Source organism: Diceros bicornis, chromosome 18 (assembly GCF_020826845.1).
Source record: "Diceros bicornis minor isolate mBicDic1 chromosome 18, mDicBic1.mat.cur, whole genome shotgun sequence".
NCBI lineage: Eukaryota > Metazoa > Chordata > Mammalia > Perissodactyla > Rhinocerotidae > Diceros > Diceros bicornis.
Window position 1 is genome coordinate 59,378,381 of NC_080757.1, and position 69,717 is coordinate 59,448,097.

General features: G+C 54.1%; 2 protein-coding genes across 2 annotated transcripts; one reads left to right on the forward strand and one right to left on the reverse strand.

Moving 5' to 3' along the window:
• Window positions 1–30,069: 30,069 nt before the first annotated feature.
• Window positions 30,070–36,906, forward strand: CBX2 (chromobox 2). The gene is made up of 5 exons (XM_058561797.1): window positions 30,070–30,180; window positions 30,257–30,300; window positions 31,326–31,391; window positions 33,770–33,875; window positions 35,299–36,906. The coding sequence occupies exons 1-5, from the start codon at window positions 30,109–30,111 to the stop codon at window positions 36,607–36,609; spliced, it is 1,599 nt and encodes a 532-aa protein (XP_058417780.1). The 5' UTR covers window positions 30,070–30,108; the 3' UTR covers window positions 36,610–36,906.
• Window positions 36,907–44,744: 7,838 nt separating this feature from the next.
• Window positions 44,745–48,182, reverse strand: CBX8 (chromobox 8). Its single transcript, XM_058561800.1, has 5 exons — window positions 48,072–48,182; window positions 47,644–47,687; window positions 47,395–47,460; window positions 47,201–47,267; window positions 44,745–46,779 (listed from the first exon to the last, which is right to left on the reverse strand). The coding sequence occupies exons 1-5, from the start codon at window positions 48,138–48,140 to the stop codon at window positions 45,880–45,882; spliced, it is 1,146 nt and encodes a 381-aa protein (XP_058417783.1). The 5' UTR covers window positions 48,141–48,182; the 3' UTR covers window positions 44,745–45,879.
• Between the last annotated feature and the right edge of the window lie 21,535 nt (window positions 48,183–69,717).

The following is a 69,717-nucleotide window of genomic DNA, read 5'->3' on the forward strand; positions in this document are numbered from 1 at the left end:
AGGTTGGGAACCGCGGCGCGGCGGAGGGACCTGGGCAGCTCACACACCCTGAGTGCGGAGAAGGCGAGCCGCTAAGGCCCGCGATCCTTTCCTTCCGGAGGAAAACCTAATCTGGACAATTTTTTTGTTTTGTTTTTGGTGATAAATCACTGTGGCTTTTGGCTTAAATCTCCGAAGAAGTTCAAAAAGTGGAGTGACATCACTCTAACAAAACTATCCCATTACGATGTATGAATTTATATAAGTTTTCTCATGTCTTCACCAATAAAAACGAGAGACAGATGGAACTGATTCTGAACCGCGTCTCAAATAGTAAGTGCTATCCGTCCGATGACACACGAACCGGTTGAAACCGCACAGCCCCAGCCGTCTCATTAAGAAATGCAGTCCAACAAAAATTAACTTTCTTATATATGTAGTAAATACATACCACAATTTTAATATATTTATGTTGGTTTGAGAAATTAATTGCATTACTCACTCAATCCAGAGTGATTTGTTTTAATTCTGAGAGCCTTAGAGTCACAGGAAAGAAAACATTTTAAATTTAAATTATGTACATGTTCTTGTGGCGGAAACCTGCGCTTGGTGATCAGTGGATTACTTTCAAATGTGGAAGTATTTTCATTAAAATAAAATTCAGTGGCAGAAGTAAAACACGACCCCTAGGTGGGGAGAAAAGAACCAGAAGGATCCACCCCTGTCTTTGGTGTTGTGGGAGGCCACACTGCTGCATTGTTTACACGTTGTTAGATATTCTTAAAAGAAGTGCCCAAGGAAAACTGAGGCAGATGCATTCAGAAAAAGAAAGTTTTCTTGCAAAGCGGGCAGAGGAGGCAGACTTCAGAAGGACCAGCTCACCAAGTACAAAAAACAATCAAGCATTTAAAGGGCAGAAAATCACAAAAGAAGCCAGGTCAGCACATTGGCATCCTGTCCCAGGTGGGCCAGCAGCCAGCCCCCTTCTCCCGGGATTATGCTAACCCCTAAAGGCCCGGGCACCTGAGGGAAAAGCAAAGGTCTGGGCTAGAAGTCCTGTGGTTGTTGAATAGAGTCAAGGTTCACAGGAAATAGGCAGGCTTTCATCATTTGGGGACTCTGTAATTTTGGTTTCTCTGGGGGTGCAGAGTGGTTTGCTGGCTTGGTTTGTTTTTGACTGAGAAATGTGACTTGCTCGATGACATCGGAAGCAGGACAAAATGTCAGGGTTTGCTTCTGCAGAGGGAGGAACCGTTTTATTTTTTAAATGTCGGATTTTACAGTACACTGGATATCACATGCTTTGCAACCTTGTAAACTTGATGAAAAATGGTAGCTATCAACCTAAAAAGGTGCCAAAAGGGCATGACTTTTCCAAATTCTTTAGAGGCTGTGTGGACAAAGCGGCTTGAACCTAGCGCAACTCCCTTTGGGACAGATGAGGAAACTGAGGCTTAAAGGGGGTGCAACTTGTCCACTGTTACACAGGGGGTTGGTTACAAGCGAGGGTGGCCGGCCGTTCAAATGACCAACGAGCACAGGGCAAGGTGCCCAACGTCATTAGTCATCAAGGAAACACAAATCCAAACCACAGTGATAAACTAAATCCTATCCTCTTCAGCCCACAGGATGACTACAATACAAAAAAAAGACAACGACAAGTGTGGGTGAGGATGTGGACAAGTTGGAACCCTCGTACATTGCTGGTGGGACTGTCAAATGGTGCAGCTGCTGTGGGAAACAGTGTGGTGGTTCCTCAGTAGGTTAAACATAGAATTACCATATGGTCCAGCAAGTCCAGTCCTGGGTACACACCCAAAAGACCTGAAAACAGGTGTTCAAACAAAAGCTTGTACACAAATGTTCACAGCAGCACTACACACAATCACCAAAAGGTGGAAACAGCCCAGATGTCCATCGACAGAAGAGTGGATAAATGAAGTGTGATGTTCCCATGCAAGGGAATATTACTCAGCCGGAAAAAGGAACAGAGCCCTGATGCGTGCTACACCATGGATGGACCTCGAAAACATGTTCAGTGAAAGAAGCCAGACACACAGGCCGCGTATGTATGATTCCGTTTACATGAAATGTGTGGAACAGGCAAATTCAGGGAGACAGAAAGCGGTTAATGGTTGCCAGGGGCTGAGAGGAGGGGTGGGGTGGTGGGCTGACTGCTTAGAAAATGTTCTGGAACTGGATAGCAGTGACAGTTGCACAACATTGTGAATGTACCAAATGCCACTGAATTATACACTTAAAATGGTTAAAATGGTGAGTTTTATGTTATGTGTATTTTAGTACAATTCAAAAAAAACATTTTCTGGGCCTCCCCCCCCCACCCCCACCCCCCCACACACAAAACCAGTGAGGCTGCGTAGTGGCCGTGTTTCAGGCCGTGAAGTCTCAAGAGCAGGACCCGGGCTTCCCACAAAGCCGTCCTGGTCCTCTGGTTAGCTGATAAATGCTGCTGATGGGGCCCAAGGGGTGGGCTGGATGAGGGGAGCCAGGAGCAGCAGCTTGGGCGTGTCCCCACTCTGAGGAGGTCCCCTCTCCTGCCAGCTCCTGGCTGCAGCTCTGATTCCTCCAGGAGAGGAGCTCAGGGGAGGCGGACAAGGACACTCCACAGAGCACCAGGAAATTTCTCCTCTCTGGGCCCCAGCTGCAGGGTGTCAGCCAAACCCCAGGGAATTGACTCCTGGCGGCTCGACACGTGGAAAGTGACACTTTTCCATCTTCAGATGCAAGGGATCATCAGACTGCTTTTGTTTTTATAAACAGAGCACACCTTAACAGACACCTCCCACCCTGTTAATAAAATATGCAGATTGAATGTGTTCCCCATCTGGAATTAATTAGGGAAGTGGTTCTTTTAACTCATTCTGGAGAACAAACACTAGGAAGGACCAGCCTTTCTGAACAAACCATAACGCAGACAAAACTCCTCAGTCCAATGTCTTGCATGAAAACTTCAGCTAAATGAACAGGTTAGAGGCATCGCTGCATAATTTATAAACGTTTGGCCCTGGCAACGGGAAGGACCACGTGTCTGTCCAGACTGGTCGTTCCTCCCATGCTGCGTACCCCCTTCAGGGGCATCAGCCCTGAAAAAGCTCTGACTCGAGGTTTTCTTTGGTCATTTGGTTCTTAATATGGCTACTCTTAAGACTTTATGAAAGAATTAATGTTTTCCGTTTATGTCATTTTCAAAAGAGGTTTGTTCTCATATGAAACATGAGTAAAGTCAACTCTGCAAAGAAATTCAAGTGACAGGTCAGCAAGCGAACGGAAGGATGTTCATTCTTTCTATAGAAGTACAGTTCCAACAACAAACAGATGCTGTTTGGACTTAGTGGGTTTTTGTTTGTTTGTTTGTTTTTTGTGAGGGAGATCAGTCCTGAGCTAACATCCATGCCAATCTTCCTCTTTTTGCTGAGGAAGACCGGCCCTGAGCTAACATCTATTGCCAATCCTCCTCCTTTTTTTCCCCAAAGCCCCAGTAGATAGTTGTATGTCATAGTTGCACATCCTTCTAGTTGCTGTATGTGGGACGCCGCCTCAGCATTGCTGGAGAAGGGGTGCGTCGGTGCGCGCCCAGATCCGAACCCGGGCCGCCAGTGGCAGAGCGTGAGCACTTAACCACTAAGCCGCGGGGCCGGCCCCTGGACTTAATTGTTTTTCAAGATAATATGCAAGGCTAGAGTCCCGCCGCCACTCACCCTCCTGGGAAATATTAGTCATCAGCGCCCACGTTTACTCTTTCTTTTGGCTGCGTCCCACGTCCAGGTTTGCTGTTGATTAGATACGAGACCCTGGGCAAATCACTACCCCCTCTCTGTGTGCAGTTCCCTCTTTGTGTGCGTAGGGGCTCACTGTAGTCTTTGCACTTCAGGGGCTGCCAGCTCCTCTGCTGTTACACAGACCGAGCAGGGCCTTGCTGTCCCGAGCTTCAGACCACAAAGGCCGCGTGAAGCCAAAAGCGTTCCATATTTTGTGTCGATTGTATCTTGAGGTTACAGGTCCACGCTTCCCTCTCATCCACAGATAATCCGGTTACCTGCTGTGTTGGTTTCCTGTGTCTGTGTAAGAAAGTACCGCAAACTGGGGAGCTTAAAACAACCCATATTTGTTCTTTCGAAGTTCTGGCGGCCAGAAGTCTGAAATCCAGGCGTGGGCACGGCTGCGCTCCCTCCAAAGGCTCTAGGGGAGAGTCCTCCCTTGCCTCTTCCAGCTTCGGGGGGCTGCCGGTGTTTCTGGGCTGGTGGCTGCTCACTCCAGTCTCTGCCTCCGTCCTCACACGGCCTTCTCTTCCATCTGTGTCTCTCCTCTCCGTCTCTGAGAAGGATTTTGTAAAGTTGAATTTAGGGCCCACTCGGTTAATCCAGGATGACCTCATCTCCAGATCCTTAATTATATCTGCAAACACCCTTTTTCCATAACACGTCACATTCAGAGGTACCAAGGGTTAGGACTTGAGCTGTCTTTTGGGGGCCACCGTGAGCCCACTGCACCTGCTTACTTTATACATCTAACGACCCTGCAATGGGGCCCTTGGACAGTATTATCTAGACGACTAGCTGACCCACTAATAGGGGCCGAGCTACACCTGGAACTCCTAAAACCCCAGTCAGACGTCAACTGAAATGCCCAGTAGGAAACGGAAATGGGTGAAGGGCTGGTTTTCTTCATAACACAGGAAACAAATTCTCGGGGCTCTTTGCCCACAGACCTGCCCTGCTTGCGTGTTCAATATGCAGGATTCTTCCTGTCCCCCCCAAACACGGAGACCTTTCCACCTGTTTTTCATTTTCCATTTTTGATAGAGATGCAGGTCATGGAAGTATTTTGCTTTTTTGTTAACTGGACTATAAGAAAAACAACAGCATAAGCACAGTAAGAAAGGGCCGTCAGCCTCTGGTCTCAGTGTCCGCATGACGCCGTCCCAGGACGAGGAGCAGCTCCCATCTGCTCTGCCGGTCGCTGCCGCACAGGACAGCAGCCCAGTGTGGCCAGACTGCCCTATTTTTCACAAGAAGCTGGACACTGTATACTCTTGGGGGGTGAACTCGCCCCATTATTAAATGTTGATGACTAATTTGTTATATTTTAAAACCCTGCTTGATGTTTGTACGCAATGTTCCCAGCAGCACTCTTCCCTCGAGCGGAGGGGCGGGAGCGCCCCAAGTGACCGCCGACAGATGCCGGATAAACAGCCGGGTCTGTCCACACACTGGAGTATCAGTCAGCCATGAAAAGGAAGGAAATCCTGACACATGCCACAACATGGACGAACCTTGAGGACATTATACAAAGTGAAATTAGCCAGTCTCAAAAGGACAAATACTTTAGGATTCCACTTATATGAGATACCCAGAGGAGTCAAATTCACAGAGACAGAAACTAGAATGGAGGTTGCCAGGAGCTGGGGGTGGGGTGGGGTGGGGAACTGTTTATTGAGTACAGTTTCAGTTTGGGAAGAAGTAGGGAGTTCTGGAGATGCATGGTGGTGATGGTTGCACAACAATGTGAATGTACTTAATGCCACTGAACTGTACACCTAAAAATGGTTAAGATGGTAAATTTCATGTTCTGTGTATTTTACCATAATTTAAGTTAAAAAGAGAAAACAAACCCAACATGGGCTCTCCCTAGGCCACACCTCACTTCTGGGCTCCAAATTAAGCCCACAGCTGCCAGTTTGGGGGTTGAACAAAGTCCCTTGAGGGCAGGGACCCCATCTTGTTCTCTGGTGTCCCTCGGACCTGTCTCCTAGTAGGTGCTCAGGACTTGTGGTTTAACAACTGGCACTTGATGTTTTGGTTTTTCAATGTGGCATCTATAATGTACACGTGATACAAAGGAATTGTGTACACAGAGAATTGTGTGAGCCTGTTCACACACCTGCATTGTACACACACCCACGTGAGTGCACACACGCATGAAGTGGGCTGTAAGGAGATGTGTCCAGGGTACCTAACGGCACCCACTTAGCTATGCTAAGAAGCCCAGACATTCAGGTTGCAGCCTGTGGTGATCTCGACATTGAAATATTTCCCTCAGATTATGTAAAAACATTTCATTTCGAAGTGGAATGAGAAAGAGGATGTTGAGGGATACACGAAGCCAAGGAATTAATTGGAAGGATGTGGAAAAGCAACCCAGTCATCCCCAAGTGGCTGTGGGGGAAGGCTTCAGCATTTTCACATTTAAATTGCAAAGCCACCTGGAGGCAGATGGGGAAGCCTCGCTGTGCAGGAAAAAGAACAGGCAAAATGCCCAGTCAGTACATTTTTTTAACGATCTTCAGCCTGAAACACAAGGTGCTTAAAAAGTCTGCAACTCACCCCCAAGACCTGGCCAGCCCAGCCCAGAACAGTGACATCCAAGACCAGGAGAAGGGAAATGAAGGTTGTTCCCCCATTGTCACCCGGGATTCCACCTGCCCGCCCCTTTCTCTTCAGTTCTGGAAGGCCCCAACATTGTCACCAGACAAACGCACCTTGGGGTCAACAAACATGGACAGGAAACGGCAAACATGTCAACAAATGTGCACTGCCCTAAAACTGGGTCTTCACATCTATCACGAATCCTCCCCGTCCCCACCCGTTGCTCCCACCTTCAAAATCCAGACAGAACCTCGTTGTCAGCCTTCATCAACTGTTTACTAAGAAGCTCCATGGCGGTGCACTGTCTTCTAGACAGAATCCCTACCCCCACTGGCTCCGTCCTCCTGCCCTCAGCCTGCAGAAACACGTACAAACTCTGACAGCTCCTCCATTCCGCCTCTACTCTGCATTAATGTGTTCACTTAACTTCCAGGGACATTTCATCGAGGAGGCAGAGAGATTTCAACTTATACCGACTCAGCTCACCACTGACTGCATGCAGCTTTTGGTTAGGAAAGATTCTGAGGCCCAGTCTAGGGAAAGTATGCTAGGGTAAGTTGAAGTCAGCCTTGGAAACAAGATGGAGAAGTGATGGTGCCTTCCAGTCCTGGGTTTATTTTATTCCAAAATAAATTTAACGTCTAGATAAAAAAATACATGGATAAAGAGAAGGGACTAGTGGTTGCCAGAGGGCAAGGGGGTGGGGAGATGGACAAAGGGGGTGAGGGTGCACATATGTATGGTGACAGATAAAAATTGGACTATTGGTGCTGGGCACGATGCAGTCTACACAGAAACTAATAACGATGATGTATACTTGGAATTATACAATGTCGTGAACTATTATGACCTCAATAAAATAATTGAAAATAAATAAATAAAATAAACTTAACTTCTAATTAAACTTCTAATTTTGTTATTGCCTGATGGAGGTACATAAGCAAATGAACAGCACGGATGGACAGTTGAATTTCAAAACAAACATCAGTACAACCACATGTATTTTGCTGTACGTATAATATTAATTATATCCCCTCCATGCCTTTCAAAGACAACATCCTATTTTCTTAACATACAAAAAGTGCTTACAAATATCATAGAAAAAGGTGAATGACCTAATAGAAATGGGTAAAGCATTTGAATAGAATATTCAGACAATTCTCAGAAAAGAAGTGTACCATACCAATAGCCAATGAATTCAAGAGAACAAGTTCAGCCTCACTCATAGTTAAGCAATACAAGTCAGAGTGAGGTGCCCTTGTTCTTCGAGGGCATCTGTCGTAAAGTTGAATAAAAGCCACTGTTGGCAAGACTGGGAAAATCAGGCATCTCGCCTAATGTTGGTGGGCGTGGGCATTGGTAAAAGTTTCTGGAAGAGAAATTAGGCTTCACCTATCCTCTGACCCACGAATTTCACATCTAGAAAGTTGCCTTCTTGTTATTCTTCCATGAATTCACAGAGATACTTTATATGAGAGAGTTTACAGCAGCACTATATGTAAAGTCTAATACTTGAAAACTACCCAAATTCCATCAACAAAACAATGAGTAAATTTGTGGTGTAGACATTCGGTGGATTACTACGCAGCAATAAAAAGTGGATTATCTGAACCTCACAGACTAATGCTGAGTGAAATAAGCCACAGAAAAACAGAGATACTGTATGATTCTATTTATGTGAAGTTCTAAAAAAGGCAAACTAATCTATGGTATTAGAGGTCAGAATAGAGGTGACTCTTGAGGGACTTGAGGGAGCCTTCTCCATGGTATCCTTTATCTTTGTCTGAGTGGTAATTACAGAGACATATACATATGTGAAAATATACTGAGTTATTTTCTTAAGAGCTGTACTCTTTATTATATGTAAATTATATCTCAATTTTACAAGCTATTTTTACTGTGAGCATATGTCACTAACATATATATATATATACACAGAAAACATAATATATAAAAAATATTTAAAAAGACAAGCTATAAATATATTTTTGACCATGAGCATATATTACTTTAATATATATACATGGAAAACACAATATGTAAGGAAAATACAAGACCAGCCTCTGGAAAGAGTAAACCCCCACCCCCGGCGCGCAGACTGGTGCCCTCCCTTGGGCAGGGCCCCAGGAGGAATCCACACCCTCCGCAGCCGGCAGCTCCTCGGTCTTGCCTCCCCTTCCTGGCACTTGGCCACCAGCTTCAGGGCAAGAGACTTTTCTAAATCCTTGCATTTGAGAAATGGTGAGATCAAACGGAATCCTCGCTTGTGTTTCTAGAGGCCTCGTCCAGGGGCAGGCCTCAGCTCGGGTGTAACTACATCTCCAGCCGCACAGCTCTGCTGCCAAAGACTGAGGGAGAGGGCTCTGGGGGCTCCTGGGTGGCATCCAGCACGTCGGAGGAGGTTTCCTGCGACGGACTACAGTGGGAAGGGTAGGAGAGCTCAGGATGAAGCCAGGCCAGGCCCCAGCTGTGTCAAGACAGGAATGATTTTTCCGGCTGTTGACTTTACAGCTGCAAACTCACTCCCCAAGGGGTCGAAGAGAAGGGGGTGCCCACAGCTGTGCTCCAGGGCGAATGCCGCAGCCCCCCGGGCACGTGGATGAATAACCAGAAAAGCGGGGTCTGGGTGGCGGTGGGCGGTTGTGGAGTGCTTCCTTTCTCCCAGGCTGCCTCGCTGGTTAGATAATCAGCGGGTCCGCTGGTTTGATCCAGGAGGAAGTGAGGAAGCAGAAGGGAAAGGAAACAAGCAGAAATTCTCCATGAGGCAGCTCCGCTCTCTTCCCAGGACGGGCTCCGGGCTCCTGCTGCCATCCAGATGTTGGCTGTTTCTTTTCTAAGTGAAACTACCAGTGTCTCCTGGCTTGGGAACAAGCTCCAGGAAGGTGAGGACCGCTTGGCACTTTGTCATCCTGCTGCATCTTCCAGCTGACAGCCAGATCATCTCCATAACCCTTTGAGGGCCAGGCTGGGAGCATCTCCACTTCTTGACAGAGGGGAAGCTGAGATGTGGTGGACTTGCACACCCCCGAAGACACACAGCACTGCTGAGAAGGCCAAGGGCACCCCCTGCCCGTGCCTACTCCCTGATGCCCATGGCCAGCCTAGACAGAGGCCTCAAATGCTACACAAAGCTGGACACCAGACGGACAGACAGAAGGGGCAACAGTGATGCAGAAAAATTACCCCTCATGACCCATGAAAAACTTAAAATGCTGTCTGAGCCAGAGCTATCTCATGGGTTTTGACTAGAGTTTACAAAGTATGGTAGAGATTTTGCCAGGTTGAACCATCATCCCATTTGCTCAGGATTCTCCTGGTTTTAGCACTGAAAGTCCCTCATACTGGGTGTATTAGTTTCCTAGGGCCACCATAACAGATTACCACAATCTAGATGGCTTAAAACAACAGAAATTTATTGTTCTGAAGGCCAGAAGTCTGAAATCAACATGTCGCAGGTTGGTTTTTTTCTCGAGACTCTTCCAGCTTCTGGGTTCACCAGCGATCCTCGGCTTATAGACACATCACTCCAATCTCTGTGTCCACCACCAAATGGCTTCTCCTGGGTCTGTGTCTCAAATCTCCCTCTCCTTTCTCATATATGGACACCTATCATTGGATTTAGGGTGGGCCTAAATCCAGGGTGATCCCACCTCGAGATCCTTAACTTGATCACGTCTGCAAAGACTCTTTTTCCAAATAAGATCACATTCACAGGGATTAGGACTTGGACATATGGGGGACACAAGTCAACCCACTACACTGGAGACTCCTCAGTCCCAGAGAAAGCAGGACGGTGGCCACCTATCCCCCTCCTGCCACCTCTCCTATCATGCTTCCCAGTGTGCCCAGCCAGAGCAGACCTTGCCCAGGAGGCAGAGAAGGTGGGAGAGGCCCTAACCCCACCCCGTGCTCACTGCAGGGAGTGGACACCTTGCCACTCTCACTGGGCAAGGCCCGTGCGGCCAGTTCCTGGGCAGAAATCCCCCCAACTCTGGGGGTGGAGAGAGAGAAGAAAGCCCATTTACCTGCCTGCCAGCATTTGGTAGCCCCCCTTGTTGGGGTGAAAGACCCGTATCTCCCCTATCTGTGGCCTCTCTCCTAGCTCTGTTCTGCTCTCTGACGTTCATTTTACTATACAGACGGTCCCCGACTTGTGATGGTTCAACTTACGATATTTTCCACTTACAATGGGTTTATTGGAACGTAACCGCATCACAAGTCAAGGAAGATCTGTAATCTACTCTTTCACCTTCAACTTGACGAGTTATTTTGGAGCGGGCATCTGATAACGTAATAATGACGTTTGATGCTGCTGAGGGCCGACGCTATGCCAGGCACTTGCTCTCTCAATCCTGACGTCACCCCAGCCAGCATCTACTGCTCAAATCCCTCCCGGGTGTGCCGGGCTCTGGAGGCCCAGGCCTCATCCCAACCTCCAAGCAAGCGCTAGCTCATTTCCTGCAAGCGATTTGCACTCTCGCCTCAATGGCCAAGCCCTGCCAGCCATCGTGGTGGTACAGACTTTGTGTAAAAGTTCAGAGGGCGCCCAGTGGAGAACCTAGTCCTGGGCAGGCTTTCATGAAACAAGAGTCCCTGAACATCGTGAATCAATCACCGGTGTTATGGACTGAATGTTTGCATCCCCCAAATTCATATGTTGGAATCTTAACCACCAGTGTGATGGTACTGGGAGGGCCTTTGGGAGATGATTAGGTCACGAGGGTGGAGGCCCCATGAGTGAGATTAGTGCCCTTATACAAGAGACTCCAGAGAGCTCTCTCACCCTCTTCCTACCATGTGAGGACACAGCAAGAAGCCGGCAGATGGCAATCCAGAAGAGGGCCCTCACCAGAAGCTTGGCACCGTGATCTTGGACTCTAGCCTCCAGAGCTGTGAGAAATGAATGTCTGTGCTTTATAAGCCACTGGTCTATGGTGTTCTGTTATAGCAGCCTGAGCTAAGACAGCCAACAATGTGAATGCTTCTCCCAGCTGCCTCGTTGACCCAGGCCTCCCTTCTCCACCTCCCGTGGCCTGTAAGACAGAAACAGGCAGTCTGGTCAGCATCACACGGCTCCCAAAGAGGCTGAATCAAGAGCCCACCAAGGAGGAGGAGCCCAGACCCACAGTTGCTGGGCACCCAGAGTCTGGAGACAGCACCAGAGCAAAGAGCATCCCATCCTCCATGGGGCTGTCCAGCCAGAGGGCTGGGCAGGCCCCTAAATCCAGAAAGATGAACAGGAGTTGGAAAGAGAGAAAGCAGGTGCGTGCAGGAGCCCCTGAGGGGAAACCTGAGCAGGGTCACCTGACTTCCACACTTTTCAAGAGATGACAAAAATTTGAACTTTAGAAATATCCCACTTTTTAAACTTCAGCCCCAATTAAAAGGAGCATGTGTACATTAGAGAAATGCAAATCAAAACCACAATGAGATACCACTGCACATCCACTAGGATGGCTAGAATCAAAAAAAAAAAAAAAAAAAAGGAAAACAGCAAGCGTTGCCAAGGATGTGGACAAATCGGAAGCCCGTGCACTGCTGGTAGGGATGTAAATTGGGGCAGCCGCTGTGGAAAACAGTTTGGGAGTTCCTCAAAAGGTACACATAGAATTCCACGAGATCCAGAGATTCCACTCCTGGGTATATACCCAAGAAAGTGGAAAATAGGTGCTCAAACAAAAACTTGTACACAAATGCTCATAACAGCATTATTCATAATAGCAAAAAAGAGGAAACGACCCAAACGTCCATCAATGGATGACGGGGAAACAAAATGTGGTGCATCCATGCAATGGAATACAATTCAGCCATAAACAGGAGTGACTGCTTACACACGCCACAACATGGACATTGAAAACATGATGCTCAGTGAAAGAAGCCGGGCACAAAAGGCCACATATGTATGATTCCATTTATAGGAAATGTCCAGAAGAGGCAAATCCATAGGGACAGAAAGTAGATTAGTGGTTTCCAGGGGCTCGGGAGAGGGGGAAATGGGCACAGGGTTTCTTTCTGGGGTGGTGGAAATGATTGCAATGATGGTTGCACACTTTTATGAATATACTAAAACCCACTGAAGTGTACACTTTAAAATGGTAAATTTTATACATGTTTTTTTAAAGTGTGCAAGCAAAACAAAGGCTATCTATGGGCCCGGATCCCACTGAGAGCAGCAGTGTTCAGCCTCCACCCTAAGCATGACCCCGACCCCAGCTCTCGGTCTCATTGCTGACTGGATTCATTTGTTCTTCCCACTGAAAGACAGAAATGTGAGGTAGAATTCTCTGATAAATACTGAGCTGCTGGTGGTGGGCAGTGGCCAACCTTTTTGGAAAGCAGAGTAGCACTCGATACCAAGAACAACAGAAATTATTATACCTTTTGACCCAGAAACATACCAGAAGGACATAATACAAAACAAAAAATGAGTTTTATATACAAAGATGTCCATCACAACATTATTTATACAAAGTTAAAATAACTGGAAATAATCTAAACAGCCAACAACACGGAGGAGTTAAATAAATCACAGTATGTCTGCAGGGAGGACTCTGGCCTCCATCACCTACACTGTGTCATGCGGACAGAATAACGGCCCCAAAGACGTCCACTTCTTAATCACCAGATCCTGTGAGTATGTTATCTTAGATAGCAAAAGAGATTTTGCAGATGTGATGAAGTCAAAGACCTTGTGACAGTAGATGATCCTGGATTATTTGGGTGGTCCCGGTGTAATCACAGGGGTCCTTAGACGTGAAAGAGGAAGTGGGGAGTGTCAGAGTCAGAGAAGGAGATGTGAGGAGGAAAGCAGAGGTCAGAGAGAAGGCGACAGAAGATGCTGCACTGCTGGCCTTGAAGATGCAGGAAGGGGTCACAAGCCAAGGAACGTGGCCCATCTGAAACTGAAAAAGACAAGGAAACAGACTCTCCCCCAGAGCCTCCAGAAGGAACCAGCCCTGCCGACACCTCTATTTGGGCCCAGTGAGACCCATTTCAGACATCTGACCTCTAAAGCTATAAGATAATACATTTGTCTTGTTTTAAGCCGTTAAATTTGTGGTAATTTGTTACAGCAGCAACAGGAAACTAATACAGCAAGTTATTTAATCTAAGACTTAGTTTCTAAAGTGGGAATAATAATTTTACCTGCTTCCTGGACCAGTGTAAGGCAAGGATTATACTAGGTCATCTTTGTAAAGTGTCATCCCAGTCCCTGGCATATACATACTCAATAATGACAATTCTCCATGACAACTGTACAATCATGAAAAGTTATGTTTATGAAGAATTTTGTCTTTATGGAGAAATGCTCATGATGTAACATTAAGTGAAGAAAGAATAAAGATTATATCCGTATATCATCTATGCAAAAAGCAAGGACGAAAAAATTATATAAGCATATTAATATTGCTTTTTTTCTGGGTGATCTTTATTGTATCTAAGTTTTCATATATTTTCTACGGAATATGTTTTACTTTTATAATTAGGAAAAATGTGTTTGTTTTTCAAATGGGGCCCCCTGGAGACCCCCTCCTTTCCGGGTCTCTGCCGATGGCCATGGCTGCCTGCACATGGCTGACCCCAAGGCAGCCTTTGTCTGTTCAGTTAGCTCTGCCCAAGACCCCTTCTCCGCATGTCCCCCATCCTCTCCAGCTGGCAGGCCCTGGGGATCTGAATCGGGCCTCCTCGGCCCCCAGGCACCCTGCTGTTGGCATTCCACCTTTGCCAGCCAGGCAGGGGCTGTCCGTGCTCTGGGCCATCCCGCCAGAGCCCAGGGCAGGAACTGCAGGCGTCTCATCGCTCAACGGAGCCCAGCTCCCCAGAGGGACAGCGCCAGGGGATCCCCTTTGCTGGACAAACCCATCCCTACTCCATTACCTCCCAGAAGGCCAGGCCGGCTCACATTCACAGTCAGTTAGGAACATCAGCAACCAGCCCTCCTGAATCCTCGAAGCCACCCAAAGAGGTCGCACAATTAGCGTGCGGTGCCCACTTGGCAGATGGGGAACCTGAGGCTCCAAGTACTGAGAGAAGTTCCCTAAAGGCACACACCGGGACTCAAATCCACCTCAACCCCTGCCAAAACCCGACCTCGACCTCCAGGACATACAGTCTGCTCCCCTGGACCAGCGCTCTGCAGGCCAGTCAGTTTCCATCTATGTCCCTCTCCCAGCTCCACTCGCATGGCCACGGCATCGGGCCTAGGCCCTGCCAGGTGACCCCGGGTGTTCTGTTCTCTGCCACCACAGACAAAAGCTGGGTCTTCGCTCTGGAGCTCTGAAAGGCCAGGTCAGATCTGTCCTCTCTAAGCCCCTCCCCACCCGCTGGGTTTTGTGGTAGATGGTGGCCTGACTGGTGAGCTCCTGGCCTCTGCCTTGAGATCACCTCTGTTTCCTCTGCCCTCTCCCGCTTCCCAAAGCCGATGCCTCCATCCCAGGCCATGCTCGTGCCAGGCCGCGAGGTTCTGTGAGGCACATGAGGGCCTCTGTCCCCAGCCTTCCCACTCCATCGGTCTCCTGTCCATCATCCCCTGGGGGGACGGCCATGCCTCAGCCTCAGGCTCTGCATTCTCAACCAGTGTGCCTTTTAACTTGTTGTTTTAAAGAAAATTAATCCAGACTTAATGCATGCTCCTAAGTGAAGGAAGCCATACACAAAAGCCCATATATCGTATAACTCCATTTATATGAAACGTTCAAAATAGGTAATTCTACAAAAAGCAGATTAGTGATTGCCAGGGGCTGAGGAAAGAGAGACGGGGGTGTACAAGGTCTCCCTTTGGGGTGATAGGAATGTTCTGGAACTAGATGCTGGTGATGGTTGTATATTGTGAATGTAATTAATGCCACTGAGATATACACTTCAAAATGCTTAAAATGGTGAACGTTATGTGTATTTTACCACAATAACGAAAATAGTGTGTACTGTACGTAAACATTTCAAAAATATAAAATGTGAAAGGAAATAAGATCCCACCCCCACCAGCTCCACCTCCATGCTCACTCCCTTCTGGACACTTTTCTGGCCTGAAGAGCAGACACAGAGGTACACATGATTGTCAGGATGGGTCTGGCACCTTAAACTCAATCCCCGTCCCAGGCAGTCTTCCCAGTTCCCACGTACAGACGCTGGGACGGCATACACGACACGTTCCCTCACGTGGGTTATCATAATCTCTTCCACCACCCGCCACCCATGGGCATCACGGTTGTTTCCCAGTTTCCACCAGCCCTGCTGCAATAAATCTTTCTGGAGGGTGCATTCCTAGAAATGGAAATACCGGATTAAAGGGCGGTTTACATTTCGACAGACACAGACACCTTGTCGTCTAAGAGGCCTGCACCTGTTGATGCTCCAACCCACACCTCGGAAGCGGGCTTGTACCCCTACGTCCTCACCACTACTAGCCTTCAAATCCTTCTGTATGGCTGAAAAGCGCATTGACATTTTAATTTACATTTATTAGATTATTACTGGGCTGGGGTCATCTTTTCATGTTTTTATTTACCATCTGAAATTTTTGTTCTGCAAATTGCCTTTTTATGTCTACTTGCCCATTTTTCTCTTGGGCTCTCTTCTTTTTATTTCTATAAAGAGTAAAGTACTATGGGTATTAACCTCCTGTCTGTTTATATACGTTACATGTACATTTTTCTCACTGTCTTTTCATTGTGAAAAATACCAAACATACAGTAAAGTTGAAGGAAGAGTGCCATGGACACCTGGGTGCCCTCCACCGAATTCTCAGCATTTTGTCACATTTGCTTTATCAGTTTGTTTTTGCTGATTCATTGAAAAGAAGTTGTAGGTAGGATGACACTTTGCCGCTAAATACTTCAGTATACATCCCCTGAGAACCAGGACAGTCTCCCACCTAACCACCAAACCATTATCATACCCGAGAAAGTGACAAATAATTCTCAGATCTCATCTAATATCTAATCAAGATGCAAATTTCCTCAGCTGTCCCTAAAATTTCTCTTTGTCAAACCAAGCCCCAACCAAGCTTCAGCACTGCATTTGCTTTTCAATGCATTTTTATAGTTATTCATCTTTTTTATCCTAATGACATTGCCCCTTCAACGAGACCGAGTTAGGGGGCTTTTGGAGTGTCCCAAATTCCGGGTTTGTCCGATTGTTGCCTCGTGGGGTCATTTAACCTGTTCCAAGGTCACCTGTCTTTCCTATAAGTGAGAATGGTGATCCAGAGGCTCGATTAGATTCAGATTAAATCTTTTTGGCAAGAATACATCCTAAGTGTGTCATTTATCTTTTCGTTTGTTCTTGCTGGGTTTTTTGTGTATAGAATTTTAAATCTGTCAAGTTTTTTCTTTAATGGAAATGGATTTTTATTATGCTTAGAAAAGACTTTCCAGGGGTAAACAAATTTATCTTTCCTATATTTTCTTCTGTGATAACGTTTTTTCAATTTAACCTTTTATCCTTCTATTTTTTTAAATTTTTGTCGATGTAAAGTGTACAACTTTATTATTTTTTTCCTAAAGGATAACCAATTAGTCTGGCACCTTTTAAGGCCTCACCCATCCGTCTGCACTGATGCCACTGTCATCACGATCAGAGGCTCGAAGCCCTCCATATGAGTTTCCTGTGCCAGCGTAACAGAGCATGACAAACGGGGTGGCTTAAAACGACGGAAATTTACTCTGTCATGGTTCTAGACGCCAGATGTCTGAAATCAAGGTGTCAGCAGGGCCATGCTCCCTCTGAAGGCTCTAGGGGAGCCTCCCTCTCCTGCCTCTCCCAGCTTCTGGGGGCACCAGCCTCTCCCAGTGTTGACATCTTGCATAATTACAGTACAATATCACAACCAGGAAATTGCCGTTGCTACAACCACAAAGCTTATTCAAATTGCTCTAGTTTTACTAATTTTCAGCTTTTAGGGGTAGAGTTTATGTACAATAAAATATGTTTTTAGTGCAGTGGAGTTGATTCTGACTCCTAGTGCCCCTGCGCACAGCAGAGCGGAACCCTGCTCGGTTTTTTTGCGCCATCCTCTCTCCTTCCGACGCTGTATCAGACAGTGCTCTGCTGCCAGTCATAGGGTTTTCATGGCCAATTTTTTTGGAAGTGGGTGGCCAGGTCTTTCTTCTTAGTCTGTCTTAGCCTGGAAGACTCTGCTGAAACGTGTCCACCACGGGTGACCTGCTGGTATTTGAAATCCCGGTGGCAGAGTTTTCAGCATCCCAGCAACACGCAGCCGCCACAGGATGACAACCGACAGACGAGTGGTGTGGTTCCCTGACCAGGACGAACCCGGCCGCAGTGGTGAGAATGTCGAATCTTAACCACTAGACCATGAGGGTTGGGTATACAATAAAATATACCCATTTTAAATGGTTAGTTCTATCAGTTTTGGTAAATGTATACAGTCGTGCAAGCATCACCATAATTAAGCTTTAGAAGACAGAAGGTGATGGAGGAAAAGACCAGAGTGGAGTGTCCCCAGGCTTTTTACAAATACCTTTTATATTTTTTCATTATGTGAGCAATACACATTCATTGAGCAGACATAATTTTTAAAAATCTGCAAAAACTAGAAAATATATATTTTCAGACTTTTGTATTTCCAGACGTAGGTACAAACATGGAATCCTTTTGTGCATATAGTTTTATAATCTGCTTTTTTCAAAACTTAACATACCTGACTTCTCATGACAATAAAAAAATTCTACAATATTTTTTATGGCCATAAGGCATTCTGGTGTATGGTTATCCCGTGAGAGGCAAAGGAAACCCCTAGGATGGCGAAGGAGTATCTAGGTCTACGCCCCCAGGCCAGGTGGGGGTATCCTGCCAAAAAGTCCCCACGCACCCTTCTGCAGTCACTCCTCACCCCATCTCTGGCTCAAGCAACCACCGATCTGCTCCCTGTGTGGATTCTTTTCTGGAATTTCCTAGGAATGGAAGCATACAGTATGTGGTCCTTTATGTCTGGCTTCTTTCACTAAGCATAATACTTTGAGAGATACCCACGTCATTGCTTTCGTCCGTGACCCCTTCCTTTTTGTTGCCAGGCGGTAATCCTACATGGCTGCACCAAAACTCATTTGTCCCTTGACCAGCTGGTGGACATTGGGTTGCTTCCCCTTTTGGGGTATTACGAATGAAGCTGCTGTGAGCATTCATGTACGAGATTTGTGTGGACATGTGTTTTCAATTCTCTTAGATATATACCTGGGAGGATTCCTGGGTCATATGGTAAATGTATATTTAGCTCTTAAGAAACTGCAAAACTGACTCCCAAAGCAGCCGAACCATTTCGCATTCTCACCGGCAGTGTATGCAGGGTCCGCCTTCCCCACATCCTCATCAGCACTTGGTATAGCCAGTTTTCTAAACTGTATCTACCCGCACAGATGTGTGGTTTTAATCTGCATCTCCCTAATGAGCAATGATGGTGAGATCTTTTGAGGTGCATGTTGGACATTCTTATGTCTGCTTTTTTGATGTGTCTCTTTAGATTCTTCCTCCACACTCCTTTATTTTTATTGGTCTCCTGTTTTATTATATCGTGATCAGAGAACGGGGCCTGTATGGTTTCCACTTTTGGAATGTGATCTTCTCTGTGGGCAGAAACATCAAGTTTTACAAATGTTTGATGGGAAGTTGAAATGAAAATATGGTCTCAGGTTGACAGAGGGAGCACAATCTCAACTCAGACTGCCTTGAGCCGCCCAGGGGATGTCCCAACTAGGGAGGCCCCCAGCAGGTCCTAATACTCTGGGTTTCTCTCTATTTTTCTCTATTTCTTGCTCTCCTTCTACTTACCCTGTTTCTCTCCGTGTGCTGGGCTCAGTGTCTCTTATAACAGAGGCACTTATTCTGGGGCAGGGGGCATGACGCACATCCCTCCAATTTAGTGACCTCAGAGGAAGCACGTCTCCCCTGCAGGGTTCAGGCAAACGCCCAGGGGAGGAGTGCAAATGCCCCAGCTTGAGTCATGGCCGTCCTCAGGCCAGGAGCTGCAAAAGCTCCAGGACCGATGCCCACCCCACCCCCAACACACACACAGCCACATGGAGAGGGCGAGGATCAGCGCCCCAAAGGGAGATGTGTGTTCTCCCCAGAACCAGTGGGAGGGAGACACACATACAAACACATCCCATCCTGGAAACCAGACATGACATCAAGAGGATGAGTTCTGGTCCTCTGAGGCCTGCCTCCTCCTGCCCACCGGGTCTGTGATTTCTCAGAAAGATGCATTCACGTCTCCAGTGCAACTGTACCATTCTCAGTTCTTCTAGTTCTAACAGTTATTACCTGCTGCATTTTAATGCTACCTTCCTTGGATTAAAATTCATGAAGAGAAAAACTTGATGGCCTGTAAATTTTATTAAGATGCAACCGTCTTCTTTGTCCTGTTTCATGATTTTTTTAGTTAAACCAGCACCTTTTCACTTTTCTTCCTTCTCACTGTTTCTACCACTCTTAGTCAAAAAGTCTGTTCTTCAGTGGCTATAATCACCAAGACAAAAAACCAACAAATGTTGGAGAGGATGTGGAGAAAGAGGAACCCTCATACACAGCTGGTGGGAATGCAAACTGGTGCAGCCTCTATGGAAAACGGTATGGAGATTCCTCAAAGAATTAAAAATAGAGATGCCCTATCATCCAGCCATCCCACTACTGGGAATCTATCCAACGAACCTGAAATCAACAATCCAAAGAGGCTTATGCACCCCTATGTTCATTGCAGCATTATTCACTATAGCCAAGAAGTGGAAGCAACCTAAGTGTCCCTCGACTGACGAATGGATCAAGAAGATGTGGTATATATATACAATGGAATACTACTCAGCCATAAAAAAAGACAAAATCGTCCCATTTGCAACAACATGGATGGCCCTGGAGGGTATTATGTTAAGTGAAATAAGCCAGAAAGAGAAAGACAAACACTGTATGATCTCACTCACATATGTGGAATATAAACCAACACATGGACAGAGAAAACTGTACTGTGGTTACCAGGGGCAGTGGGGGTGGGGGGTGGGCACAAGGGGTGAAGGGAGACATATATATGGTGATGGACAAACAAAAATGTACAACCCAAAATTTCACAATGTTATAAACTATTAAAACATGAATTAAAAAAAAAAGTCTGTTCTTCACAAATCTGCCCTCCCATCCACCTGTCCACATTTCAGTGTCTGAGTTCAGAAATTCTGACTATAACAGTGGTATGTGCTCATCAGAGGGATTTTGGAAAATATAGACAAGTATAAGAAGAAAAGAAAAATTAATTTTAATCTCACATCCCAGTGATAGCACTTCCGTATTTTTATTGTTTCTTTCCACTCTTTTCCATGCACATATACATAGGTATTTTTATAGTATTGAGACCACACTGTATATATTTATCTAATCCGCTTTCTCCATTCAACATTACACGTGGTTTCCACCATGTCATTTAAAAGATCTTCTAGGGCCTGCCCCGTGGCTTAGCGGTTAAGTGCGCACACTCCGCTGCTGGCGGCCCGGGGTTCGGATCCCGGGCGCGCACCAACGCATCGCTTCTCCGGCCATGCTGAGGCCACGTCCCACATACAGCAACTAGAAGGATGTGCAACTGTGACATACAAATATCTACTGGGGCTTTGGGGGAAAAATAAATAAATAAATCTTTAAAAAAATAAAAAAATAAAAGATCTTCTAAAACTTGAATGTTAAGGATTGCAGAGAATTTCCTTGCATGAACACACCACACTCTACTGAAGTCAACTGCCCACTAATGGACATTGAGCTATTTCCAATTTATTTACACGTTCTAGTGAACACGTCGGTGCATAAACAAATCTTCTGTGCATCTCTGATTATTTTTTTATTTCCTTAGGATATTCCTTGGGTGTGGAATTACCTAATAAAAGGGCATGAGTGATTTCAAGGATCTGGAATCACACTGGCAAACTGCTTTCCAGAAGCACGGAAGCCGTTTACATTCCCACCCATGGTGCGAGTGCCCGTTTCCCTGCATGCTCACCCAGACTTTACCAGGGCCTTTTAAACTGATTTTCAATTTAATTGAGGACATGAGGATTAAAATCACAAAAATGCTCTGTCTTGGGATGAATTCACCCCATGCCTATCTTCAAACTACTCATTTTTATGAGTAAGGCTGGAGTCCCAGTTCTGTGCCAAGTGTTGTGTCCGACATAAGGACACATCAGTTCCGATCCCACCCTTGGGGATTTATACCCTGATGGGAAGGAATTTAAACCAAGAAACAATTAAAGAGTAACGCATAAATTAGATAAACCAAGAAACCCACATTTACTTGCAGGAGGTCATCAAGCTGGAAAGGCCTGAATGAGCAGGTTAAAGTGTGACGGGGGGTTGTGTGCACTGCTGTAAGTTAGAGCAATTCTTTCCATGGGGTATTTTGGCAATTCATGTCAGAGTCATAAAAATACTTGGATGTTTTAGTGGGATTTTCAAACTGAAAAGAGTGATAAACTTTGATCACAAGGAATCATGCTGATGAAGCTACAAGGAAACAGGCTGGTATTCATGCTGGTCTATACTTCCCTCCTGGTATATACTGCCCCCTGGTATATGCTGCCCCCTGGTATATGCTGTCCTCTGGTGTATGCTGCCTCCTGGTTTATGCTGACCCCTGGTATATGCTGCCCCCTGGTATATGCTGACCCCTGGTGTATGCTGCCTCCTGGTATATGCTGCCCCCTGGTATATGCTGATCCTGAGTCCCTCCCTGGCCATCTTCACCGTTGAGTGGCAGGCAGTACCTTCTTCACTCATTCAACAAGTTTTTGAGCCTATTATGTCCCAAGCCCAGCCCACTGTAAACAGTGGGACCACAGCAGTGAACTACCCAGACCAAACTCCCTGGCTTCTCGGAGCTCACAGTCCAAACCACACTGTGCTGATCACACAGCTTTACAGTGAATCTTGAATCAGGTGGTCTGACTCCTACTTTGTTCTTCTTTTTTGAGATTGTTTTGGTGATTTCAAGTCCTGTGCATTTCTCTACAAATTTTAGAATTAGCTTGTCAATTTCTTTCTTTCTTTCTTTTTAAGTATGCTGAGATTTTGATTGGGATTATGTTAAATTCTTAGGTCGATTTGGGGCGAACTGACATCTTAAAAATAGCGAATCTTCCAGTCCACAAACAGTCTTCATTATTTAAATCTTCTTTAGTTTCTCTCAGCAGCAAAGAAATCAGAATATATTGAGGGGAGGCCAGGGCCTGAATATTTTATTATAGGAAACTTCTGTAAAATTGAATTTTAAAAAACAGATTAAACTATAACAAAGATCAAAGTAATCCATGAGCTTAAAAGCCAGATAACTCAGGAAACAGTACTTCACATAAACTTACATGTGCACAAAGTAAAAAACTTCAAACAGTTCACAAGGCCGTAAACTGATCATTAAAACCCTCTTCACTGCCCCAAAGATAACCACCTTCATCCGTGTCTTTGGTATCACCTCGGAAAATTTGTATACATCTACCAGCACACAAATTCCTTTTGGTTGCACAACAGAAATAATACCATATATATTTGTAGAGGGTTAAATAATGGTCCCCAAAAAGACACGTCCAAGTTCTAACCCCCAGTACCTATAAATGCGACCTTATTTGGAAATGAGATCTTTGCAGACATGAGACGAAGTTAAGGATCTCAAGAGGAGATCATCCTGCACTTAGGGTGGGGTGTCTTTATAAAGAAAGGACAGAGAAGTTTGAGACACAGAAGAGAGACATGGGGAAGAAGGCCATGTGAAGACAGAGGCAGAGAATGGAACGGTCCCTGTGCCAAGGGACACCAAGGATTGCAGGCAACCACCTGCAGAAGCTAAAAGAGGAAGCATTCTTCCCCAGAGCCTTCAAAAGGAGCACAGCCCTCCTGACACCTGAATTTCAGACTTCCAGCCTCCAGAACTGTAAGAAAATAAATTTCCGTTGTTTTAACTCACCAAGTTTATGCTAACTTGTTATGGCAGCCCCAGGAAACTCATACAATATTGCTCCACACTTAAATTTTTTCATATAATAACATACCACCTTGGAGATCCTATGTGCCCGCTTGGCTGGTTATTGTCCCCGGTTGCACAATCAAACACTAATCTTGGTCTTTCTGTAAAGGAATTTGTAGATGTGGCCAACATCTGCAGTCAGTTGACTTGAAGTAAAGGAGACTATCCTGGATAATCTGGGTAGGTCTGATCAAATCAGTTGAAAGACCTTAGGAACAGAACTGAGATGTCCCTGAGGAGGAGGAAATTCTGCTGTGGACCGCAGCTCCAGGAGTGCCCCGGAGTGCAGCCTGCCCTTCCTGATGGCCAGCTCTATGATCTCTGATTTGCCCCGGCAGCCCCTGCAATGGCTGTAAGCCAACTCCTTGTAATAAATCTCTTTATGTATTGGCGTTTCTATATATTGGTTCTGTTTCTCTGGAGGACCCTGACTGATACACCTCCCCCCGCCCCCAAATGAGGCCAAGGGCCCTATTCTGTGCTTTCATAGGCCCCGTATTTCCCTGCCCTCATGGAACAAATGTTCTGTTGCCATTGCTGGCTTGGGTCACTGCCGGCCCTGCTCCCAGCTCCAACACGGTGGCAACCATGCTGTCCTCCTCCTGCAGCCTCCCTAGCGCCGGCCTAACACAGTGCCTGGCAAAGAGCAATAAATATTCGCTATGTGAGTGTTTTCATGGCCACTTCTCAAGGCAAAATTCACCTTGCAAATTCCTATCTGGACACATCCTCACTACGTTGTCCTACTCCCCTACTGAAGGTGTGGGTACACTGACGCACTACCTGGGTCACATGTGCTCCCATGAGCAGCGTTCACGCCAGGACGTGAGCGTCTAAAAAGCAGTGACTGCAGGATGCAACTTGTACTAAACCCAAAGAAAGAGGAAATGGTGATGTCGGCAGCAGCCTCTCTCACTTATGTAGGCAGGACATGTAAAATATAGTTTTGGCCCCAGAAAGGAATGTCCTATAAAAATACCTCAAAAGACGGTGGCCACCACTGTCAGCAATGGGAGTTGTCCTGTATGCTCAGGGGACCCAGCAAGGACATGCCGGCCCGAAGGAGCTAGGGCCATGGACACATCTGTGCATTGTGAGTTAAAGTAACAGCATTTCAACAAGTGTTTTGTTTTTGCGGTCATCATGGATACTTCTCCTGCAGGCCTGCACCTCTCTCAAAGTTCAGCATAGAGAGAAAATTGGTTTGTTTTGTTTTGTTTTTTGTGAGGAGGATTAGCCCTGAGCTAACATCTGTCACCAATCCTCCTCTTTTTGCTGAGGAAGACTGGCCCTGGGCTGACGTCCATGCCCATCTTCCTCCACTCTATATGGGACGCCGCCACAGCATGGCCTGGCAAGCCATGCGTTGGTGTGCGCCCGGGATCCGAACCCCAGGCCACCGAAGCAGAGCACGTACTTAACTGCTATGCCACCGGGCCAGCCCGAAAATTGGTTTTTTAAATAAGTGCTACTCATTGCAGCAAGAGCTAAACACTGGCACAACTTACCATTCATCCATCAGGGTCTAGTAAATAAACTGTGATACACCCAACTACAGAAAATCATGGAGAGATCAAAAGGAACAACGTAGTTCTATCCATTTGATGGGGCTTAAACTTTGGGTCATATTGCTAAGAGAAAAAAAGCAGCATACAGAACAGCGTGTAGCGCCATTGATGTGATCAAAAGAAACCAGGCTGCGGGTGCACCAGGAGGAAATGCTCCAGGCATCCTTGCTGGTCCCGGCACAGAACACCCCTGGAAAAAAAACCAGGAAGTGCTGGCGTTTGTTGCTTCCAGAGTGGAGAGCTAGGCCGCTGCAGACGGGAGGAAGAGAGGTTTTTCAGTGTATGTTAGTCTGAACCTTTTGAATTTGGAATCCGAGGCATGTGTCGCTCTCCTTGCTGAGTTGACAGCCACAAAGGCCAATGGTGGTGAGGAGCAGAGCTCGGAGGCAGCTGGCAAGATGCTGCCCTGCACAAGCTGGAGCCGGGGCTCAGACACATGGGACCTGGACGCTCCTTCTGCCCTCTGGGCCCTCCGTGTGCTCTCCTGCAACGTGGGACTTTCATGGTCCCTTCCAGTTCTAATATTTCCTGACTCCAAATGCAATTCCTCTGATTATCACTGAGATTTTTGCCAACAAGAAGCGGGGAAAGGGGCTTTAAAATATATATGTGTGTGTGTGTGTGTGTGTGTCCTTTGGACTTCATGCTCTCACACCAAAAAGCAGCAGAATTAAAGATGGAAACAAAAATCTCTTTTTTCGTGTGACCTGTATAACATTTCTTCGTTTGGGTTCTTTTATTCAAGAAGTAACCCAGCTAATGAAGGGAGTGAAACAGAACATGCCTGTGATTCAGAGTGGGATTTGCAATGCAGTTCTCAAATCTATCACTCCCAGAACCCCTGGGTTTATCGATGGTGCTCAAAGGATTCATGAGGATGCTTGAGCTCGCCTCCAGCATCCAGGGAGAACAATTAGCAAATTCATGAACGTGTATTCGTTTACTGCTTTGAACCCCACACTAATTATTGGTTTTTAAGTAAAAGCTTCACTCTAGATTTTAGAACTTTGTAAGTGCAAGTTATTTTTAAATTTGTGAAAATGATGCATTTCACACCGGAAAATTGCACTCATAAAACCGTTTTACACTTTAACAATCTGCACCAGGCAAAGATCTTGGAAAAAAAGATGTGTGACGTGTAAGAGACGTGATTAACTTCTGTTAGAATGCCACGGAAACCGGCTCAGCCAGCCTCAGTCAGGTACATTCAGAAATGCCCTAGATGGACTTATAATTCCCAGGTTGCTGAGAACGTGAGGACAGGAAACCCCATCTAACTGGGGTGGGAGTGTAAATTATCAAAGACCCTCGGGCGCCAGTTTGGCAAGAGCTAACAAAAGAAGTAGATCCGCGTACCCTTTACTACAGCACCCAGGCCTGCTGTTCCAAAGATGCGCTAGCGCTTCTCACAGGCAGAGACAACTACGTCCATCGCTGCACTGTTTCTATGGTAAGAAACTGGAATCACGGACTGACATGATCACAAAATTAATAAGTGACCCCCTTTAAAACAAAAGCTTATGCAATGGAGAGCTCCCATAGCGGCTGCAGTCTGGTCTCCAAAGCAGCCTCATAAAGGGGTTGGTTGATTGCCCCTTTCCCACCTCCTGTAACAGTGTTCCTTAACCTCCTCTGCCCCCAGGATCCTAGGGGCGTCCAGTCTGTGCCGGTCTTTAGGGACCGTGCAGTAGGCTACGTGGCCTTGAGGTGGGTCCCAGGAGCTTAAAAGCCTTCTGCTGCCTCCTTCTACCCTGGAGGCCTCCTGAGTGCCGGGCTGCTGCTCTATGTCCACACAGGCCTGCCCGCCCCCACCAGGCACACGCGGGAAATGGCAGGAACGGACCCCACAGCCACGTGACCTGAGGCAGTTTAGGATTCCTTTTCCTCATCTGTAAAGTGACTGCTGGGACAAGCTGCTCTTTGTAATAAGTTCTCGAAACAGTGTGAGCTGTGGACGGCCCCTGGGGTCTCCAGGTCGGGATCTCTGGGGTGGGGCTCAGAGATCACTGTTCCCACCGCATGCCCACGGGATTCTTAGGCAAACTGAAAGCTGGAGAACTTGTGCACACACCCTACCTGTGCTTATTTTTACTTAAGTTCTGATACATAAACACGGTGTGTCACATATATATAAAATTTATCCATTACATACACAGAAACAGCATCACATAGCACGGCCAGCCTGTAAGTCACACCTCAGTCTTAAAAACCTGGGTGGAGACAAATCATCACATTAAATATTAAAGATTGTGCAGTGTATGATGACCATGAGTGTAGCCCACGAAGACCGTTGGGGTGTGCCTGGTATTAGTTACTCCTTTTAGCCAATTCTGATCGCAGTAAAGGGGCAGTATTTGTAGAAAAACTAAGAGCTGTCCTGAAACTGTTTTGTAAGATGTAACTAATGTCATTTAGTTTTAACTGCCCAAGTTGACAGATCGAGGGGTACTGGCTTCATCTCAATTTGGGAGTAGGTAAACTATTTATGTTCCCGGATTAACTTAAATAACTGTACTACTTTTGCTTAAAATATGTTGAGAGTGTATCCCTTGCATTCTTCTGGACCTCTACTGTCCAGTACATGACCAAGAGCTACATGTGGCTATTTAAATTTAAGTTATTTAAAATTAAATAAAATAAAAAATTCAATTCCTGAGTAGCACGGGCCACATTTCAAGTGCTCTCTAGCCACAAATGGCTGGTGGCTAACGTACTGAAGAGCGTGCATGTCAGGCATTTCCCCCAGCTCTGAAAGCTCTGTTAGACAGCCCTGCTGTAGACTCTCCATACTAGATTTAGTCGTGCCTAGATGATGGCAAATGCTGAGTAACCATTTGATGAAGGAATAAGAAAATAATTAGTTCTAACTTGCCTTAATAGTTCTTAAATGTGACAGTCAAAACAGAAGACAGAATCTGCTTCAACCCAAACCCATGTTTTGACACAACTGAATTAGCTGGAATTATTCCTCATTTCTGCCTACTTCCAGTTTTGTTTTTAAGGAACACTTCACAAAGTTTGGATCATACCCTCACTGTTTATCTGATGATTTCATTCTAGTCAAATCTGTCATATTTGTTTCTCCAAATAAATTATCTAAACACTATTTTATCCAAACTGGATGTTCACATTGGATAGACCACGCATGTGTTAAATCTGTCAGGAAACTGATTTTTTTTCCAATGGACTAGGATCAAATTCTAGACAAATTTATTTCTTAGGGGAAGAAAGAATTCCCTTTTTTAAGAATTCCCTTTCTTTTCTTTAAAAAAAAAAATTAATCAAGTGTCTCGGGATGCCACATATCACCAAGAGGAAACTAGAAACTTTCAGGGCAAAAACCTCACAACCAAGATGAGATCTGCAAGGAAAGGTGAGTTGACACTGATCCAGCTGTTTGTAGGATTACAGTAAGTACACCTTTGGCCTCAGCTCCACAATTTGCTGCCTAGCTCCACAAGACAGGACACAAAAAGTACTGGAGAGAGATTGTAAGCGGCTCTCTGCACTCTGGGAGTGGTTTATCCCAAAACATGGGTTGTGGGCTGCAACCCCTCCCAGGGGGCAATCATTCCCCCACCCGCTAAGGGAATCTTCCTTCTTCTCCAATCCTTTGCAAACAATACCTGAGTTTGCAAATGTTACTCCGGTTTTCTCCAGGATATCAAATGAATGTAACCTAGTTAGCCAAAAAACTGAAGAACATGCCAGAAGTTGAAAGACAGGCTCCTGCAGTTCCGAATTTTCTACCTTGGGCCTTTCCGTTAAAACAACAACAAAAAAATACATTTCTCCTGCAGAATCTTTTATAAATATGGTTTTAATGATCAACATTACATTAAGGCAGTCTCCTGCAACAAGAAACGAGTTTTTGATTTGCTCAACAGAGTACTTTGCAGCTACGCTTAAGGGAGAAACAAAACCAGAAAATGAATTTTCATTGAGTTAAATTGTACTGATGTGAAAAAAAGTTAAGGCTAATACACAATCTCCTATATTAAGCGTTTGACCTGCTCTGATTCAAGATCTAAATGACTTAAATGGGAGTTGCTCAGTGGAATACGGATCTTAACAGCAGAAAATAAAAGGGTAGCCTGCCGGCGATGACCCCCCCCCCGAGGACTCCAGGCCAGCCTTGCTTCCAAAAGCGGTCCAGTCTCCTCTCCGCCGTGAGCAATTGACCCAAAGGACACTGATCGCCAGATCCTGGCGGGCCCATTAACGACTCAGTCTTAGGTTAGAACCCTCGCCTCAAATCTCGCTCCCACTCCCCACATTCATTTCATCAAAATCGTGAAACAAATTAAGAAAAGGTACAGTTGCTTTTCTCCCTACTTGCGCCCTAAAACTTGGGGGCTGGGTTCCACTCTTCATAGCTAAAAGTAAGCACACGGAGCAGTCTGCGTTTTCAGTTGATGCATTTTCCTCTCTCGCCTTTGAGGAAAAAAGCTGGGCCGCTTCGTTTTTGCTGCCCCCTCCCCAGTACTTTGTCTCCCGTTCCTTCCCCGCCCTCCGGCCCGTTTCTCTCCCGCGCAAAATAAGACGAGTGCCGCGAGATCGAAAGAGACCAAGTTCAAACAGGCGGAGGACGGATGGGCTCGGCGCGCCCCGAAGCAGCGCCCCTCGGAGGCGGGGGCAGGAAGCGGCCGCCCGGTCCCGTCCCGACTTCCCCACTTCGGGTCAGAACAATGGCTTTTTGCCCGGAAAACTTAGTTCGGAGGAGGCCGGGCGCGCCCCGGGGACCAAACGAGACTCGGCAGGCGACTCCCCAGGTCCCACTCCGCGAAGCACCTCCTTCCTCCCGGGGGACCTCCCCGTGCCCAGGAGCCCCCCCCGCGTCCGGCCAGTGGCCCCGGCCCAGCCCACGGCCCCCCGCGCAGGACCCCAGCCCGGGGCGCGAGGCCGAGCCTGCCGCGAACAATGCGCACCCCGCCTCGCGCCCCGCCCCCGTGCGCTCATTGGCCCGCGCAGGATTGGGGCGGCCCGCGGGGGCGGGCGGAGGGCTGAGGCGCGCGGCGTGGGGGGCGCGGCGGCCGTGCGCGTGCGCGGGGCGGGCCCTGCGCGGGGCGGGGGCGGTGCTTTGTGTGCGGCCGGCGGGGCGCGCGGCGGCGGCGGCGCGGGGAGCGGTGGGCGCCGCGGTTGGGCGGGCGCGCGCGGCAGCATGGAGGAGCTGAGCAGCGTGGGCGAGCAGGTCTTCGCCGCCGAGTGCATCCTGAGCAAGCGGCTCCGCAAGGTGCGTGCGGCCCGACCCGCGCCCCGCGCCCGCCTGCCCGCCCGCCCCGGCTTACGCGCCTCTTCTCTCCCTGCAGGGCAAGCTGGAGTACCTGGTCAAGTGGCGCGGCTGGTCCTCCAAGTGAGTCCCCAACAATGCGGCGCCCGCCTTCCCGCCCGCGCGAGCTCGGCCCCGGGGGAAGGGGGGAGGGGGTGGTGTGGGGACCCTCGGCCGCGCTGGCGCGGGGGGAGCCCGTGCGCAGGGCGGGAAGTTCGCGGGGTCCCCGTGGGCTCCTCGGGCTCTGCGGGAAGGGGGCCTCCAGCCTGCGCGGGGCTGCCCTTTGTTTACAAGCTCCCCCGGAACCCCCTCCGGCCGCGGCCCAGCCCCGCTCCCGGCGCCCCCGGCCGCCTTTCCCCGCGCCCAGCCCGCTTCCCTCCTGCGCCGCACGCTCCTCCCGCGCCCATTTGTTGCATGCGCCCCGCCTCAGCCCTCCTCGCGGGCCGCGATCCCCCTCCTCTTGTCCATATTTTCCTCGCTGTAACCTGAGCTTTCTATTGATGGATGTAGGGGTTTCTTTTTTTCTTTCAGTGGAAGGGAGGGGACTTGGCATCTCCGGAAGGGGCTCTGTTTACAGTGGCTCTCGCAGACCCGTTTCCCCCTTTTTCCCCGACCCCACTTTTTTCTTTTGCTTTCCCCTCCCGATGCCCCGTCCCGCGCTCGCTTGGGCGCCAGCCACATTGTTCTTAATCTTGGGGCTGGGCTTCTGTACCCCTCGGCCTCCCTCTCCCTGCATCCTGGACGAGCCTTCCCTTCCCTCGCTGGCTCCGGGCCAGGGTTTGGGGGCTTCCCTCTCTGCAGTTTTCCATTTGATTGGAATTTGTTTTCTTCCCCAGGGAGACTTTGTCGTCCTCCTGAGGCCGTGTGTTAACTGGGGAGTTAAGGTGGCAGTATCCCTTTGAATTGAAGGATAGATAAGGTGCTGGCTCAAGGGCCCCGGTCTCCAGGAACTCCTCCTGGGTGTGGGTGGGACGTCTCTGACTCGGCCGCAGCCACTCAGTCCCCCTGCCATTAGCAGGGATTGGAGAGCCGTGGGGCAGCCCCATCTGCTGCTCCCTGGAGTGGCCAGTCACTGCTTGTTTCACCACGCTTGCTCTTTGCTTTTCCAGACACAACAGCTGGGAGCCAGAGGAGAATATCCTGGACCCACGGCTGCTCCTGGCCTTCCAGAAGAAGTGAGAAAGTTCCCAGCGTGTGTGGGAAGGGGAGAATGTGGGGGGAAGGTGGCCAGTCATACAGGGCGGTTCTGGTCCTCTGGGGTCCTGGGCTTGGGCTGTGGTCTGAGGTCCTGGAGCAGCTGCCGCCAGGGCGTCCTGTGCCGTGGCCATCTGTGAAGGTGGAGCAAGCTTTGAGGTCCGGGATGAGTCCCTCCCCCACCTTCTGGGGCCGGCAGGTGCTGTGTCCAGACCTAAGGAGGCACTGAGTGCTGCTTTTGGTCTTTCTGACAGCCATCCTACAAAAATGAATCTTCCTGTTTCCTTCGTGAAAAGTTCTGGCTTCTCTTCTTAGCCTTTTCTGTTGACTAATTTGCAAACAGCACTAATAAAAACCAGGATGGCAGGTTTGCCATAAAAGTGCAGACCTGGCCTCCCAGCCCTGTGGGAGGATGCCATTGAGCAAGAGAAGGCTCAGAGAGGGAGCTGGAACACACAGCACGAAGTTATGCTTATTATGGTCTGTCTGTACCAAGAGAAACACATTTATTTTTCTCTGGGCTGCAAAACAGATGGTACTGAGTGAGCACCGTGGGGCCCCTTTGCCAGTCTCAGGGGCTGAATTTGCTTCTGTAATTCTAGATGCCATTTCTATTTTTAGTTAGGAGACTTGGGTTAAAGGAGGCCTCCTTGAGATACTCAGGGAAAAGAGTGGTGAGGGGTGGGCATGGATGGGCCACCCCATCCCAGTGTGAGAATCCGAGCAGTGCTGTTGCAGGACATGCTGGCAGGGGTGAGGTGTGGGTACTTTGCTGGGGACTGCCCTGGTGATGGAGGCAGGTATGTTAGTTGCTCAAAAGCTTTCCCAGGTGGGGTCAGTGTAGTCAGCTTATTCTCTGGTAGCTCAAGCTAGGCGCACTTTTTTTCACTGTAGCAGGAAATTTCGGGTCTTCTCAGAGGGGCCATGACAATGGGGAAAAAGTGAAACCAGGTTTGGGGCAGGGAGAGACAATGAGGTGAGCGTGTGCTTGCTTCAGTCCCTTCGGAGAGTCTTGTCAGCAACCTTCTTCTCTGCTGTGTGATTCATGACTCGGGTCCTGTAAGCCTTGGGAGGCAGGGAGCTGGTAATTTCTCTGCCAGGCAGTGTCCTGATGCTGTGGACAGGGCTGTGTCCTTAACTTGCTTTTGCTTATAGCACAACAGACAAGAAGTGGGGTTAGCAAACATCCAGGGAGAGAAGGGTTAAGAGAAGAACCAGGGGGTGGTCTGGATTACATCATGGGGGGAGGAAACCTGAGAGGTGGATGCTTTGCTTTCTGTCACCCACCAAAAAGATCCCACTGGGAACTAGGAGCTGGCAGTTACTTGCTGCAGGGGAGGCTTTGAGTGTAAGGGGGGGGGTCTCAGGTTAGCCCGCAGGTACAGGTGACTGTGTCACTGGGGGGACCCGTGAGATGCTCCTGTCCTTGTAGGAGACGAGCAGGTTGGGGGCTTCTCTGGAGTATGAGTTCTGCCTGGTTGTACTAACTGGATTCTTTAAGAGATCTCCTTCCAAGTCCCAGTGAGATGATGTGGCCCATTTTAATTACCAGGAAACTCCTCCAGATAGATCCTCTTCCCCAGGGGGTAGCCTGAAATACAAGCTTTCTCTGCGGGGCTGGGGCAGCGCTCTGGGCTTCATGACCCCAAGTCCCAGGGGCTGGTTAATGGTGTCCTGCAGGTGATGCGGGCTGTGAGCCTCGGCCACTTCAGAATCAAGCACCTCCAACACTTCCATCTAGAGCAGAGTCTAGGGACAGAGGGGTCTTAGAGAAAGGAAACTGAGTTCGAAGTGTGAGCCAGGGGCACTGGCTACGGGAAGGTGGAGTGCAGAACGGGACTGGAGCCCTTGGTCCCCTGGCACTCTTTGGACTGGGGAGATTTTGTGTGGGCCCTGGAGAGGCAGGGGCTGGGGGCAGTGGTCCTCGCTTCCTTGCCCTGGACTCTTGTTTGAAGTGAGGGGTTGGAGCATGTGACCACAAAGGCTCCTTCTAGTTGTGGCATTCTGGAATTCCTAGGAAACACTCTACCTGCAGAAAGTGGCCTGGATTAGCACCGTTTTAAGTGGAGTTGGAGAAATTGGAGAACTGTTCATTTCCTAGCTTTGCTAGAGTTTCTTTGACTTGTCTTTACCCAAATACAAGTGAAATAGATGGTTAGGAACATATTACTGACACACATTGCAAAGGAGGACCACTGCCTTGGATGTGTCAATAATAGGATATGTTTCTGCGGTGACACTGATGGTAAACTACAGGGGCCGGAGTGTCCGGGGATGTTTGAAGCTGTGGGGTTCCCCTGTGGCGGGAGGGAGGGTCTGTGCACGGGGCTTCTCCCCCATCACTGGTGACTGTCTTCAGGGAACACGAGAAGGAGGTGCAGAACCGGAAGAGAGGCAAGCGGCCCAGGGGTAGGCCGAGGAAGCACACAGTGATGTCCTCCTGCAGCCGGCACTCCAAGCTCAAGGTGGGTACCAGCGGCTCCTTACCTTCCAACGCTCGCTCTGGGCAGACTGGAAGGTGGTGGAGGGAGGTTGAGGGCTTTGGGGAGTGGGGCCAGGGCTGGCACTTCCGAGGAAGCCCCCCTTGCTCCGAAGACCCTGGCCTTGTGCCTCCTTGCTTGCTGCTGCTCTCAGCCCTAGAGTTTCCCCTTCTGCCCCTAGGGCCCTGCAGTGGCCAAGCCCTTCCTCGCTGGTTTCTTCTTCCTTTGACATGCTTTCTGCACTCCTTTCTACCTGATAGCAGGGTCAAATGTGACTGTTGACCGTTGCTCTTTCTCACGCCTAGTGGCTTAGGGGGAACAGAAAAGAACAGGAAGCTACACACAGTAGGTTCTCATAGGTTTGCCGGGTAGACACAACTAACAGGGCAGCCCACAGGTATGCACACACCTGGGGTCCGTGGCACCGCCCTCCCTCCCTCTAACAATTCAGAGGCAGGGTGGGGAAAGGGGTCCCGGGCTTGGTCCCGGATGTGTCTTTGATTCCTTTCTCAAGGACACTGCCCTGGAACCCTGACACACGCTGCAGCCAAGAGCTCAGTCACTTATGAAAACCTCCCTCCAGGAGTCTGTGGGGACCCTGCCTTAAGTCTTGTTGGCCTAGTGTACACTGGCCTCATTTTGTCTTCGAAACCTTCCTTTTGAGCAGGATATGGGGGCTGCAGGAGTCCCGCTGACTGCGTGAGAACGTGGGTTATTTGCATTGAGAGGTGGCAGTGGGGCCAGCCGGGCCAGGACACCCTGAGACTCCACGTTTGATTCGATCATCCCCAGTTCAAGGCAACCCAGCTTTGTGGCAGGAAGCTGGGTGTTAACTCTGTGTCCCTATGACCCAGCGGGCAACACAGGGACCTGAGAAACAGGAGGGTGCAGTGCACTTAGCATTTGGGGTGACGCCTAGAAAGGGGAGAGAGCAGTGGTTTGTTTTCCTGTGTCCTGGAATGTTCTAAAGGGGTCTGATGTGGAAATGAAGAGATTGAAGTAAGATGTCACTTGCTTTAGGTTACAAGGCTCTTGTGCACACTGCTTCATTCAACTCAGAGTCTCATAAGACACGCAAAATGTGCTGCTCTGAGAGCCTCGGTCTGCACCATGTCCCCTTGACAGCTGGTGATGTGTGCTTTTCCCTCATTGCTCCGACTTCACTTTACCAACCACCTGTCTGTTTTTCTCCTATCCTACCTTTAACTTTGCGTGTCATGGTGCCTCATAAGGACCTTTTAAATGCTTTGGGAACAAGGTGGTGAGAATTGCTCCTTCCTGGCTGCACCTAGTCTGGAAGTCACAGGAGGGGCTGGCCTCCAGCCTGCTGATGCCTCTTGGAAAGTGTGCGCTTGAGACCCTGGGGATCGCCATAGAAGTGGTGACACCTTCCTCTTTGTCTTTGCAGGAATCTGACGCCCCCTCCAAATCCAAATCCAGCAGCTCCTCCTCTTCCTCCACATCTTCCTCCTCTTCCTCAGATGAGGAGGATGACAGCGACCTAGATGCCAAGAGGGGCCCCCGGGGCCGTGAGACCCACCCAGTCCCCCAGAAGAAGGCCCAGATCCTGGTGGCCAAGCCTGAACTGAAGGATCCCATCCGAAAGAAGCGAGGCCGCAAGCCCCTGCCCCCAGAGCAGAAGGCAGCCCGAAGACCAGTGAGCTTGGCCAAGGTGCTGAAGACCACCCGGAAGGACCTGGGGGCCCCAGCCAACAAGCTGCCCCCTCCTCTCAGCGCCCCTGTGGCGGGCCTGGCAGCCCTGAAGGCCCATGCCAAGGAGGCCTGCGGTGGCTCCAGCACCATGGCCACCCCAGAGAACCTGGCCAGCCTGATGAAGGGCATGGCCGGCAGCCCCAGCCGGGGCGGCATCAGCTGGCAGAGCTCCATCGTGCACTACATGAACCGGATGAGCCAGAGCCAGGCCCAGGCCGCCAGCAGGCTGGCACTCAAGGCCCAGACCGCCGGCAAGTGCAGCCTCGGGCTGGACCTCAAGGTGAGGACGCAGAAGGGGGAGCTGGGGATAAGTCCCCCAGGAAGCAAAGTCCCAAAGGCCCCTGGCAGCGGGGCTATGGAGCAGAAAGGGGGAAGCACAGGGGGTTCCCCACACATCCACAGCAGCAGCAAGATCCCTGCTGGGTGCCTGGGCCCCCAGCCTGCACCCACCCAGGAGCTGAGCCTCCAGGTCTTGGACTTACAGAGTGTCAAGAACGGCACACCTGGGGTCGGCGTGGTTGCTCGCCATGCTACAGCCACCAAGGGCATCCTTGCTACTAACCCAGCCACTGGGAAGGGCGCCGGGGGTGGCTCCACCATGGGGAGTGGGGCCGGCATGTCCACTGACACCAGTAAGAGTGAGAAGCTGGGCTCCAGGGCAGCAACTCTGCCCAGCCCTGCAGGCAAGAGGGACTGTGTCAAGGGCAGTGCAGTCCTTGGTGGGCAGGAGGGCCACACAGCCTCTGGAGAAGTGCGCAAAGCGGCCGCGCTGTCAGAGATGAGCACTGGCGAGGAGAACAGCAGCTCTGACTCAGACCCCGACTCCGCCTCGCCACCCAGCGCTGGACAAAACCTCTCCGTGTCTGTCCAGACTAGCCAGGACTGGAAGCCCACTCGAAGCCTCATTGAGCACGTCTTTGTCACCGATGTCACTGCCAACCTCATCACGGTCACAGTGAAGGAGTCCCCCACCAGCGTGGGCTTCTTCAACCTGAGACATTACTGATGCCCTAAGGCTGCCAGGTCTAGCCTGCCATTCTCTGGCTTTTGATAAGTGACCTGCACCCCAGACCCTCTCCAGGGGCCAGGTGGCCTCATTCAAGGGCAGGCTTGGAAGGGACTTTTCCTGGACCCCGGCCCTGCCTGTGACTTCTGGCAGGAGTGGTACCTTGATGCCTTGCTGGGCCCAGCCTTGCCCTTGTTCCTACCTCTGGGCCTTCACTTCACTTCCCATTTGCCTCAGGAAGTCTGGGTGGCCCCCTGTGGCTCTGACCGAATGTTTCTCAAGCCCCTCCAGTGGTTGTGCTGAAATGTTTCTCAAGCCCCTCCAGTGGTTGTGCTGTTGGAACTGCCCACTCTGGCCTGTGATGACAGATTGGTGGTCACCTTCCTCCCCGTTTCCCAGGGGCACAGGTGTTAGAGGAGGGAGCTCTTCCTGGTCCAGTTTGGCTGTTCCTGCCCAGCAGTGGGGAGAGTGGATTGCGGGGTGGGAGAAAGCAGGGCCTTGGGGGACTGCTCCAGGGAGGGCTTGATGAAATTTTTAGAAGTTGGGGTGGGGGGAGCAGGGATGGGGCTGGACGGTGCGAACTACCCCCTTCAGAGCAGTGCCTGAACTGACCAAGGTGAGGTGACTGTTCGTCTCCCCATCCCTGCCCCCACCCTGGACAGCTGAGGCTATGGCCTTAATGGAAAAAGATAGGTGCTGGCAGTAGGGGAATCAGGAACCCTAAAGAGGTTGGTTTGGGTGCCATCCAACCCTGGTTGAGATTAACAACTGCAGCCCCCAAACATTGACCCAGACGTCCAGCAGGGGCGGGGAAGGGCTGGTCCCAGAGCTCTTTCACCTGAACAGCGTCTGCATTTGGGGAGCAGAAGGAGAAGGGTGTCGTTCTGCTGCCTGCCTTTTGCCAGCCTGTGCAAGGACCGCCTTACTCCTAATCGTGGGCCCACACACTGCCCCCAGGAGCCCCTGGAAGGTGGGTGTGTGGGTAGTTGCTGAAAATAGATGCACCCTCGCACCATCTGCTGGCGTCCAGCTGTCGTGCTGGTGTTGGCTGCAGATCCCCCCACAGCGTCTGCCCAGATGGATGGGCACCACCTTCCCCTGACAATCCCCCCACCTTTGGGGGTTCCATGTTCTGCTCCTTCCTGGCTGAGAAGCTGTATCCCGGTACCATTTGGGAAGTGGGACAGAATCTGAGCAGCCTGCCTCACAGTGGGTCCCTGGAAAGGCCAGATCTGCCAACCCGACTGCCTCCTCCTCGCAGTGGGCTGAGTCTGGGAGCCGTCTGTGTGGTTCCTGACCAGAACTGCCTCTATGGGCTTAGGGTGGAGAGGTGGGTCAGCGAGGGGTCACTGGGTCTTTGTGATGCCAAAAAGAAAAGTTGGGGTGTGGGGGACTCTTTCTGCTTCAATTATTGGTTAAAGTCAGCCGCAGACCTGAGACTCTTTCTGTATCCCCTAGACTTGATGCAAGGGAGATCCTGGACTTAGCCAGTGGGCTCTGGTTTCCAGGGTGTGGGCCTGCCAGACCTCCAGTCCCCCCAGTCCCTCACCCTCCACACCAAATAGGAAGAGATGGCTTTTGTGTAGCCAAACTGATTTCAACAGTGTGCCTTTGGGGGCAGATCTGTGTTCAGGACCTTGTCAAGGGGCATCCAGATGCAGCCTCTGGGTCTCGCACATGGTAGCCTTGTTGGCTGCAGCAGGAATGGTGCCCACCTTGGTGGACCCAAGGGCTTGGGGTCCGAGACAACCAGGCTGAAACTGGAAAGTGGGCAGTAAAGGGGAGACTTGCCCCCTGCACTGCGCGGCACAGCCTGGAAGGGAACCTAGCGCACTGGACCCTGGCATCAGCCTCCTCTCCTGTCCCCAGACACCCAGATGCCCCCTGGGTGTGACTAAAGGGCTCCTCTGGGCTGCCTCTCCCTCAGAGGAGCTGACAACCTCTGGATTTTGCGGTTCCTTTCCTGCCAGGCACCATGCTGCCTTAAAAGCTGCAGTGCCGGGCCAGCAGCAGCTCTCCCCTCTGAGCCCTTGGGGTGACCCTGGGCTTCCACGGGCTGTTGGCCAAATGTGTGTCTGGGCTGACCTGACATCCCCAGCAGCCAGGTCTCCAAACCCCAATTTGGTGCCTTTCTGTTTACCAGCTACTTCAATCCCAAAGTTTGAATCTGCGAACACCTTCCTCCCAGCCACTTTGCCTTCTTGCCGTGTTGTATATTTTTCTTGGTGCTTGTGTCTCCAAGGGGTTCATGTTTAAAAGGGCGTGTGTGTGTGCTTGCACACACATGTGCAGGCGTGACAGCCTTCACTGAAGAATTGGACCAGATGCTCAGAGTTGGTCGTCATGTTTACCAATAAATAAAAGTAGTACTTTTTTATTTGCTGCTATGTGTGTGTGTGTGTGTGTGTGTGTGTGTGTGTGTGTGTGTGTGGGGCTTGGCATCAGTCACACTTCTGGCCTGAAATCCGTGGTTTCTTTATTCTGCAGGGTTTCCTATGTGAGCTGCATCACAGTGTATATTGAATGGGTGTTATAATCCTGTCGCATCTTTCTGTTTGCTTCTGTAATGGATAGGAAGAAGTGGGCAGTCTGTCGTCTTTAGAGGGCTCGGCATATTTTTTATATATTTTTGGTACCAAAAAGAGTGTTCCTTGTTTTGGTTACACTCAAAATTCTGACCTAACAAGGCTCTGGGCCTAGAGGTTTCATTCGGGGAAAACTTGGGGGGAGGACCAGAGCTTTGGACCAGTGCCAATCACTGGCTTGATTTGTGTTTTTTAATTTAAAAAAAAAAAAGCCAAATCATTCATGTATGCCACTTCTAATTGCTTTAAACTATGGCTGTTTGCTTTCTTGAAAGAACGAAAGTGGGTATGTTATTGCCCTGGGAAACTTCAGATCTTGGTTGAAACAGGACAGCAGCCCAGCCCCCATATTCAATCAGGACCAACCAGTTAAAGGAAATGCCTCCCCCAGGAAGGCCACAGTGGTTGGGGTAAGGGAGTGGGAGGACTGAGAGGTAGTGCCTAGATCACCAGATTTTTGCTCAAGTGCATCTAAAGATTCTGTGGGTTTTCTAGTATTTTTGGAAAACTAACACTAGCAATACGTTGCAGATCTTTTTTTTTTTAGACTGATGTTAATTTATTTTGCAGGGGAAGGACATTAGCAAATGGTGTCAGAAGATTTCTGTCTTTTTGTTAACTCTTAGTATATCAATAAATTTTTTTTTAACTTTAAGCTTGGCTTATGTCATAAGTGCTGCCCAGAAACACAACAGTCCCTTCACTTTTCCTTTCTTGAGGCAAAAGTCTTCTCTGGATGCAGACTGAATCATGGGATGAAAAAAAGGCTTTGGGAAAGCCTTAGCCACTTTTCTGGGGTGTAGAAAAAGGTTTTTTGTACGCAAAGGGGTGGAGTGAGTCCCTAGACCAGCGGTTCACAAAGGGGCGATTTGGCACCCCAGGGGATATTTGGCAATATCTGGAGACAATTTTGGTTGTCACAACTGGGGGCCAGGGGTGAGTGTTGCTACTAGCATCCAGAAGGTAGAGGCCAGGGATGCTGCAATCCATCATAAACTCACTTTGAGACATCTCCCAGGAACTGATACTCAGGTGACAACAACCCAAAATTCTCTGCTCCCCCTGCCCCCCATCCAAAGATACTGTGTTGGAAAGCTAGTCACCTCCTTGAATCTGCCACATGTGGTGACACTAAAAGTTCACAGCTATTGGATTCCAGGGGAGTTGCTATGAAGGGCAAGAAGCTTTGAGTCAGTGGAGCTGCTGTGACTGCTCAACCACAGCTCATAACGAAGAGATGATTCGCTTATTGTATAACCTTCCTTGCTCCTTTAAGGTCTGCATTACCCTCAGCATGAATTTATTCATACATTTCAGCCTCCAGGGAGAATGAAGCTCCCTTTGAAGTGAAGAGAGAAGTTTGGGCCTAGATGTTGGCCGCCACTAGTTGAAAGGCTAGTTGGGGCGAAGGCCTGAAGGTTTTAGTTCAGGAGGAGGTTCCTGCTGCAAACAGAAAAGCAGCCCCCAGTTCCCCAGTTCTATTGAGCTCTGGAAAAGGCCTGCGAATTTGAAATCAGATTCTTGCAGGGAAGACCGCTGGTGTGTTTTCTTTTGTTGGGCTTTCAGAGGCTGGAGCTGTTTTGCTTTGGAGAAGGTGGGCAGAGACAACCTTAGCCCACTATCCTCGGGCTTTTGAGAGCTGCAGAAAGGGGTTGGGCCAGGAAGGAGCAGGCTAGCGGAGCAGGAGCCGGCGCTGCCCCCGGTGGCGAGCCAGGCTTCCGCGAGGAGCCCATTTCTACAGAGACTCGGCCAGACGGGTGCGGGCCCCGGCCCACGCCGGCCTTTGTTAGTTTCTGCGCTGCTGATCTGATCGCCTAATCCACTGCCTTCCCAGAAGAATGGGCTGGGCTGCCAAGGGGCCCGACCTGGCCCGAGGGCCCAGCCCGCGGCCTCCCCGGGCTCAGCCCCGCGCCGCCGGTTCCAGCCCGAGGGCGCCTGGTGCGATAGGTGCAGCCAGGCTCCTAGGAAGAGGATCCGGGCGGCTGGACACCTTCCTCCTCTCCACTCTCCCGGCTCGGGGGTCTGGCCGGAGGGAGGGCACAGAGCGGAGCCCACAGTGCCCACTCTAACGTGCTTTTGTGTGGGAGAGATGCGTTCCCTGCTCCTTTCAGGACCCAGAAAGGCACGGGCAGCCGCGGGAGGGGGTGGGCGCCCGGGAGAGGGGCTGAGGCCATCGCCTCTAGAGGGCGCGCGCGTCCCGCGAAGCTCTGGCCTCCGGCGCTTGGACGAGCAAGGGAAATTACCCTCCCGGGTCTCTGAGGTGCCCCGGGGAACCGAATTGCACGACCCGACCGCTCCGAGCGGCCCCCAGCAGCCACCGTTTCCGAAGTCTCAGAAGGAGAGCCCCGGCCCCAGCCCATAGCCTCTTTCCCCAGGTCCAGGTCCCCAAGGCTGGACTCCGTGGAGCCCCGCCAAGCACTGAGCTCCCCCATCTCGGACTCCAGCTGGGTCCGAGGTCCCCTCTGGGCCTGGAGGACTTTTTGATGAGAAGAGGAAATCAGAGTATGAGCCCCTAAAGTGCTGGGGCAGCCCTGTTCGCCGGCGGGTCTCCCACGCACAGCGCGGGGCCTCGACTAGGATCGGTGCGCTGTAAGCATCAAAGGGACAGGAAAATGGATACGGTCCGACGCTCTCCGAAGAGCCATAAAGATTCCAGTTCAACCAGTGTGTGTGCTGGGCCAGACTCCGCGCTGGCGGCGACCGCACGAGCCGGCCCTGCCCTGGGGATGCAGGGGAAACGGCCCGGCCCGGAGGCGGCATCGTGCGCCGAGGCCTCCACACCTGGTCGCTTTCCTGGAGATTCTGCCCAGGGAACGGAAACCCGCGGAAGGAGCTCCCGGTCAAAGCCGAGGTTGGTGGTGGTCAGCCAAACGGGGAAAGGGGGCAGAGTCGGCGCCCTCCAATCTCCGTAAGCGCAAGCCCATTCCGCGGCCCAAACACGCAGGAGCCAACGCTGCTCCTGGCCGAGCAGCTGAGCCATAGCTTGGAGGCTGGCCGCCCGCTGCGACCCTCGCCAGGCCACCCACTCCACACCCTGCCCGCTGACTCTGCCCACAGAGGGCGCTGGCCCCTCACGTCCGAAGGGCACTCAATGCTCCGTGACCCGCTGTCCCAAGCCCGGGCGCCGGGCCACTCCTTCCCTCCCAGGTTTTCCCACACTGGGCACAGAACTGGGGGAAGGAGGCAGGGAGAGCTCCGCCAAGGGCAGGGTCATTGACTGGTTGACCAAGTGCAGGAGATGCGCGGGCCAACGCGTGCCCAAGCCCCTCCCTTCGGGTTCTGCCAGTGCGCCTAGATCCCGGCTTCTCCATGGGGCGACGTCTGCAGGGTCTATGGGAGTGGAATTGGGTTCAAGGCGATGGCCTCTTTGGAGGTCCGGAGGGCGGCTCTCTTGTGCCGACTTCACGACCCCGCCCCCACTGCCGCAAAGTCTGCGGCCAGGCAGGGCCGCGGACCCCCGGCTCCCACACTGCGCTCTGCTCTCCCCGGATAGTGCCTCGCCCAGCGTTGGGATTTCTGCCCCCTAAGAAGACCGAGGACAGAGAGGCTGTGGGGGTTGGCGGGGGGCGGGGGGCGCAGGGCTGCGCCGCGGTAGCTCCGGGTTCACTAATCACATCAGCGCGCTCTGCGCCGGCTCGGAGCAGCCAGTTGCCTAGCAATACCCGCGAATTCAATTCCTCAATCAATAGGCGCGAGGCGCTGCATTTCGGGGAGCTCTGGCGAGGCTGGGTGGGTCTGGGAGGCGGGTCCCACGACAGCACCCGGGAGCAGGCCGGGAACGCCTGGGGAGCGCTGCTGCAAGGCGCCTGGGCCTCGAGGACCAACGACGTCGGGCCAGGGGGGGGTGGAGCGCGCGGGGGAAGCCCCGCTAGAAGAAAGGCGAACCCAGAGGTCGTGCCTGTCCTCCCAGGGTCCTGGAGTTCTGCCCGTGTCCCAGAGAGGTGCAGTCGGTAGGTAAGGAAAGCCACGACCTCCCCCCAGGAGGTTAAGGAGAGCCATACCCTGCTCCCTCCCAAGCCCACCTCTCCCCCACCCCCCACCCCCAATTGGAGTTCCTCCAATTTGGGAAGGGCCTTTTGGGGCAGAATCCCCCCTGGCGCAGGGGGTGAGAGTGGGGGATGGGGTAGGTAATGAGAGAGGAGAGAATGGTCCTCTCCTCCCCGGGCGCCTCTTCCTTCTGCTCGAGGGGGGGAAAGGGGAATAAAACCGAGACACGTCTCTATTTACAAAGTATATATTTAAACACGTAAAAAGTGGTATTGGATACAGACATTCACAACCGCAGAAGATAGGTACCGAAGCTTCACTCTCGAGCTGAGGCGGAGATCGAATCAAGATTTGTACAAATCTTAGAATTAAATAAACCCAACACGCGCACATCCCGCACGGTTGCAGACTCCTAGCCACGTGGCGCCGGCCCCTGCCCACCACCCCCCCAGGTCAGCGTCGCAAGAGTGAGGAGACGCACACACACGGCCATGGACACACGGCAGGACAGAGGGGCGGTGGGGGCAGAACCGGGCTGGCCGGAGGAAGGTCAGAGGGAAGGGGCAAATTCAGCCCCGAAGAAGCGAGACGAGAGCGAAAGAAGGGAGGGAGGGAAGGAAGGCGGCAGCCAGGTAAAGACACGTGTCCCCGAGTCACTGTCCACTGGGTAACAGACATGTCCCTTCAATGAAGTTTCATCTGAAAATAGCGTCGACATTTAAATAGATACACTCGGTCAACGGCGCTTCTTTATACAAAGTCTAAAATACCAGTTTTACAAATATGAGCAGATAAAAATCCCCATTCCAGGGGTTTCTCTTTATAGGCGCAATTTGATATTCAAAAACAACAAAAAAAATCATGTAGTACACCATTTTCCTCTTCTTTACCCTCTCTTTAAAGGCAAGAAAGTCTGGAGGGGAGAGAGGCTGAGAAGCGGGAGGTGGGAATAGAGGAGTGCGGAGGAGGACCAGGCTGGGGTTCCCGCCTGCCCCTCCCCCCATCGAGAAGTTCCCCCCTCAGCCCCGACTCCCCGCCTGGCTCGCCCCGAGTCTGTGCTTCCTCCCGCGCGCAGGGCCCCCCACGCCCCTCCCCCGACAACCACTGGGAAGTTAGAGCTTCGCTGGCCCTGTAAGGGCGGGGGCGGGCGGGGAGGCCCCAGAATCAGTCCTCAAAGGGAAGGGGCGGGGGGGGGGCAGATTTGTGCTTTCGAGGCAAAAGAGGGGCGCGCGTTCTGCGTCCTTGGAGCGCAGCGTGTTCACGAGTCGTCCGGGGCGGGGGCGTCCCGGGACCCGCCGCCACGCACGGCCTCCCCCGCCGCGGCCGTCTCCTGCTCCCGCCCCTCCCTCCCCCTCTGGCGGAGTTTGAATGTGGAGTTCAAACAGAGAACACTCCGCGAATCGAAAAGGCCTATAAATTATAGCTTTTGCTTTTAAGAAGGGGGGAAAAAAGGAAAAAGGAAAAGTTCTGATGCGTACTCTGGGATGAAAACCTCGCCCCGCCGCTCCTCCCCCCGCCTCCTTCGCCCCGCTGGAGCCGCCGGGATGCGAGTCCTGCCGGGCTCCGAGCCCCCAGCCCAGACCCTCCACCGCACTCCCGGCCGCGCCTGCCGCCGCGCCTCCCTCCGTGGGTCCCGCAGGGTGGGCCTGTCTGGCCGTGCGTCGTCCGAGAGCTGGCGGCCCGCCCTCCCCGAGGGAGGGAGGCTAGTCCAACTCTTCCTGGGAGGTGGGGGCCTCCGTCTCTTCTCCTGGGGAAGCTAGAGGACGCCAAAAGGAAAAGTCCAACCCCAAACACTTTTTTTGTAAAACAACAACTGTCTCGAACTCTGGGCACTGACATGCAATCCTCCCAATTTATCCTGGCATTTCGGGAATGTAAACAGATTCGCTGGATTTCTTTTCTTTCTGTGGAGTAAGGACTCGAGGGAACTGGGAGACTTGATCCACATGACATACACACGATCCGATCTGCGTGCATCTCACACGCCTCTCCCGTAAAGTGCATTTCCTGGTGTGGTCCTGGGGAGGAATCCGCGGCTCCCCAATCACCCGCAACTTTTTACCTTCAACATCATACACAAAAAAGTGATTCAAGTTAATACTTTTTTTCCCTAACAGACTTCTTAATCTTAAAAAAAAAAATAGGAAAAACAGACTGACTCCACCCCCTTTTTTTCTGATTGGGGAGCGAACCTTTTGTTGGCCTGGCCCGCCAATGGGAAGAGAGAAAAAATCTGGTTCCTGCCTTGGTTCCAGGGGTCTGCCATGGGGCTGTGGGAAAAGGGGGGAGGGGTGAGGGGGGCTATCTGAGTCCCTCCAGACACCCTCAGAGGCCCAGTGCCCAGGTCCCCAACTCCCCCAGTGCCCTGGGTGGCTGCTCAGCCTGTCTGCCCCAATTAAACCACACTGGGTCTCTCTCTCTGTTTAAATAAAACAACTTCAAGAGTTGAAATATATATATTTAGATTTTTTTTTCTTAAATAACATATTTACATCTAATAGAAAATATAACTCTAGAGATAATCTTTCCAACCAAAACTGAGGGGAGGGAGGAGGGATGCAAGGGGCAGGGGTGTGTGTAGTTAGGGACAGGACCAGCCAGAAGGCCGCCTCCCACCCCGAAATAAAAAGCATTATGCCAAGTTTGCGCTCTCACTCTCTCTCCTGCTCTCTTGTCCTGGGATCACCCACCCAGCAATTCATCTTTTCTCTTTAAAGAAGCCTTGGTCCGTGTTACTTTCCTTAATGGTGACGGTCAAAAAGTTTGAGGTCACGTCGGTGACCACCACCTTCTCCAGGTTGGTCAGAGAGGGACTCCACGACTCTTCCTCTGGGTCCCCCAGGATTCTGGCCACTGGGATCCTGGCGATGAGGGAGGGCCTTCCCCCCTGAGCCCCCATGTCCCGATACAAGCCCCCTACAGAGCCAGGGGTGCCTGAGCCATGCCGGACCCGGGGGCCACCAGGGTCCAAGGCACCCTGGCCTTTGGCCTCCAGGAAGGCAGCCCTGTGCTTTATGACCCTGGCCGGAAAGGTGTCCACAGCCAGCTTGCCTGTGGCCTCAGCTGGGCTGGGGCTGGCCACACCACACTGGGCCAGGTCTGAGTCCTGCCTTCTGGCCAGCTGGATCACGCTGTGGCCAGCAGGGAACTTTCCTGCCCCAGAAGGGGTGTCGTCCAGCTTCCTGCCCTTGAGGTAATCTCCGAGGCCATCACTGGCTTCTCCCAAGGGCCTCTGCGAGGGGTCCAGGAGCTCCTTCCGGGGCTTGGGGCCTCGCTTCTTGGAGCTGTCGCCTGGTGAGCTGGGCTTATCGTCAGCACGGCCCGCGCCCCGCTCTCGCTCTCGCTCCCGCTCTCGGTCCCTCTCCCTCTCACGCTCCCGGTCTCTGTCACGGTCACGGTCCCGAGGGGGCTCCACTCGGCAGGTGCTGCTGGTGCTGCTGCTGCTCCCTGGTGGGGTCAGACCCATATTCCGAAGGCCCTCACGGGCCCGGGAAGTAGAGGCCAGGTCCTGGGGCGAGCGGCCAGGGTAGGGGATCCGGATGCCCCGGGCGGAGTCACTGCGGAACTCATAAGTTTTGGCCTTTGCCTTGGCCTGGGCCTGCAAGAGAGAAGCCAGTGTCAAAAGCAGAGTAGAGCCCTGCCCATCTCCCCAGACCCCCTCTTCCAGCCTGGCCTCCCGGCTTCACCCTATGATGCCTGGGAATTTCTCAGGGGTGGGGGTGGGGCTTAAGGGTGCCCATCTGGGGGAAGCCATTTGCAGCAAGCACACTTCTTGTATTTGATGTCTTTTGGGGATGGCTGGGGGGCAGGTAAAGGAATTCTAGTGTGACTAAGCCCCTCCCCTTCAAAACACCTCTTGGTGCTGCCACTGACCTGGTGACAGCCTGTCTGGGGATTCCCTCCCAGATTACAAATAGGCAATGTGTGTAGACACCCCATTGGTTCACAAGCCCTCAGGGCCCCCTTCCCACAAACTGACACACAACATTGCTGCCCACCACTGGACGCTGCCATCCTACCTTGAGAAGGAAGGTTTTAGGTTTAGGTCCTCGTTTTTTGGGGCCATAGAGCTCCATCTCTCGTTCCCTGGAGAAAAGAAGGAAGGAGAAAGGGGTGTGTGAGTAAAGAAACCAAGCGGGACTCCAGTCCAGGCGGGATAGAAGCCACCCTCTGTGCTCCTCCATGAGAAGCTAAGGCTTCCAAGGGCCTGTACCTTTCCTCAAAGGCTGCAAGCAGGCGAGCATCCAGGATGTTTTCTTCAGGTTCCCATGTGCTGTACCTAAAGGGAATCAGGAAGAAGTGGGCGTCAGTCCCAGGAGCAAAGAAAAAGCAGCAGGCGTGTGTGTATGTCTGTAACTTTTCTTGTTGCATTGTATTATATTTCAATGTAAAGGAAAAAAGAGGAAGAAAGAAACCTCCCGAATAACAGTCTGGGGTTGAGAATTCCATATAACCTACTTACTTCTGCGACCAGCCCTTCCATTTCACGAGGTATTCCATGCGTCCCTGCAGATGCAAAGGGGAAAATGTGTGTGTGCACGGGGAGAAATGCATGACGAGGACACAAGAAATACATGCAAAAAATGCATGCACCAAATGAATGTGTGAAATCCCACCGCGAAAGGCACGCGCCCGCTGCATCACCCCCTGCATGAAACGCTGCACAAAGTGCATGCACCGGCATTCATCCCCCCACCCCGCCCCCCACCCATGCAATCTGTGCATCGCTGCAAGTCTAAGGAAAGCGCTTGGGCTCAGAGCCGCCGCCGCCACGGCCGCGGCCGCTGCTGGGACCTGGGGGAAGGGAAGCTGGGCTGCAGCAGGGGGAGGGAACCTGGGCCGTGAGGGGAGGGCTCGGCCGCCCTCGGTCCAAGGCCCGGGGGCACCTACTTTCCGTATGCGCCTCTTCAGGAGGGCTTCGGCCGCGAACACCCGCTCCCCCACCGCTGAAAGCTCCATGTTGACTCGCCGCTTCCCCCCTTGGCCGCTTCCAGGAGCAGAAAAGCAGCAGCCAGCGCACGACAGACCATAATACTCTCTCGCTGACGTCAGTTCTCCTCCCCCTCCCGCGCGCTCTCTCCCTCCCCGCCCCCCTCCTGCGCTCGGCTCCCTCCTCCCCTCCCGCCCCGCTCTTCCTCCCGCCCCACGTGTTGCTAACGACGTTGCTAAAGCCAAGCGGCCTGGGCCTGCTCCCCCGCGAGCTGATTGGGCGAGCTCTGGGCCACGCCCCTCTCCCTTTCTCCCCCCGCGTTGCTACGTGACCCGCGTTCCAATCGCCAGGGGGCGGAGTCCGAGGCGACTCCAGAGACGGAGCGCGAGGGGGTGGGGGGGCGACGCCGGAAGTGACGTCGCTAGGAGGGCGGGCACGGCCGCTGTCAGTCTGCGGAGCTGGCGAGGGGGGCCGTCCGCCCTCTGTCCTCACCGGGGCCCCCCTCCCCCGCCGCCAAGTTGTCCCTCCGGTGCTCAGCGTCCCCCACAGCTCTCGCTGGGACCCCCGCGGCTGTGTCAGCCAGGCCCCGCCCCCTCGGCAGACTCCGGTCCGCCCCACCCCCACCGCCCGGACTCGCGCCCTCCCCTCCCCTGCCGCCCGCCGTGCCGCACAATGCACAATGCACAGGTGCTGGGGCGCCACGGGCCGCGCCCGAACCCCGAGAGCCGGCGACGCGCCCCTCGTCCGCTCCCCCTCCCGGACTCCTTCGCCTGAGCCGCACACCCGACCCGCAGTCTCCATGGCAACGGCCTCCCCCGCCGCCGCCAGCCCCATCCCGCCAACAAATCAATGTGTCTGTGTCTCTGTCTCCTGTCGCGCAGCCTTGCCCTCGGCCACCCTCCGGGCCCTGCGACCCGGGCTGGGCTCGAGCGCTCAGAAGCTGAATGTAGACCCAGGAGAGGCCCGCTGCTCCCGCCCGAGCCTTCCTGCGCACCAGGACCCCGCGGGGGACATCGCGCGCCTTCTTCCTGACCCCCGACCCGTCCCCGACGCCCGCAGCCACCTGCCCCTGCCGCCATCCGTCGCTTCTCGTCCCCGCCAGGCCCCGGCCCCGAGCGTCGCCAGCCCAGCCCCGCTGCCCCCTGCCCCGGGCCTGGGTGTTTTGAGGGAGGGCGTGAACGACCACCAAGGCAGAGCCTGGAGCTTGGCTGGGGTTGGGGCGCTGGGCTGGGGGCGCGTCCAGCTCCACCCGACCCGGACGACCAGCCGGGCCTGCGCCGCGCACTTCCTGTCCACGGCTCTTCCCGCCGTGCACGGCAGACGCTCGGAGAGAAGACGCGGAGCGGGAAGCGGCGGGGGCGTCGCGGGGTCCAGCGCGGGTTGAGGGAGAGAAAGGGGCTCACAGGCGAAGACGGCCGGGTCCAGGAAAGGGGGCGAGGGCCAGGCCGCGGATGCTTCGCATGCAAGCATACACACGCTCTTGCTCAGCTCGTGGTGACCCGTGTCTGGGGCGGCGGCGGGGACAGCAGCCCAAGTCCGGGCCCAGCTCTCCCTGACCTTTTTCTCTTACCGCCCAAGCTGCAAGTCACAGCACCCATTCCTTGGAACCCACGATTTAGTTAAAACATCGATGATAAACTTGACTGGAAGCAGTTTCCCTTGGCGAGGGATGGGGTGGGAGAAAGGAAAAAGAAAGAGAGAACGAGAGAAAGAGAGAGAAAAGGCGAGCCAAGGAGTCTGGCTCGAAAAGGGCAGGAAGCCCAGAGCGGAAAACTGGCCTCCTGTCCAAAGTTAGGTGCGCGGCGGGAGCGGCGCGGCCCTGGACGCGCGGGACAGGCGCAGCGCTGGGCCCCCCTCCCTCACACTCCCTGTCCCCGCCCCTGGAAACTCGGGCTTCCAGTTTTTGGCCTTGCTCCCAAGCTTTACAAGGTGGGAGCTGGGTGAAGGGTCTCATCTCTCTGGTCGTTCTGTCTTAACGAATAGCGAGTCGGCGACGCCCAGATCGCCCCGCGACCCGCGCGGGCCGCCCGCGAGAGGCAGCCGACGGCCGCGTCCTCAATCATAAAAAGTCATTCCCGGTAACAAATAGTTTCGTTGGCCGGTGCCAGCGATACAGCTGTTTCTGTTTAAGCTTAAATACTTTCCAACAGTTTGGGCAGTAAAAATAAAGTCGGCCTCAGCCGCCTATAAGTGTCTGGTTTCCCCGCCCGGAGAAAGCCCACCCTCCGCCCTGGGCCCGGGTCGCTCTGCACGCCCCGCTCGCCCCCTTTTGGAATCCGCTGCCCGCCGTGGGTGACGGTTGCCCCAGCCCTGCACCGGCCAACCGAGCTCCTCGGCGGGCTCCGGGGACACCTTGGAGGCCGGAGGGATGGAGCCTGTCCGGAGCGGGCCGGAGGACCACACCCGCTTCGCCCCCGTCCTTCCCCCACCCCTCCCAAGCTCGCCTGCGCCCGCAAAGAGTGGCGGTTTCCCTTCAGATAGGGTTTCTGAAGCCTAGTCCCTGGGACTTGTGTTTGCGTTGCGTGCCTTTACAGACCCGGAGTTTGCAGGAGGCGTGCAGAGGTCGATGGTTTCAGTTTCACGCTGAAAAAGTTAGCTCTCCTCCTCCTTCTTGGTGTTTCTCTTCTTTCCTTTTCTCTTTTCCTTCCTTCCTTCCTTCCTTTCTCCCTCCCTCCCACTCTCCCCCCCTCCTCTCTCTTTCTCTTTCTCTCTTTTCCTCTTTGCCTAAACGCCTCCGAAGCTTGAAGTGGGGAAATGAAAACCCTGGCGCTGCCATGCACGGCCCCCTCCACTGGACGGGTATTTAGGAATTTTTTTCGCTTCCGCACCGCATTTTTCCGCCTGTCTTTATGCCTGGTGGTGAAAACGCTTGTTCTGAACAAAATTATCGCTTGTGAGGTGTCTGAGTTTGCAAACGTCGGGGATTCCTGTAGAGCCCATAGCAAAGGTGGAACTCGATCCAGAAGAAAAGGGAGAGGTATAGAATAATCTGAGACCAAGCTCCGTTCTTGTCGGCAGCAGACAAACTCAGTCCCGCGGAGGAAAGCAACCCCCGACTAGAGGGGTGGAGGGGTGGGTGTGTCTCTCGCCCTCGCCCCTCCCTGGCACACCCACCCCCAGCTGTCCGCGAGAGAGCAGGGTTGCAGAGAGTCGGAACGCAGGTCACTGGGCGCCCGGACTCTCCGACAGTTTGGAGACTAAGTGAGAGGTGGCAGTCTGAGAAATGGGTTTGCCGTCCGGCGCGACCCAGAGGGACGGGGGAGGGGGCTCCTTGGTGGGCGCCGAAGGATGCCTACATGTGCCGGGAGAGGGCGCTAGCGTGGACCCGGGTGGAGGCGTCATTCTGGCCCAGTCGGGACCGGTCCTTTCAAACCGGTCAGCCGGTGACCCTGTCTTAGAAACCAAGGGATCGAGGAACCCCGCTCCCCACCTTTCTTCTTGAACCTCCCTTCATCACTCAATTCTCCACATCTCCCTTCTTTCCTCCACACAATCGCTTTTCTCCTTCAAAGTTAGATAATTACTTTCGCCACGTACATCCCTGGGAGTAAACACAACAAAGTTTCAAAGAACAAGAACCCTCTGCTCTTAAAATCCCACCTTTCCGCGGTCCTCGGCTGTGGCTGTCAGGTTCGAGTGCGCCGCCTCTGCAGTAAATAAGGTAACTGCTTCCTATTACTTTAGCCCCATATGGCTGCAATTTGAGTGTCTTTGGAGACAGTGCGTGTGTTGGGGCGGAGGGGGGGCGGGGGGGGGGAGTGAAAGTGGAAATCAAATGCTCTCAGATCGCATTTTTATGAAGGAAATTGTCGGCGATTCTTTTAGCAGCCTTCTCTCCTAGACCCGGGGATGAGCTGACCTGTTTCTTTGTGCTGACCCGTTTCTTTGTTTACCAAAATGCAGGCATCAGCCCACCTCCGGACACCTGCTTCCCTAACCCCTGGGTCTCCTGCCCAATTCTGCACTACTCTTGGTGACCTGGGCACATGGCCCCAACTTCCCTTCCCGACAAAGGGCCTCCAACCTGCTCCTGATGCCTGGGAGCCCGCCTGAGCCCTCAGTCCCAGTCTCAAGAAGGTGCCTGGACCATGTGCTCCACACCCCAGTCTCATTCCAGCCTGGGGTCCAGGGGCCCTCTTAGGCCTCCCTGTGCCTGCTGCCACGGACTCAGCCCGGGGAGGGAGGCTCGAGGCTGGCGAGGTTCGAGGGGAGGGAAGGAGACGGGCGGCTGGCAAGGCACTGGGCTCCTGGGTCGCCAGCCAGACCAGCAAGCCTCAGCACATCCTCTACCTCCAGGGTGAGGCCGGGCCTCGGCTCCTTCATTGGGAGCGTTTCAACTCCGCGGCTTGGCCGGCGTCGAATCTGCCTGGTCTTGGCCTCGGACGCTGGAGGATTTGGAACCCAACCGTTTGCCTCCGGCACGACGGTGAGGCCGGCTGTGAAGTGAGCATGGGTGGCTCTGAGGCGTGGCCGTGTCGTCTGTGGCCTCGTATGCCCCAACCGCCCGTGGCCCGGGATCCCAGCAGGCATTCTCCAGCTCTGCCTCCTGGATGCCCAGGCCAAGGCCTGGTGCCTTCAGGGTGCTGATTGCCCGCTACTGAGGGGAAGCCGCAGGGGTGACCCAACCTGCAAAGAGGTCCGAAAACTCGACCTGGGCAGACTGGCTGGTGATTGGAGGCGGGGCTGCCAGGCTTCTGGCCTGGGCTCCAGCCTCTAGATGTCCCCTGGAGCAAGAAGTTGCCACCTCTCCTGTCCCACCTCCTCCAGAGTACTTTCAGACCATCCTTGTGAGAGAAACACTAGAGCACACTGCAAAGGATAAGAAGGGACTTACGTTACAATAATTTCCTACAGCCTGCACACACTCTAGAAGCCACAAAACCCTTGACTTCAACCCCCTGAAATCACAGGAACCGAAATCAAGCACCCTCACTTTCCCTCCACAGGAAGGATAGCAGCCCCTCAGAGGCAAGCAACATCTATTGAGCAGTTGTCCTCTGGCACCTGCATTATCCCACTTAAGGTCCACAACAACCAGGTCAGATCAGTTCCATCACCCTCATTTTACAGATGAGGAAAGGAGGCACAGTGAAGCCAAGTCACTTGTTCAGGGGCACACAGCAGGGGTGCTGCCTGAGAAGTCCTAAGCTCAAGTCTCTAATAGCAAGGGCTTTGGACCCGCTGGATGCTTCAGTTCCTCCAGGACTGAAGGAAAGAATTCGAGGTAAGAAGGGCCCATGGAGCCTCCTAGAACTGGCCATAGAGGAAGCCAGCCAGGGGTCTCATTGCCAGAATCAGCGACCTGGTCCTGCTAAGCAGGGATCCTGCTCTGGGCCTTAGCAAAAAAGATGAGACTGGACCACCAGACGTAGGGAGGAGTTCTAGGACCCAATCGACCCAGCTGGAGGCTGCATGTTCGTGGAAGTCTTTGTTTTTCCCTCATCATTGAGCACTGTGGCTAAAATTGTGGGCTCCAGGGCCAGCCTGCCTGGGTTCAAATCTACTTACTAGCTGTGTGCCCTTGTGGAAGTTACTTAACCACTCTGTGCTTCAGCTCCCATAACTATATAAAAAGAAATATTAACATGCTTACCCCACAAGGTGGATGGGAGGGTTCAGTGGGATGTCATGTAAGCACCATCAGACTGTCAGGACAGGCAAATGCTGGATAAATATTATTATGTTACAGTTGTCGCTACTATTGGTGTTCTGGGACCAGGTCAGGCTAATGGTACCCGGCGGGTCTGGTTTGGGTGACTTTCGCCGGGGAACCCAGTGTCAGCATGAGCTGTCCCTACTTCCCATGAGGGGCACCCATGAAGAGGGAGCCGGATGCTCACCGACCCTCCCCGGGAAATCAACTGCGTGCTCCTCAGACAGTCTAGACTCGCCCGTTAGGGCGTCTGCCCCGGGACGCGTCCCACCAGGTGGGCTCGCCGCCAGACGCACCCGCCACCCTCTCCGCGCGGAGGCCTCGGCTCACTGCGGATGGGGTGCAGTGGCATGGCCGGAGCACGCGCACAGCGCCGGAGCCGGCACGCATGCGCGCACGCGCGCCGCGAGGTGGACCCCCACCCCCCCATCCTCTCCGGGAAGGGTGCCTTGCGTTGCTTGTGAAATCAGGAGCCGAGAGGCACCTTCGGCCGGCGGGGTACAGGGGGAGCTGGCTCCGACGTGGGCGGGAGAGCCGAGCGGCTGCACCCCTGTCCCCATCCTGCGGGGTGGAACGGGTCCGGGAGCGGGTGGGTCGAGGCGTTCTGTTCTGTTCCGGTCGCCCCTGGAGAAGGGGCTCAGAATGGATGGCCTAGGCACAGCCAGGCGAGACTGAGAGAGGCGAGGAGGGCGGTGGGGTGTGGGGGCAGAGCAGCCTGAAACAAGTGAGTGGCCTAGGAGGTCAAGGCCTTGGAACTCCGTCCAAGACGACGGCGTTATCAGAAGCCCCCTGGCCTGGGATGCTTGGGGCGCGCGGACTCTGCTGCTGCGTTGGCGCTCGCCCCGACGGCTCGACCCATTGGCAGCCTGTGATTCAAGATGCCGCAGATGGAGAGTTTGACCCTGGATTGTCTGCACGGAGAGAGCCTTGGCCTCGCGGTTACGGCATGGTCCGTGTGCAACCCCTCCCCTCCCGCGCCCCACTTTCCACCAGTCGGGTTCGCGCGGTCGTGTCCAGTTGAAATGGAGAGGGTAAATGCCAACCCTTGGGAAGGCAGGGAGCACGCACTCTCCCATGGGAAGACGCTGGGCGGGGCTGAGCGATGGATGGTGGCACCAGAGCCTGCGCTCAGCGAAGTCGCCTGGCTCCCTGGGCTCTCCAGAACCCGAGCTCCGCCAGGGTTGGCACTTCGGCCGCTGGTCGCCGCACTGTCCTTTCCATCCCCTTAGACGCCTCACAGGCTCTCCCCCGCCCCAGAGATGCTGTAGGGACGCCTCGAACTTCGGTTGGCGTTCCATGCGCTGTCTCACTTCCTACCCCAAGCGGAAGGAATTGAAGTGACTTATTGCTGGGACTCCTGGCATCTCAAGTTCGTTCCAAACTGGAGGTTCCTCAGCCAGCGCCATTTCCTCGCGAGGTTGTTAACGCTGAGAAGAGCCAAGGTCCAGTCTCTCCTTTTAGAGGTCAGAAAAACCGAGGTGCAGGAGCCTGCCGAGTCATTCGAAGAGGCACAAGTTGGGGGAGACGAGTCTAGGGTCTTCCAAAGCACCTCGGGGGGCAGAGGCGTCCGCCGTACCGTTCGCTCTCCGCGGAGGTGGGCAAAGCGGGGGCCGTGGTGGGCGGCCGGCAGACCCTAGAGGCAGACGTTTGGGATTCGACCGAGAAAACGCGATGTCTGGCTTTCTTGCCTCCGATGGACGTTGGTGGAACCTCGGCTCTGATCAGTGCCTTTCCTTGCACCCCCCAGGACGGCGCTTCCGCGGTGCGCCCCCAGCCTTTGCCCCAGGAGGGGGCGCTGTCGGGGGCCCGACGAGGCCAGGCGAGCGTCGAGGCTGCGCGACCAGAGCGCGCCGACTCCGCGCACGCCCAGAAGCGGTGTTGCCTGTTCCAGGGCTACCGGAAAGCGCGCGGCCAGCCGCGGCTCCGTCCTCGCGCAAGCGCTTCACTGCCCCGGCGAGGCCTGTGTCTCTCCGGCCACCCTGGGCAGCGGGGTGACTCAGCCCCCAGGAGGAGGGTGCAGACGGCCACTCGGGCCGGGACACCCTTGCCAGAGTGCCAGAACGCCTTTTCTCGCAGCAGATGAAAGCCTCAGATCGGCTTCCCCGCCCTCCTCTAGGAAATCAAATTCAGGGGACGTGGTACCGTATTTACCCTCACAACTTCCTCCCTTGACATTTTGCACTCTCCAAGTTGAGGCAAAAGTAATTATGCAAACATCTGGGGCTGTCCTGCGCGGCTACCCGGCACCGTTCTCATTCATCTTGAAAGCCGCACTCCCTCATTTGCATAATAATAGCTTATCTAGAATAACATAGCAATCAGAGGCAAAATTAATTTTCTTTTCTTCACTAGTTCTTGAGATCCTGAAAACGGAGGCTTACGGCAAGAAAAACTGATTTTGCCAAGAGCGTAGGGTTCTCGAGGACCAGGGAGAGATGAAGTTTAAAGTGGTGGAAATGTGATGTTCATGCCCAGTTTCTGTATTTTTCTGGTTTCAGCCGTAGAGTTTAGCTACTTTTTGGCCAAACGGGTGGAGGGCTGAGCCGCCACAAGAACCCCCGCAGACACTGTCTTTCACCCCATCCATCGTGGGAGGTTCCGCAGCCCCGGAAACAGGGACACCATGGACTGTGGCTGTGGGTACTGGAGTCGACTTGGAAGGTGGCTCGGGACGGGGAGAGGGTAGACCGGCGGCCTGAAGTGGATTACGGAGCTGTCTGGCCCACCAGCGCTCTGGGCCTCTGGTCTGGCCCCTCCCGGACTCAGTTGCTCACCCTTTGGACAGATGAGAGGAAGCACTTCCTTGCTCTGGGATGGTCGCCGCGCCGACCGGGGCAGCAGAAGTCTTCCGATTCAAAGCAGAAAAAAGGGTGTGTGGGTGGTGGTGAGGGCATTATGTGGAGGAAACATCTTTTATACATTAAAAAATCTTTTTGATCTTTTTAATATGAAGAAGAGTGGGAGGGAGAAATCCACAAATAAGTCTGGCAAATGAATTTGGACCAGAATTGTAATCGCGGGACCACTTTCAGGACAATTCTGGGCTCCAGAGGATTTTTTGCAGTAGAACTTGTCCCCTCTACGGCCGCCCTCTCCCCTCCTCCAGTAAATAGTTCGGAGGGTGAGCAAGGGCGCAAAACGGTGGGAGATCCGCCGAGATCCCGAATCCCTCTGTGGGCAAGAACTCCCTATCTCTTCCGAAAAGATGCAAGTTTTACGTTTAAGGAGTGATGGCAGTTCAGGCTTGCCACCAAGATGCCACCATCGTGGTCACTTCTTTTAAAATAATTCTTAAGTTCCTTTTAAAATCAGGGTTGCAGGAGGAAGCGAGATTAGGAGTTGCTGCGTGTGGAGCAACTTGCAGAGAGAGATGGACAGGCAGGAGGGGAAAATGGGCGGCGGATTAGTCCCACTGTCGAAGGACCGGACCGCTGTTTCCGCGGGAATGGAGGAGGGTGCCTAGGGACTGTGGGGCGCGGGAGGGGGTGTCTCTGGAGATTCGGGGCTGCTGGGTTGGGAGAGGGAGGCCTCCCTGCATCTCCTTCCTCTTTCCTCTGCGTTCATTCACACTGCCTTTTGAACGCGGTCTCCATTCTGACTTCTTTACACCTCCCTGGGTGTATTATCTTTGTAGCGGTGTCTATGAATCCCAGCTTCTTCCCTGGGGGGCGGAGCGCCCTTGGGGAAGGGCGCCCTTAGAATGCCCGAGTAAAGAGTTTAGCCGCCCACAAGTCTTTTCCTAGCCAAGAAACGCAGGGGGAGTTGAGATTCCAGGCCTCCCAGTCGCAGCTCCAGGTTTCAGCCTCAATTTCTCCCTTTGGGAGAGTAGGGAGGACGCGGAATGAAGAGTAGAGAAAGGGGCCAGCCCTGAGCCTTGCAGGCCGTTGCGGGTTCTACTGCTTCCGAAACCTCTGCAGTCTGCAGGAGAAGGTCTCCAGCCGACCTCGTTCTCCGGCCAGCTCCGGAAGTTCTAGGGCCGTGGGTCCCGGAACTGTGCTCCCCAGTCTTCCCACCCCCAAGCTGAGGGGAAGGGTCGGACCTCTCGGGCCCTCGAGCAGCCTCTCCTTCTGAGGGGGGCGCCATTCAGCCAGCAAGGGCCCCAGCAAGGGCTTCGTTTGCCCCAGAGCCGGGGGGGGGGGGGGGGGGCCGCCATTCAGCCTGCAAGGGCCCCAGCAAGGGCTTCGTTTGCCCCAGAGCCGGGGGGGGGGGGGGGGGGGGGGCATTCAGCCTGCAAGGGCCCCAGCAATGGCTTCGTTTGCCCCAGAGCCGGAGCCAACTGGGGCCCAGCCGACCGAGAACAAAGAGCAGCCCACCCAGAAAGAGAGCTGCTGGCCGGGCTGGAAGGGCGCCCCCCCCCCGGGCTGGGGGCACGGGGCGCCTCCCAGTGGGGGGCGTCGGGGTGGTGAGCTTTCCCCCCAGGAGTCGGAAACTTCTAAGAGCAAATTCCTGAGTCCGGTCAGGCAAAAAGTTCGCGCCCCACTTTCGACCAGTTGGGTTCATGCGCTGTCGTGTCCAGTTGAAACGGAGAGGGTGAGCGCAGCGGGGCGGGGGATCCCTGAGGTCCAGCTAGGCTTTAAAGGCGCCCGGACCACTCAGAAGCGGATGAGGGCGTCGCCTGTCTCGGCTGAGGGGTGAGCTGGCAGCGAAGAGGGAAGTGGCCGGGAAGAAAAGGGGAAAAGGGCACAGATTGGAGAGGGAGTTTGGGGGAGATGACTTGGAGCCTCAGACAAAGCCTACCCCCTCCCCACCATGGGGTACTCAGAGCCTGTAGGCCAACCCCAGTGCCCCCTCCAGCTGTGGCTCTCCACACTGCTCAGCCCCTGTTCCGAGTTCAGCAGAATCGGAGGAAGCACCTTCAGTGCATGCACCGCAGGAAGATCAGGCTCCTCTCTGGAAAATCAGTATTCCCACCTGACAGCTGAGCAGGTCCTTTCCCATTCTGTTACTATGACAGGCACCTGTAATAGACCCACATGGAGAGTACCTTGGATCCCAGGAAATCAGGACTCCATACTACACACACACACTACTACTGTTTTTCCAAGATGAGGAAAAGGGTCCCAGACTCAGTTTCCAAGAGCAAGACAGTGTTTCTTCCAGCCTCGGTGGGTTCAGGCACTCCCCTTCCCCGGAGGAAAAGCCCCTGGGGGCTGTCTACACTGGAGCTCCCAGGGATGCTCAGGGAACCCAGTCACCTGAAAACCCCCAGGGCCGGGGTTGCAGCAGGGGGTGGGGCGGGGTGAAGATGGGGCCAGGCAGGAGCTGGAGAGTGCTGACTGGAGGAATTTAGGCAAGGATAGGTTGACACCTACCAACCAACGCCCAGGGGAGCCTGCTGGGGAGTGCTTGGGAACACCTGTTTCTACACTGGCTCAAATGTACCTGATGATTTATGGTTGTGTGTATCCCAGAGCCAGGTGCCCAGCCTGGCACAAAAGGGTGTGCCAGAGTGGAGGGAGCGGACAGATGTAGCTACCATCCGCTGAGCAAGGGCTGCTTCATGCCAAGCTCTGTCCTGGATGCCTCCCGGACTCTTCACTTCTATTCCTTATCACAGCCTTTAGGGGGAGGCTTTATTAGCCACATTTAAAGATGGGGAAACAGGCTCAGAGGAGTTAAGTAACTTCCCGGTGACCAAGTTAAGCCACAGGACAAGGCTCCACCTAGGTCTGTCACCCAGGAGTTGAGAGACTTAAGAGGGAGTGTCAGGTGTGCAACCTTGCTGGTGTGGAGCCAGGCTCAGCAGTGAGCCACATACCGCCCTGCTCCAAGTCAGAGTCATGGGGTTTGGCGTGAGAGAGCCACCGGGGGTGGGGGTGGAGGTAACTGGCTCTTGGACTTCCCAGACTCTGGGGAGACCATGAGCCCAGTAGCCTGGGGCCAGAACTTGACAGAGTTTTCCTGCCTCTGGCCCCCTTCTTTCCCAACCACCCTGGCAGAGCGACTAGCTGCCACCAATGGTGGTGAGTTCCAAGCACTGGAACAGCCAGGCAGGCAGCCACCTGCAGGGTTCCTGGAGCATCAAGCCACGGAGACAAGAAAGCCTGTGCCCAGGCTGCCGCTGGGACGCACCTGCATGACCCAAAGAGCAGTGGATTGGAATGAAAAGATTTGGGTCCAGACCTGAGCTTGCTCTGCCTCTGGCTAGCTGAGTGCCTTGGACAAGTCATTTTCTTTCTCCCAACCTCAGTTCCTCCATGTAAAATGATCATTTGGAGCAGGTAGCCTTGGAGAAGCCTGTCTAGGCTCTACATTCCGTACATTGAGGGTTGTCCCAGCAGGTTTATTGGGATTTCAAAACCTTTAGAAAATACCTGTTAACCTTTGACGGTTGACCACTGGACCATCGCCTCAGCCAGTACACAGAACCCTGGAGTTTGTGACTGCCCGGCAAGTACAGGAACTCCTAGTGAGAGCAGTGAATTCCTGTCCCAGCTGTGCCAGCTGCCCAACGACGCCAGGCACAGAGCTACCAAACACCTAGCTAGGGGGCCCAGGAAGGCAAGAAAAAGAGTCCAGAGGAAGTGCTGGGTGACCAGACCACCTCTCCAGTCCCAGCCTCCACTGGGGCCAACAGAGGGCATTATCTTCCCTCCAGCTCCCGCATCAGTGCTAAGCTGCTGGAGGCACAGCCGCAGCCCGGACTAATTCCAGGTACATTCTATAGGTGGCATCATGCTACTGAAAATGGCCTTCTCAGAGGGGAGAGGCTCTCTCCACGGCTTCTCCAGGCACTGGGGAGGCCAAGGCAAGGTTGACACAGCCCCAGTCCAGACTGCCTGGAGAGGAGCAGGAGTGTGTAAGGGGGACGGTTCTCTCAGTCTCTGGGGGCAACTGGTCCAGGCATAGGCTCCTCCAGGACCATCAGCCCGGGAGTCTCTGGAAGTCTCTCATGCCAGCTGCAAACGGTAGGAGGAAAAAAACCTCAGCTCCGAACACGGTGGGGAGTGCTGGGTGGGCTATATGGGATATCGAACAACATTCACCCAAAACCCGATGCTCTGCCATCCGGCCGGCTGGCAGAACTGCGTCAGCATACCTGTGGGAGGCTCCTCCCCCGTCCCCAGATGTCCAGACCTCCGCCCGGAAGAAGAGAACAAAACCCCTCTCCTGGTGGGCGAGAAGATGGGCCAGAAGTGGGGAGGGATACGGCAAGCAGAGCAACCCGCTGGAGGCAGGACTTTGGGGTCACTGGCACTGGCAGGAGCTGAAGTGGCAAAAATTGACGGGATGTCCTGGGGCTCCACCCTGAGCCACCCTCTCCTCTCAAAGACACCCCTTGCGGCCCCTCCTCCCCCCTAGCAGCCGTCTTGATCCCGCCTACGTGGGCCCAATCCGGTAGCTGGGCCGCGGAGCCTCCGGGCCCGTCACTGAGAGCAGCACGCGGCCTGCAGTCAGAGAGCAGGGCCGGTACAGAGATGACAGAGAGAGGTGTGACAGCGACGCCTCTCACCACTCCCTCTCGCCGCCCAACTGGCTCCAGGCTTCCCGCGCCGGCCCGGGGAACCGAGCCCGTGGGTCCTCCGCTGCCACCGCTCCCGGTCTCCTCGCCGCCCCGACCACACGCAGCTACCGCTCCGCGAGCCCCGGCCTGGGACCTCGGCCAGGCCTGGCGTCAAGGGGGTCGGAAAAATGGGGCGCCAGATCTCAGATGACCGCTGATGGGCCAGGCCTTGGGAGACAGCTGGAGGAAACCTGAACCCCCAAATCACAGTCTCCGTCTCTTTCCTCCCAACCACCCCCGCCCCCCCAGGCGTTCGGCTCGGTTTCTCGGGGTCCTGGGCCTTTGCTCAGACTGATCACAGACTCGCTCACATTATCTTTTTTAAAACAAAAGCAATTAGATTTCAACCTCGGTTCATTTGCATGTGCACCTCGGAAACAGTGGGGGAGGGGGCTGCGGGAGGGAGGAGGCGGGAGCCTGGCGGCGGCAGGTTACACCTTCCGAGAGCCACAGCTGGTCCGGGCTGCCACTGCGCCGGCCACATCTGGCCTGGCGCGGCCGCCGCGGCCCCCTCCCCGCCGGCTCCCGGGCCCGCGCGCCGCAGCCCGTTCGGCGGCGCGCTCATCGATCGCCGGGGCCGCGGCCGGGCGAGCGGAGAACAAGGTATAGCCTGTATTTAGGTTCCTGCCCTTATATGGCGATGTGCGCGAGCGCCCGCCGAGCGGCCGCACCATATAAGGGCACGCGGCGGGCGCCGGGCTGAGCTGGTGCGCTCTCATTGGCCCGCGCGTCTCTCGGCAACGGGCTCTCACGAGTGGAAACCAGCCAGCCGCCCCCGCCCGCTCCCCGCCCCCTCCCTTTCTTTCTCCCCCTGAGTCCCGGCCTTTCGCCTCGGCACCCCCTCCTTGCCCATCCCTATTTTTGCCTGCACCCTCTCCCCAAGTTTTCTTCCCGCGGTCGTCCCCCTCCCCCTCTGCCTCGTTGTCATTCTCCTCCTCCTGCTCGGCCTGTCCTCGCCCTCTCTGCGCACACTCCCGCTTCCACCCCACGCACCCCCCTCCCCAAACTCGGCGAACAGCGGCGGAGGAGCGGGAAGGCCCGGATGCGGGAGGGGCGCTCGAGGGGGGGGTGGTTGTACGTCGCTGCTGCAGTAGCCGCGGCAGCATCAGGTCCACGGCGTGCGCGCACGGGGCTCTGGGAACAGTCCGAATCTTCCTCCCACACACACACACTCACCTCCCCTGCCCCAAAAGTAATCAGAGCAATTCGCTGCCGAAGAAATGTGCTGGCGGGGCTAGGGATGTGCTAAACCACAAACAGCCCTGGGTACCACCAAATTACCATCTCCCAGGGTTTCCCTTCGGGCTGGATTTCTGAATGCAGTGGTAATAATGATAAATCGATGTCTCATTTAAAGGTTACTTTAAAAACCTGCCAGTTGTTGGAGGGGGGAACCCTGCGTGCGGGGAGAAAAATGCACTGAAAGAGCTACCCTCGGGTTTCCAGGCAGAATGCAGTGAAGCGGTGGTTGCAGGGTCAAGTGCCCAGCGCTGGGCCCACCCATGGGGTGGGAGCCCGCGGAGGGAGGAGACATCACCATTCCTCTTGGGATGAGGCCCCGGATCGCCTCAAACTCGGGCAGCAAAGGCACCGCGGTTCTGGGGGCTCCCCTCGCCCCCTCCCTCACGCTCAAAGGCGCGCGCACGCGCACGCAAGCACAGGTGTCCGGCTGACCCCTCCCTGGCAGTCGCCAGTTTTGAAGCGCCTATTCCCTTAGCGATGCTGCAGCGACCGGAGCCACCACCTCGGGGACCCACTCCTGTCCCCAGGGGACACAAAAGGGACAGCTAAGACAATGGGTATCCTAGCGTCCTGGGGACGTTGCCTGTGACCGAGCCGCCTCTTGGGCCGCTGCCTCGCGGAGGTGTGGAGCGATGCCCCCTACTGGGAGGCCTGCTCCTGGAGCACAGCGCAGGTGGGGGTCGCACAGGAGGCCGGCTCGGGTGGGGGATGGGAAGCGGGGCAAGATGACCCGCGTGACCTCCGCGGGCCTCCGGGGGCATCCTTCCCCGCCCTTGCCTTCCTTCCCCTCCAAATCTCAAATTCCCCAACCTGACCCCTCCTGGGGGTAGGTGGTGGAAGCGGACACTGCCAGGGAACGCGGGTGCAAGATAGAGAAGGGCGCTGCCTGCTGGATCGAGTTAGCTTCGGCCGCCGCCTCCTTCTCGCTGTTTCTGCGGAAGGAAGCTCTGCGGCCGCAGCAGCCCTTGGTGCCAGCACGATCCCTTCCTGACCTTGGCTGAGATTTGCTGCCTCGGTGTTTTGCCTAGCAGAAAGCACAGTCCCCGTCCTGAACAGGGACTGGGGATGCCCTCGGGGCAGAGGGTTTGCCTGGGTCTGCGCCCAGCGCCGGAACTCTGCTATGGAGATTTCTCCGAGCGCTGGAAAATCGGTGGACGCCCAGGTGCAGCCTCTGGATGGCCCCGCATAGCCCATTCGTGCCCCGCGCCTGCCCACGCCCATATAGCCAAGTCGTTTATATTAAATCTTCATTCCCAAGTCTCTGTGTGCTTAGTTAGGTACACGGACACCTTCGCCCAGCGTGGGGAGGGGGGATGCGGGCCCCTAGATATCCTCCGACTTCCCCCCCGGCACAGGGACTTGTCTCCTTAAGTGCGCTGCTTCTCCACTCTTAAACCGCAAGAGCAGAAGCCGCTCTCTAATCTGGAAACCCCTTTCCCTAACCTGTTGGCTCCTGGCCCCTGCCCTCTTATTTATTGAATTTGAAATTTCCAGCCAGTGGTGGTGAAATCACCGAGTCGAGCACGCGGTTGGCGGGAGGGGTGAGACAGAAACTTGCATATAGGGAAAAATAAAGCTCCGAACTTACAGACACACCTCCCCCCTGCCAGCCCGGCCCACTCTGGGCCTGGGTTCCTCCGGGTTGGGGGAGGAGGGGACTATGGCCCCGCTCGACTTCGCCAAGTGGTCCCGACTCCGGAGCCCGACCCCACCCACGGGTCCTCTTTTCGCACTTTTCGTTTATTCCTCAGCAACCTCAGGCCTGGGGTTCCGGGGGCAATTTCCTCCCCGTCCGGTGCGCCCCCAGGCCCTGTCCTGAGCTCGCGCCCCGGGCCAGGTCTCAAGCTCCCCCTGGACGCCCCTCTCCAGAGCCCCGGGCTCCCCTCGGCGGCCAGAGAAGCGTGCTTGGGCCGGTGTGCCAGGGAGCCGCAGAGTGGCCGCCGGCGCCTCCTCGGCGCAGGCGGCTCTCTGCTGGGCGGAGGCGGGGGTCGGGGAGCGGCTCCCTGCGGAGAGGAGGGTGGGCGCGCGGCACCTGCTGAGCTGCCGCCGCCGCTGCGGTTTATGGCGCCAGAGGATCCACCCGGATCTTCTCCGCGGAGTTCCGGGCTTGGGTCGTTTTGTAGTCGGCACGCACACAGCCTTTTTATTTGTTTTTTATTTTTCTGCGAGGGGACACCAGGGCTGTCCAGCCTAGCTCCAACGCCGGGGTGGGGGTGGGGTGAGGACAGTGACATCTACATGGGTGGGGGCGGCACGCGGTCACCGAGGTCAGCAGCTCATTAACATTTCCCCACCCGGGCGCCGCGACCTCGCAAGGGCACGGGACATGCGGGATGGGGGTGAGGGACAGACCGAGCGAGCCCTCCATGCACTGTTCGCCTGCCACCTTCCACTCATGTGCCCTTCCGCCGGCAGGTAACCGCCCCTCCCCCTCCCCGCTCGCCCCCGCTGCAGCCCCTGCTCCCAGGTGCCCGCGAGGGTCCGGGCGCCCAGGCGGAGAGTCCCTGGGCGGGGGAAGTGAGCGGGGCTGCGGGTGGACTGCGGCGCCCGCCCCCGCCCGTGGCAGCGTGGCGACTGGCGCCGCTTTGGCAGCCATTTTCTGCAGCTGCAGCGGCCGGGGCTCTGCGGAGTGAGGCGGAGGCTGCAGCGCCAGAGAGAGGCGGCGGAGACAGAGGGGCGCGGTGTCACCGGCGGGGGTGGGGGCCAGTCGGTGGCAGGAACGGGGGCCAGGGGCGCGCAGTGCCGCCGGCGCCCCGCGCCCCTCCCCCTGCTGCATTGCAGGCAGAGCGGGGCCGCTCCGCGTGGCGAGAGCCTGCGATCCCACCCTTTCCCCGCCATCTTGTACCCGGGCTGGCGCCTTCCCAAAGCGGAGCTGCCGCAGACAAAGCCCGCCCCCGGCCCGCGGGGGCCCCTGCAGCCCACCCGGGCTGGGCGGCCTGAGGGCCCCGGGGCCCGCGCCCACGCCCCGCCCCTCCCGGGGGGCCCCTGCGCCCCCCACCCCAAGGCAGACTCAGCGAGCCATGGCCACTCGCCCAGCCCCAGAGGGTCACCGGGACCCCACTTCCACGCTGGTTGCCAGGCTGGACCCGCGCCCTCGCCGAAGCCCACCCTGGTTGCGGCAAGGGGGAGTTCCCTGCAGGCACGGCGGTGTCGAGGGCTGGGCACTCTCCTAGTCCTGAGTCCTCTCTTCCGATTGTGTTGGTTGCAGGGTCACTGGTCCTGGAGCCCCCCGCCGCCTGCCCCGCGTAGTGCCAATCTCACGCCCGCATTCTTCCACTGAGGAACCTCAAAGAAGACTGCAGATCCCCCTCGCTCGCTCCCCAGAAGCAGCTGCTGCAAACGGAAAATTCAGCACTCCATTTTCTGGGATGGCAGTGCTGTCGCCCCAATCCCCCAGCTTGCTCAGGCCCTTGCCTGACGCCCCTGCACAGGACCTCCAGACCTAGGGGGTTGTGGGGCTGTGGGGGAGAGTGAGGCACCGCTTCCTCAGCCCAGAGAACCCTGGAGAACCTGGCGCCTACCAGCCTACGCCAAGTGCCTCGCTATGCTTTCGTAGGGAATTTGCTCCCTGAAGACTCCATTTCCCATTCCCAAGTCCCCAGCGCCTGGGGTGGGGTGGGGTGGGGGCACCCAGGGTCCCCAAAAGCTGGTTGGGTTTCGTCGGGACCACTCTACCCCGGGGGAACACGTGGCCACCGGCTCTGGCGCCCTCCTTCCTCTTCCAGCTACCCCTTGAAGGAGTCCCATGTCCCGGTCTACCTAGACTCCCAGGAGTGTCTGACTGGAAGGGTCAGTGGTAGAAGAGGAAACGAGGCTGGGAGAGGGGAGTGACTGGTGCAAGGTCATTCAGCAGCTTAGCGGCAGAGCTGGACTCTTCTTCACACCCCGCTCCCCTCCCGTTGTTTCTTTCCAATCCCAAGATCAAAGCCCGGGCTGGCTGTGGACGGGAGCTCCCTGCTCGGAGTACTCTCGGCCGACATCGGGACCGCGGCGGGAGGGGGTTGGGCACTAGCAGGTGGGGAGCGGCCAGTCTGCTGGTTCACACCCGAAAACTGGGTTTCGCCAACCAGACTCCTGCTGCCCCCCACCCCCCAGGGTCGCCTTCGAGGGTGGAAACAAAGCACCCTGGGGTGGCCCCTCCAACGCCACTGGCGGGGTTCAGTCCTCCCGCACCAACTGCCAGCCCGCGTGGATTCCGAGCCCGGCTCCGGAAACCAGTCTGACCACTTCGCCCATTTCCCAAGCCTCCTCGAGCGGCGGGCGGCCTGCTCCCAGCGCGGGTGAGCCCGCTCGGCCCCAGCCTCTGCTTCCCCTGGGATGAATGGATTTGACCGGAAGGCGGGCGGCAAAGGGACACTCCCGCCCCCGCGCTGGGGGCTCCCCACCCCGTCTCCCCCCATCGCGAAAACCGGTGCTTGGAAGCTCCACTCCGGGGCCGTGTCGCCCCTCACCCACGGGGTCAGCCGCCTGGCCTCGACGACCCCGCGCAAAGCGGTCTCCTGCTCTCGCCCTGTGCGCGGACTGCCCTGGGGGCGCTTACAGTCGTGTTGGGACATAGAGCTGAGCCCCAGAACCTAGTCACTGCTGCGTGGGAGGCTGCGTGGGGTCACAGCGTTGCCCTGTGGGACCGAGGCGCAGAGAAGGGACCGACCTCAAGGGGACCGCGGGCGGGAATCATCCCCGCCGAGGTGGGAGGGTGGGCGTGTGGCCCCGCAGCCCGCCCTGCGCACGTGTTTCAAAGGCTCCGCGAGCAATTTACCAGATCGCCCCCAAGAAAGCCACTGTGTCTCCACGTCCAGCCCTCTCGATGAGAACCCCCTAGAGGGCAGGGCCGAGCTGCCCTGGTCCCACCCACCACATATCGACCGCGTTCGAGCGCGCCAGCTGACCCCTGGCCCCCCGGCGGGAATGGTACGTGGCCGCGGGGCTGTGGTCTCGGCCAGGTGTGGAACTGGCTCCGTCGCTGTGCCCGGCTGCGCTGCGGCGGCTGCGGGGACGAGAAGGGAAAATGGCTGGCCGCCAGGTCGCCGGGCCGGGCCGGGGACGGAGGGAGAGCAGGCAGGCACGCTGGGTGAAGAGCTCTGTCGGGCGGCCCCAGTGACTCCTCGTGCCCGGCCGGCCAGCGGAGCCAGCTTTGCCGAGTCAGCAGGGCCGAGGTGCGGCCGGCGCGCTTCTTCTGCGAGTCCCGCCCCATTCCCATCCCCACCTCGCTCTTTGGAGGGAAAAGGGAAGGAAGTCGACGCCCACAGGCAAAGTTGGTGGTGTGCTTGGGTGTCCTCCCGGACGGCCCACCGCTCCCAGCTCCCTGTTGGTTCCCCTCCCCCACCGCAGTTAACCTGGGGAGGAGGCTGAGCAGAGCTGTCTGCCCTTGGAGCACCTGCTCCCTCCTCACAACAGGCATAATAGCTTGCTTATTTCTCTTAGGTCAGGTAGAAAGGTTTTAAAAAAGCAGGTGGGGTGGGATGGGGTAGCAGGAATTACAAGGAAAGGTACTTGTCACTCTTTCATCCCCAGCCAGGTAAAAGCTGTCTCCTTTCTGGTAGTATTGGGGGGTTCCGGAGGAACCAAGGGTGAGGGTACAGGTCCCATTCAACAGACCATGGCAGAGTACGGGCTGGGGGTCAGCCCCATTGGCTGGGGAACCCTCTTGCCAAGGCTGTGTCCCCCAGAACTTGGAGCCCTGCCCCCTTAAGCAGAGCCCAAAGGAAAAGGAAGGAAGTTGCAGGGAAGCTAGATTTAAGGGTGGTTAAGGAGGAGCAGTCGACAATTAGCCCTGCCCTAGAGTGGGCAGGGCAGGACATCTGCCGAATTCCTAGGCCCACGATGGTCTTCAGAAATCATGGAATGAATTCCTGCTTAGGTTGGAGAGTGACCTAAATGACCTCTAGAGCCCCCACGTCCACGATTCTGATTCCAGGGAACAGACAAAACAGAAGCATGGCCCATAACTGTGTGTGAACCCCAGCTCCCCTGGGGCTGAATTTCTCCAGGCTACACGTTCCTGTCTGTACAAGGGGGCTATGGCAGGGCTCTGTGAAATAACACAGGAAGTGCCTGGCACTTAGGAGGTGCCCGAATTAGAAAAGGAGTGGAGAGGAGAGGCTTTAACTTCCTGAGGAGTGTCAATGTCCTCATGGTCCTCTTTGCCATCGTGATTATGGAAAACCTTCCTTAAATGCTCTTCTGATCCTGGAGCTGTGCTAGGCCCTGCACTGAGGGCATGAAGAAGGTGCCTACGAAGTCCCATGTGTCACCAGCGCAGAGGCAGCAGCAGCAGGAAACCAAACCAGTGTCTTCAAGAATGGACTATCCTCCCTCTCCCCCACCCACCCCTCTCCTTGGGGGAAACTCAAGATAAAACGAGAGACATCACCCCCGGATCATGCTCCAGGAAGTACATGAAGGCAATCCACTCCAGCCTGCTCATCCGCTTTCCCCCTGTAGTTACTGAGATGCTCCAAATATCTTTCTTGGAGCAGCTGGCAAAGGAAGAAGTGGGCAGTCCAAATGAACAGAAGTAGTATCATTCACCAACCGCCTGAGGTTGCCATTAAACGGAGGGGCTGCTGGTTACAGGGGAAACCCTCTGGGGCACTTTTAGCAGGAGGTCTCCAGAGTGGTAGCTGGAGAGACTGCAGGTGGGGAAAGACAGTGGGGCAAGAATTAGCACATGCACCCTGGCCCCTCTTAGCCTCACCAGTCCACACAGAGGGACATCGCTCAGCTTCTGATGCCATTCTGGTAATGTGGCATCACAGAGAAGTTTCCACTCACTCTCTCAATATTCATCCTTCCATCCATCCATCCATCCGTCTGTCCATCCACACTCCTACTGATTCATCCAGCAAAGATTTCCTGGGCATCTTTTCTGTGCTAGTCAAGCCCAGTGCTCCTAGAGTTAGGATACCCAGAGTTAGGGGTATTTTTATGAATAAAACAGGCCTGGCTTCTGACCTCATGAAGCTTAAAGCCTGGAGTGAGCAGAAAGGGTAATAGAAAAGCCCCCCACCTTATGTAATTTACAACCTTGATAAGAACCGTGATGAAGTGTTAGGTGCTATTGAGAGCATGTAACTAGTTAATCTGGGGCCAGGGGCAGCAGGAAAGGCCAGGATGGACATTGCCTGACCAACTTGGGCTTCTGGTTCAGGATTTTTAGGACAGGCAGCTCAGCCCATGAGGATGTGACCAAAGCTTGGGCATTAAT

Bases quoted from the DNA above. Each gene is read 5' to 3' on its own strand.
- CBX2 (XM_058561797.1), top strand. From the start codon at position 30,109: ATGGAGGAGCTGAGCAGCGTGGGCGAGCAGGTCTTCGCCGCCGAGTGC. The intron at 31,392-33,769 runs GTGAGAAAGTTC...GACTGTCTTCAG, and splicing joins CTCCTGGCCTTCCAGAAGAA to GGAACACGAGAAGGAGGTGC. The intron at 33,876-35,298 runs GTGGGTACCAGC...TTGTCTTTGCAG, and splicing joins GCCGGCACTCCAAGCTCAAG to GAATCTGACGCCCCCTCCAA.
- CBX8 (XM_058561800.1), bottom strand. From the start codon at position 48,140: ATGGAGCTTTCAGCGGTGGGGGAGCGGGTGTTCGCGGCCGAAGCCCTC. The intron at 47,688-48,071 runs GTAGGTGCCCCC...TTGCATCTGCAG, and splicing joins TGAAGAGGCGCATACGGAAA to GGACGCATGGAATACCTCGT. The intron at 47,461-47,643 runs GTAAGTAGGTTA...GATTCCCTTTAG, and splicing joins TGGAAGGGCTGGTCGCAGAA to GTACAGCACATGGGAACCTG.